Genomic DNA, 52427 nt, shown 5'->3' on the forward strand with positions numbered 1-52427 from the left:
AGAGACGATGCATTCGATCCTGTTATATTTTAGTTAGGAGATGAACAGCCATGAGTCACTTGAAACAAGCAGGGGACAATGGCACTAGTTTTGCAGTTGTGAAACAGTAAAAAGTATCAGGTGCAGCACTAGGGGATGTGCAGGTGGAACATGAAATTATTCATCTTGGTTAAGGACACTGTAAGGAGTCTGATTTGGGACATTGACAGTGTGCCATTTTGCAGATGTTTTGGAATAAACAGTTATTGTTTTCTGTGACCAAATCCATTCAGGACTTGACTTGATTCAGGAGGCAGGGGGCTTTCTGAGGTTCAAGCACATTTTTACATAGAAACTAACCTGTATATAAATATTTCAAGTTACCCTGGCAATGTTTCCCACTCAGATGGTAAACGTAAGTACGGTACAGGTTTCTATGGCAATGTGTGGCTGGGTAAATGAAGTTGTCAGTGTAACCTTAAGGGGGCACAAGAGTCTAGCAGTAGTGACGGCGGGCTGGCTCAGGACAGCGAGAGCTGTGTGGGCTGCACAGGACAGCGCTGTCTGAAGGCCTAAAGTTCATAGCGTAGGTGAGGCAGCAGGCAGTCTTGTGAGCAATGCTATTAATAAATCCTGTTTGTCATCAAAACTGTCCTACTTGTTTTGTTTGACATTTTTATGTTATGTTATTTTATTCTTTTTTTTGCACAAAACTATCTCAGGCGATCGGCCATTTTCACAATCCTCAATATTTTCTTCAAAAAATAAAATAAGACAAAAACACTTCTTGTTATGAGATTGAGAAATGAATTTGGGAAGCATGTTTTATGAGAAAAAGGGAACTGTAATTTGACAAGAATGCTTCCCAGTACATGCTGAAAATCAACCCCCTCTGTTCCCACAGTTAAAAGGATATGTTGACTACCTCCTGAAGGTATAACTCAGAATTTGTAGTTTGTGCCATTAAGCCCTCTACAAATGCAAATATAAATACATTAATATTAAAACAATACAGCAGTAAAATTAAAATGTCAGTATCTATAAGCTAATACAACTAAATAGTGTGTATGTGAAAGGAAAACATGCAGTGCTGACATCTCCCAATTCTCTTGGATTCTTGGTCACCAACGCATCAACATGCAAACTCATTGGCTGAGCAGCGTTTCATTGACTGTGGCAGTTGAGTAAGGAGAAAGGACAGATATTCAGACACTCATACAGACTTGACTGTTAATCCTAAAATTGAGGTGAGAAAACAAAATGATGGGAAACTTAACTGTATAGTCTAAAACAAGCCAACATTCAACAGGTCTGTCGGGGGTGGATTAAACATTCGAGACAGAAATTCCCCAGCGTGCGAGACATCTCAAAAAAATGGTATAACGCACACTGCGAAATTCTCCTCAACTGCACTAACAGAATGAGATGGAATGATCACTCATTTCAGAGAGACGTCAAGATCTTATCAGACGATCAAGACTGCCAATGGCAAAGACTGAGATGATTTGCTGCCTAAACTATCTAATCTTTTGAGGTCAGATACCCTGATCGTAGGTTGTATCAAAAAGTACTGTTATTCCAGACAATAGCTCTTACGTTCGCAACTATGGAAGTCGTTTTGGGACCTAGTGGTTGTAGGCAATGTGGATTCTAGGAACTTTACGCCCAAGAAGAAACACGTGATGGGTGTAAAGTTTCCTGGCTCTCCAAGTCAGCAAACATTATTGTCTTGGAATATTTTGCCAGGGGGTCGGCTGTTTATTTTAGCAAGCCACTGTGGACATGAACCCAGGAAACACTCGGGGAGTAATGGCGAGAGACGCAGTGCCCCTGATGCTGGGACTTTTGTTAAGGTCAAGTGTAGGATTTCCAAACAACATTCCCGTACAGTAAGCAATCTAAAATGGGGAAATGCATCGATTCCAGCTGTTTATCTTTGCTCAGCTCAACAGACAAAACTTGTATGTTTTGAACAGTCTTGGTTTTATATTTTTTAATGTTTGTTTGGTTAAGCTAAAGAAAATATATTTTCCATGTGGCATTTGTAAATGATCTGGCGCAAGGTAGCTTTCACAGTGTATTCATATTTGCATATTTAGTTTTCCACCTACTGTAGTGCGGAATGATCCTGAGAGGTTTTCACTAACACTTACCAAACGTGATAATTTGATTACACTTCATTTGAATGCTTGTGTATGTGTAACAAATATAGATGCTCTAAATACATATACATGTGTTGTAAATGAGATAATGAAGCACTAAGTAATAGGGGTGGAGGTAGCATTGCAGGGGAGGCAATGGTATTTCCTGTGAGATTTTTTGTGTTTGGTACTTTCTCAGTTGTGGGTGTGTGTAAGGTACTGTACTGTTAATTTACAAAAATACAGATGGAAATTAAAAATTCTCTGAGAAAAGGAAACTATTTTTTTTTCCACTAATAAAATAGGTTCACAAATAGTGGTCTATTTTAATTGTTTTTTCACAGAGGGGGGATATCAATTTCCCAAGGCTGAACTTAGTACACCTTCTCACATTTAGAAAGGTTACAGAGAGAATGAAAATACACCTCTCTCTGTTATTAAAGATATGCAAGATTGTGTCACTACTTGACTGTAAAGGTATCGAGGTGTACAGACTCTAAATTATATTCTGGATAATGGATAGTGGTGGAATTTGAGAAAAATAACAACAAATACTGTTACACACTTACGGAGAGAAGGCCTCTGGGCCTTTGGGACCTGCGTTATAAAGTCTTGTGTAAGTCTTGTGTAAAAAATCGTGAAATAATTTATTTTTAATTGTTATTACTCCGTATCTTAAATGAGATGCTATGTGTCTTTGTAGCATCTCAGTATGGGCACTGGTCCTGTACTCCCCCGGATTAATTTCTGTGATTCAGAACACAACCAAGCTTGCTTGAGCAACAAGCAGTGAGAAAGAGTCTCGACACCCGAAAAAGGGGCCCTTCGAACTATGACTAAATCATCCCCGGAGTTTCAGATCCTTATTTTGGGATCCATAACATGCTATGTTGCCTAAGAAACTGTGCCCTTCTGGACTGGTAAGGTGATAATATCGGGCACATCAGGTGCTTTCCCTCACACCATGCCTCTGAGCCTTGCCTGGCTCTGGTAGACTTCTCATGGTCTACAATCAGTTAGCATTAGTTGTACTACACAGTGAGCGTGAGCCACTGATTTTAGAGACTTCAACATTTATTAAACCACTTATCCCACATGGCTATGCAAAATAACAAAACAACAATAAGAAAATGTTCTCAAACAGTTCACAGAGTACATTAGACCATTTTATTCCAAGTTGCCAATGAAACCTTTAACTGATGTCAAAGAAACCGGCTCTATATGAATGTATCTGTTTTAGTATGGTTTCCTCTTTCTGTGTCTTTACTTAATGCCATCCCTTTAATGCCGTATTTATAGTCTATTAAAGACTATAAATCAGTTAATGATTCAGGCTGATGTCTTAGGATAGAAATCAGGAGCACGAAACATTAACTGTAGGTCATAGGTTGACAGAAAATCTTTGCCTGGGCATGTACAGATGTGATGTGAAAAAATACCATGTTTGGCAATCAGCACAACTGGTGGCAGGCATTACTAAATGACCAGTGATGACAAAATCAGCTGAAGAGCTAGGGAACAAGAAGAGAGCAGGGGGATGGGTGTTGGAAAAGCAGAACCTCAGTTGTAGATTTCTACACAGGTCTGTAGACTAGAACTGCAACACTGAACCAAAAAAAGAACAGAAATAATCCACAATTCACTTTTAACCTGATACACAAAACTAAGCCAATTTTAATTAACAAAACTACTTTTATATGAGTTGCTTTAATGTGGTCAGAAATGAATCTAAATGTTGACCATCCTTAACTGTAAACACAAAACAATGTGAAGAAATTAGATTGAATTCTAGTTTGAAGCCATTTGTCCATATAAAACAATATCTATAATTAGATACCAGCAGTTCAGTTCTGAAGAATAATGTACAATCCCCAGAGATGACTGCTGGTAGCTGACAGTGATGAGAGATCATGCCACTTGTTTATTTGTTTTGCTTTGTTTTGGAGAAGCGGAGATTCTTCAGTCTTTTCCTTAAAAGGGGATAATGTCAAATGTATATTTAGCCACAATCAGGGATGAATCAAGTGCTTTGTAGGTCACGTTGTTTTGTCAAGATTGATCATTTTGCACATACATAATTAAGTTCCTCCTTATTTATCTTTTCATGCTTGCAATGTTTACGTAAGAACATCTTCATTGATTTCAATGGAAATCCCTATAATAATAACAGCAACAAAATCAACAACAACAAAAAGAGGAATTTATTTCTTGTATAGCTCATATCAAAACTGGCCGAATCATTTGCATTTCATCATTTCCTGTAACGGGGGAGAATATTCTATTTATGATTGTTGTGTCTCAGCACAATGTTAACTATAGGTAGAAGAGGACAGAACATAATCTAAGATTTGATTTGGTCAATCCGTAAATCCACAATGGCAAAACTCCCAGCTCTTGAGACATAGTCCCCTGCGGTCATGAGTTGTCTGTGCGGACAGCACGTGTGACCTGCACTCATCCAAGCTGCTGTTTACTAAGAATATGGACGCACAATCAGTATAGATTGCTGTGGTTCAACAACAGATCCCATGTATTAGATGTTGAAAGATCCAAACAGCCATTGTAGAAAACAGTTACACTGATTAAATGTTTGCAGCGTAACAATGCTGAAAGTTGGCCCCAAGCTACAACATGTTTTGACATGGATCTTTGTTAAATGTTCTTTGTTTATTATAGTTTACATACAGCATGTTAAACACAACGGCTGTATTCAACGGCTGCATTCAGGCATCACAACCCTGTCAGAGGAGACGCACCTGTGAAAGAAGTCAGTCCTGAAAGCCAGCGCTGAAAGAGTCAACTTTTGCACAGCAAAATAAATCCTTTAAGTAAAGCCCTACAAATCATAATTGTAATTGAAGTGTATATGTGCAGGGCTCTGTGTGCAGTATGTCCTATTTCAAGTAAAATGCAGACCTAAATAAAGGAGCTATTACCAATGATTGCATCTCCAGGGGTTATAATGACCGTGTATTTATTCCATTGGAAGGGCCTTAGAGTTGGTGATTAGAAAGATAAGTCTACTGCCTGTGTAACTGAGAAGATATTTTTTGGTAATGCACTCCAATTCTTAAGCAGGCAGGCAGACAGGGTAAGGATTCATCAACACAGTTTTCTGCTTTAGTCTGTAATGACTGGGTGCCCAGTATAAAAGATGGGAGATGTTTGTTTCCTGGAATGCCAGGATATTCAGGCTTGGCTCTTGCATCTATGACAGGGAGGTATGCTGCTCTATCACCTTTATTAATCTGGCAATATGTATATAAATCAGCTCATTATGATCTTTACTCCAGTTGATGAACAACGTAAGGATATGTGTCAGTCACGCACAGCTGGTTGAGCCAATGACCATTTTTTTAAGATCATTACCTGACTGTATGTCCTTGCAAAAATCCATTTCATTGTTTTGCCTCCGTGTCTGTAAATGGATGTAGCTGATGAGCCCTCAGGCCACCCCTGCACTACATCCCTGACGCCTTCCCTGCCAGTGAAAGGATTTTACACCAATAAATAATTAAAATTGAAGTATGCAAAGTATGCATCTCAATACGCCAAGGAATCTAGGCTGCCCAATGAAACGGTCCTCCAGCCACAATGGGTCCCTCAGCTGCCGCCAGTGTGAGCACCCTCGATGGAAGGCTACCACCGAGGGCAGCGTGCCCAGCAGACGTGAGCTGCCACCGAATGAAGTCCCTCATATGAAGGCTCATTTCAATCTTGATCAATAACAATAACAGGGAGACAGGACAACACCATCAGTCTCAATTATGAAGACAGTGTTTTCTCCCAGATTATCCACTCTGTCGTGTTCTCCTCGGGTTCCAAAGGAGACCCTGTCTCATACATCATTTTCTCACAAAGGTTGAAAGCCCCCTGCAGGGTGGGGGGGTATCCTTCCTGCCTACTCTCCCTCCTTTCATGTCTGTCCACCTTGACAGGGACAGCTTCCAGCTACAAGGAGGGAATTAGCATAGCAATGCCGGGCTCCTCGGGATGGCGGGGCTGGACTCTGTAAGTGACACTGACTCTGCTCTACCAGACCGTCTCTGTTCAGCCCCCTCTCTCTGTCCCCACCTCACTTCTCAGACACACAGCCGTGCTCAAACGTGAATTGTGTTTGATTTTAAAAAGAATAACTCTTAGAGAATGTCTTTTACTTTTTACAAATGGATAGCTTCCAAATAAAGGTTTACAAAGTTCCCCAAAAAATGATGCACTTCATCCCAAGGCAATTCTTGATTAATTTGCAATAAAGACAATTCCTAAAATAACCTTCCTGTGGTTTATTCATTCTTGTATGAGAATGGGAACGATGTGCGTCACTACCTTTTAGAACATTAATGTGTGACTGAAAAGCAGTAATTTACAATCAGGGGGAAGAGTTTGGAGGTGATATGGTAACGCAGACTTGTTCAAGGACGTTTTTAGGGAGTGACACAGCGTTGAATGTGTCTGGCCAGGACTCATACCTCGACTGTATTTATCTCTTTGTGAAAGATGACCTTCAAATGAAATTTCAAATGTTATCACATATATTCTTGTACAATTATAACTTAATTGTAACAAGTGCCACCTGTGGTTTTATTAACGTTTGGAGCTGATTGGAGTTAGACCCTGGGTCCACTGCTGAGAGGTGAGGTAATGAAAACGGATCATTCCCCCCGCGCTGTAGCTGTCAATGCTCATGTTAAATGAAAAGAAAAAGATCCAGGTTCTGAATTTTCCACAGGGCTTTGGAACAACTCCTCTCATCCTTTCTAATTCAGAACACTTTTAAAGTCTTGTTCCAGTCCAGAGGCCAAGCATGAAAGACAGGGGGACACATGCGCTGTGATAGATAGGATATTACCACAGCTGTCAAGACCTGTTGCTCAAAACCCACCACCCTTTGTGGACAACTTCGTTTAAAGATAATGGAAACCAACAGGTAGAGTAAGTGCCATTTTTCTTACCAGTCAGTCAGTAGTAAATTACTAGTTTCAAACTATTCCTCTCCTGTCTGGTAAAATTAATAAATATCAAAAAAATAAAAAAGTTTGTTAGTTCATTTTAGAAAGAAGGATTCCTGAAGAATCAAACAGGAAAGAAAAAGGACTTTCTGTTAGTTTTGAACTGAGAATTAGTTGAGTTTTCGAACATCTGTAGCCATTTCAGAACATCATCTGTAGGAGTGTTCAAGTGCCTAAACACCTAGCAAAGAGTAGTGCTGCTGTTTAAATTAACTTCTGTATCATCTAATCAATATTCAGAATGTTATTCATTATTGAGAGAAAAACATTTGGATTATGGAACTGGTAGTTTTAAATATTTTTTCCCATTAAGTGTTCATCAAGAGATGTGTTATTTTAAAGATAAGGAAAATGAAATGATAAAACCCAAATTGAAAGCCAGTTAAAAACAACAAAATATTATGTTGTCAGTTTGTTTCTTTGTCATTAACAGAATTACGATGCATTTTAAAAAGTAAATTTTACATGTTTTTTTAAATAAAGTTACAGTTGTGTTTGGATCTATGTGGACATGTTATGTAGAATTATTAAGTTGTCTGATAAATCTGCACACTACTGACACAAGCAGAAACGAAAGGAAAATCAACAAAAACATAGTTTTACAAAGATTATAAATATACTGTATTTATATAAAAACAAGTGTATTTACAGTATTGTTTAAAGTATAACAAACAATAGGGTTGAAAGACATTGGATGTTCACGGTTTAGTGAGAGAAGACACAAATTGTCACACAAAAAAAAGTTTATTCCGGGACATAGATATAGACTATAAAATATATTAAACAGAGAACAAATAATTGTAATCCCCCTGATTAGGTGTCCAGGAACGCTATAGAGATCACGGGAACAAAGTAATGATGGAAAAAGTGCGACTATCTGATATGTAAAACAACTGTTGATTCATAAAACAAAAAGAATGCAGCCAACCACTCAATGTAAAGAACAAATATTTGCATTTGATCTAAGCCCTGAAATATGCAGATATTTCTGTAGCAAGCAGCCAGCTAATGAATTTTTATAATGTTTAAAAATTGTTAACATACTTCAACACAGCGTCTTAACATTTCAATAATGGTCCCTCTGGCTGGAGGAAGGAGAGTACTCTGGAAAGTGAATGCATGCAAATAATAATAATGACAAAAGAGAACAGGCTGTAGATTCACTACAACAAAGGGGGCTGTTCATGGGGATCCATAAGCAATTAGAAAGTCATAATGCACTGCATGCTGATTTCACAAGTGAAAAGAATTGCTCTGCTTATTGAAGACTTCTTGGCCAGATCTCTGAACAAATATGAAGCCTCTATATTTGACTTCTGTGCAATGTAAGTCATGCACATTTTAAACAGAGCCGAATAATGTTTCCTTTCTTCTGGGAAACATTAACAGCTGAGGAAACATGCATCTTGTTTAGAAAACTTGCTGCTTCTTAGCAGCAAGACCCTTACAAATCACAAATTTATGTCCAGGAATTGTCAGATGAATAAAAGGGATGAATGTTTTCTCTTTCATTCTTCGTATTTTGTATTTATGGAACAAAACTTACACAAGACAGGACAGTGTTAGTCATGTGGAAATTAGCAATGTTCTCGAACCTGCAAACAATTACAAACAATAGTGGTTGTCTTCAGACAAGTCTTCAGTGAGGCGCATAAGTACAAACTGTCTTAATTCTTTTAAATTCAGTGAAAGTTATGATGTGGGGGAAAGCATTCATTTTAGTATTTCTGATATATTTGATATCAATAAAAAGTAACAGTTTAATGCAGTGGAAGATGGATGTAACACAAAGAAAGTATAAACTTTCCTTCACTTCCTTTGAGAGACCATTTGGTGCAAGTGATCAGAGGCCAAAGGCCCATTTTAACCTTTAAAATAGGGCAATCCTAGACAGTACAGTGGAAAGGCCAGATATGTGTTCGGGCCCTTGATTTTGATATCCTCGGTAATGAAAGATGCCTAATTAAATTATGTAAACGGAAGTGGTATTTAGATCCAGTGCTGTTTAGAGCAAAATGAACAGGCCTCATTATTTTTCAAGAGGATGGTCTTTGTGGTGCTCATACATGGGGTACTTGGTTTAAGTGTACTCAGTTCACTGACTCAGCCCAGGCGCACTTCCGACTCCAATGCATGTGCACAGCAGGATAATCAGCCTTATTCCCTATTTACAGCTTATTCATTGAGATATATATATATATATATATATATATATATATATATATATATATATATAATAAAGTGGCAAAATCCATTTTGGTTGTTTTAAATTCTGTCTAAATGATTGAAGATACAAAAATGATATATTATATGTTACTCTTCCAGGCTGTTAGGAAACAATAGACATTAGATTAATTGTTCATCCTTGTTCATAATCTGAGTGACCAGCCCGTACTTTCCTACAACTACTTCCCTTCACCATTTGGCCGTAGACTTGGACGTGTGCTTCAGATCCTCACTGTGCTGGCAAGTCTATGTGCGACCAAGCCAGAGCATACACCTGGTCTGGGATAACATATCCTGGAAACGATTCTGTCCCTCCTTCCTAACATGGACACCAAAAAACAGCCTCAAAGTAAAACCAATCTATCAAGTCAACATACATCATGTTTCGCTGTAGGGTTGGGGTGAATTCCAGATTCTTCCTTCCAATTCCATTTTGAATTCCTTTTTCAATTCAATTCCAATTCCAGTCGAGCCTGTTCTGTCAATGGAACTGGAATGGAAAAAGGAGAATTGACACCATACCCATTTTGTATTCAGATTTAATTAAAATGTAACATTTTGGACATGCTGAGCAGTAAGCATATTTGGTGAAGTTATTCTTTACTGTGCTGTGTTCACTGTTTTGGACACAGAGTATGGTGGTCTCCCAGTCACTTCAGACTTCATTTTGGTTTCTCTCAGTGGTATCCGATTCTTTTAACAAAACAAGTATATGTATAGGACTACCATTGTACTGAAGGCATGTTTCTACACAGTATCAAAAAACATATGTATAATATTATAATATCGGTGTGTCTGTATCCCCATATCATTTGGCAATATAACATATCACACATATACCCTGGCATAGCCTGACCCGGCACTCTGTCTTGATACACTATAACTCCACTAGTACACTTGATATAAAACTAACATTGTGCTAATTCCCCTCATATCAGCTTTAAGTACTGTTTGGCATCAATCTATGAACAATGATAGCTGTGTTGTGTGACATGTCAGTCACTGTCCTCTACGCTTAGCTCTATTGACCACCCTTCAGAATACTAAACTCTGTTCATCACAGCCCAGGGAAAATAGCGCTGAATTAATCTGTATTCGGCACTCCTTTTATTGTTGTCTTGAACTCCGAACACTGGACTCTGGTCTGTTGCTGTGGGGGGGCGGGACACTTACTAAAGCTTTCACTCCAAAACTGGAAGTAATATAGGATTTCCCCATAACTCTCATAGGTGAGTTGGTTAATAGAAAGCTAATATGTTCTCCATTAGCAATAGTGTATATTTATTTTTGTGACAGCCAACATTTGCTAATAATCTCTCTGTCTTCTTTAAAAATATGATTCAATTGTTACTAACTCAATCGTGTTACACAATGCCAGCTTATGTCATTTTCAGGTCACCTTCGGAAGGCTAGTAATAATTCTGCTCCCCAAATAAAAAGTAGGTATGTAGTGAAAATTACATCACTGGAAATAACATCAGTGGACACCAGCCACAGAGTGCTGCAACTTTAACACCCCCTCAATAAGGCCCTCACCTCTGTATCATCAATTTTACGTTTGTTCTAGCTTTGCATTTCTTTGAATTGTAAACAAATATGTGTTCAAGGCTAGTCTCCGTACATAAACCAGTCCATGATATCTGCTTTTTATTTGTATAATAACCTTGCCTAAACACTATGCTATTGTCTATTCGTTACATTAAATCCAAACATTAAAATTGCTACGAGTACTAAGCTGTTATTTTCTTTCATTTTATTTTAGTTTCTTATATGTTTTGATAACTATTTTGTTGTTAGCCATCTTACTATTGAGTAGCCATTTTTATAACTGGACTCATAACAAGTTTGGAATAAACACTATGACTAATATAAATTATGAAATAAACTAAAACCTAATTCATTATTAAATGATATTTGAACCAACATTAATGGTTCAATAAGTGCAGGTAGTGATTATAGCTCCCACTGAGAAAGTACATTTACTTCTTATCTTTAATTCATCACCCAAGTGGGCAGGGAGGTAAACTACAGAGCATATGCATACAATAATGCATCAATTGATGTATAATAATTCCTATAGGATTTTCACAGTTAGATTTTACAGTTACTCGGATTATGTTAAAAACACATAGCAATAGGGTTGTTTTATAGTGGTTGGCAACATTGATAGTAAGTCTGTCGTACACACTCCTTACTACACGGAGCGCCGTGAACTTGTAAAGCGTGATGTCAGGAGAAAAAAGGGTCAATGACCCACATTGCTTTGCCCTCCCGCACACTAGACGCTGCTGTAAGGCTTGTGGGTATTGTAGTACAATAATCATAACATCTCTGCTTTCGCATCGTATTTCGTTTTTCTCTGTATACTGTTTCACTTCACCCAGAACCGTGAACACGTTTTATGATCGAAAGTGTGTTTCTTTTGTGAAACACGATCAGTGAGTCTGAACAAATATGTCATGTGCACAGAAGAAAACTACAGATCCCACAATGCACCCGTGCACGTACGCAAGCGCCGTGTTTGCTTCGCTGTGGACGTGTGGATCAGTTTTCCATGAATGGGTGGTGGACAAACGGGCGCTCGGACGAGGACTTGTTTCTAGAGGGTGAAAGCTGCGTCTTTCTTGCAAGATGGGACATTCTGGGCTTTAACCTTCAAACGGAGACGCTGCTGTGACGGCGGCGGGTGTGTGAGAGCGGCTGAACCGTGTGCCGAAGATCCGCGGCTGTGCGTGTGTGCCGCGGCGCCCCAGCCCCTCCGCCGCCTGGAAACAATGCCCCGGGACGACATGACCTCCCTCATCCAGAAGATCGCACGGCAGGCCCGCATCACGTTCAAGAGCTGCGCCGCGTCCCCCCTGGGCGAGGCCAGCACGGAGTTCCTGGAGAACCAGGGCAAGCTCGGCAGCCTGCTGTCCGAGATCACCGCGGCGGACCTCAAGATCGCGCCCAGGAAAGTCGACGGCTCCTCGGTGTCGGTGGCGCACAGCCCCCCGGTCACCTACATGCACATCTGCGAGAACGACGCCTTCAGCATGGGGGTGTTCCTGCTGAAGAGCGGCAGCTCCATCCCCCTGCACGACCACCCGGGCATGAACGGCATGCTCAAAGTGCTGTACGGCAAGGTCCGGATCAGCTGCTTTGACAAGTTGGAGCAGCCACCTGATGCCGCCACCGAGGCGCAGCTCAACCCGCCCCCGCTGCCCTACCAGAACCAGGCGCTGCGGAGGTCCATCCTGAGGTCAATCGGGGAGTACTCGGAGGGCAGCGGCCCCTGCGTCCTAACCCCCCACAAAGACAACCTTCATCAGATCGATGCCGTGGACGGACCTACGGCTTTCCTAGACATTTTGGCCCCCCCCTACGACCCCGACGACGGCAGAGACTGTCACTACTACAAAGTGCTGCAGCCGGTGTCGCTTCCCCCGGAGCCGCAGGAGATCTGGCTGCTGGAGATCCCGCAGCCCGCGGAGTTCTGGTGCGGTGGGGAAGCCTACCCCGGCCCAAAGGTCACCCTGTGAGGGATTGCGGCGTGACGTCACCCACGCAGTACTACGCCATGAAATTGACGTTGTGTGACGTCAGCCACACACTAATACGTCATATAAGTTTAAATCCAATTTACAAAACGAATTTACTGGAGTATAGCGAAACAAACGATTCTCAGGACCAACGCTCAAAATGTTGGACGGATTTCAGTATGCTTTTTTGATTTATTATTATTATTATTTGTGTATGTGTGTGTGTGTTTGATTGTTTTATACGCGGCTTCATCGTTGAGTATCATTAAACTGCTTGTCAATTATCTTTTTTTCTTAGGAGAGTTGCTTCTTGTGGACACAAGGCACTTTCCTGAAAGCCATAGTATATTCTAATGCGTAGTCTCTTCTTCTTTATGTTTAAACCTGTTACGAGTGCATTGATTTCAGAAGCATTTGTTACAATTTGACACGTGTGATTACCAATATAATAGCCTTAATCTGCATTTAATTTATTTGAAATGAATACATGTTTATACGTTACCATACTGTTTCCTTTCCTTTTTTATGCTTAAGTATGTTATTAAAATGCAAACACAAAATTGTACTATACACATATCTCTCAATTCCAGATTGCACCCCTAATTTGTAAATTCAAGAATATAATTACATTGGAAGTGGCATCATTTGGAATTTATGGAAGCAATAACATTAATACCAGTCTTGTTAAAGTTTTAAAATAATGCGAACTAGACATGTCAGTGAACAAACACATTTATTTCAGATTTTTAGTGTTCTTGCATTCTGATTATGTTAATTCTCATAGTGTTAAATCTAAAAATCATTATTATGCTGAAATTGATGAATTCCTTTCAATAATGCAAACTGGCAAAAGTGCATGATTGCCGCAAACAAATTCATTGCCATGTAGAGGTCTTTTGTTTTGTGCAAACTGTTTTTACGTATGTATTTATACATTTAAATGTTTTTGCTCTGCATAAGGGTGACCAGATTGTGTGGGGGGGGGCTTGCTCAGTGTAACTTTAACAGTTCAGTGCGCAGACTTATTTCCTTCATTAACCTCTCCAAAAAAGTTAATTGGAAGGAAGGGATCAGACTGCAGTGCATGTTCAACGGTCTGTTAAACAAACAAAAATAAAACACTTTGCATGAAACAAACATTTGCATAATTGGATTTAAATGCTAACATGGATTTTGAGATGGACATTTCATAAGTAGTGTAATAAAATCAGTTCACTTCCTATCTTTCATTTTCAATTTTGTGCATGCTGACATACATGAAGTACAAAATACAAACTAAAACAACTTTTCCTGTTAATATCAGTAATTTATAATAATAAGGTCAGTGCTTTATAAGGAGAAGCTTTTATCCTGTATGTAAAGTGTCCCTGATCTTCATTTACTGCAGTTTTTGTTCAGCAGTGCTTGCAGGCTGTCCTTATTTGAGTTTCTTCCAGATGTGCATTGTCACTTTGAGGGTTTGCTTAGTGAAATGCATCCACTGGCCCTCAGGGTGGAAGGAATGTTATTATATTTCTTAGCAGACTTACAATTGTTACACTCTATAGTTACATATATTTTTTTAAAATACAATAACTCATTTATACAGCTGTTGTTTTAGTGGAGTAATCAAGGTAACAGGAGTTAACACACCCCAACACCCATCAAACCACTGAGCTGTGTAGATGCCGAACCCACAACTCACCTGCTGAACGGAGGGCGCGATGTCTGATTGATTGCTGTGACTCCCAGAACCTGATGGGTTTTATCTGGGAGAACTGGCAGATACATTTTCCCTTGATGAATGTAGCTCCTTAATAGATGTTGTGATGCACAAACGCTTGACACATTAAGATTAAACGCACGCCTTTGAGCTGTGATGAAGACCGTGCACACCGGCTTCCGCTGAGATGTTTCTCTGGAGAGTGATGAAGGGCTTTTTAAAATGGAAAAAGTCCAGTGTGCTTTGGGTTTTCAAGTAGACACACACACACATTATTCCTCTGCACTGACTGGATTGGAAATGGTTAATCATTCTTGTGCACACCAAAATGAAGGGAGAACACAGACATTGTGTATAGGTGAGGAAAGGTATAAAATGACTTGTAGCAGTTTTAACAGACACTTGCGATAATATATTGTATGAATATATAATGTACACTTTGATTTGTTTCATAAACTAAAAAGAAAATAGCAGGTGGTTCATATGCTCTCACAGCAGGTGCTGTCAACATACCTCTTCCTATGGGAGGAAATATTTTCAGCGTGAAGCGCAATCATTGTTTATTTTTTTTCCTTTTTCAGTTACCACCTGTTTCAAAACAATTTCACAGATATATCCAATTTTTCATCTTGGTTCCTATACTTGCATTTTGAACTTTAAAATGTATAATCTGTAACTATAAAACTAAAACTACAATTATTCTTATATATGATATATTTAGACATGCCTATAATAACTGAAAGGGCCTTTAGCTGTATCTCTTGGGACTCTGGTACATTGCATCCCATTTAGCCATTGATACAAAATTACACTTTCAACTGAATTTCAATAACTCTCCAGCACAATTAATGCAACTGTAAGTGGAAGTTAATGCAAGCTGCTTTCTTAGCATTTCAAATGGTTTTGATTTGTATCAGTATTTAAACTGGCAATAATACTTTACTTTTTAAATGCAAAATATTGAAATTCATGATGCATGCACTTTTGGAATAGGCGCGTATATCTTAAAAAGAGAGAACGATATTAAAGTATAAGCAGACATAATAAACAATTCATCGGCCAGCGTAATTGCGTCTAATTGCCAGTCTAGGATTTGAAAGCTGCTTTGTTGCTCTGTTAATTTAGTCTGTCTTCCACTGAAGTACATTCAGCTCTCACTTTAGCACACTGTACTCAGCTGGAACAAACAGGTTCTGTCAATTCACAGAGCAGATTTTCAAATTGATATGTTTCTTTTATTCTTATGAATGCACCATTTGAGTCCAAAACTGGGGTTGTTTTAACAACAGAATGTCTCTAAAAGTGTGTATTACTCATGTCTGTGTGGATAATGCGTACCGTGGCTTGATTTTATACTCTTTATTTCTCACAGTGGTTTTCAGCTAATATACATTTTTACATGAAAAGCAGTCTAAGAATTCCCTGTCATACAGGTGCATTTACTCTGTTGTGTCTTCATGAACTCTCTCCTCTTAACCAGTAACAGAACTTTTTGTCTCTTGCATAATTTGCATCTTCAGACTTTTTTGTGACTATTGACCAGCATGTATTGTGGGAGAAATTTACATCAATTTGCATACTATCCACATATATTTTGCATTTACAGTGAAAGTTTATTTATAAATGAGGGCTATATCAATATAGGATGTTACATTACTGTCTGTATTTAAGAAGGGAAATAAAATACACATATTTGTTGTTACTTTATTTTTCTTCCCTGCTGTGCATTTAAAATGACAGTGAAGCTGCTATGAGGATTTGTGGTCTGAGGAATTGTACCCATGCTTGACCTTGCAGTTCATTGCCCCTTAATGTTACTTCAGGAATCCTTTGATTTAGGCCTTTTCCCATTTAACAAAAAGCATTGGCCACATTCAGTGGTATTCAAAACGATGTGCTAGTGAGGAATAGTTGATATGGTTCAGCTGTTCTTCTGGCTAGCGCAGTCTGTTGTAGTTCCTCTTGTTCTGTTTTGTTTTTTAGCAAGGACTCAAGTTTTATGTTTGTAATGCCTTCAGAAATAAATTACAACTGCTTGTGCTACAGGGGAAACTTGTCTGTTTAAACAGAGCCATCAGTCAACTGGTAAAAGCTATAAAGGACTTGAATGTGAGGTTATCATCTCTGGACTTTAAGAAGACTGGACTTTAATTAATTTATCAGAGGTTGGTCTCATGTGTGAGAGTAATATGTATGTGTGTGTGTGTATATATATATATATATATATATATATATATATATACACACACACACAATAGCACTCTTCTGAAGCTGACCAGGTTTACCATCCCTAGTGGTCATCTTTTTCATTACCACACTTGTTCAGTAATATATAACTAATTTAAAGTTGAATAAAGTTTTTTCTATCAATGTAAGTTCTGATTTTTTGTTTTGTTTGTTTGCTTGATTACTTAGAGCCCTGAGACTAGAGATGTATCTGATGAAGAATTGGAAAAATTATCTTGAAAAAATGGCTTGACCGACACCCACTCCTGGCTTCTGCTGTCGAATATGTCAACATGACTAAATATAAAAAGTATTTTGTTTAAAAGCAGTTATAAAAGCAGGAGCCACTTTCGTAGTAATAGTGGATCTTGTCCCAATTCCCTGACATTAAATACAGACCCGCATTGTTATCTGTGCGTCTAAGGCGTTTTGATTGAAACATTACTTAATTATTTGTATGGACTATTTCCACTGTATGATTTGTTGTGTGATAGAAGGAATACTCTTTATACTTTTATCTGTTCAGTCTTTTTTGGATGCAGTGATCAATTAAGATGAGTCCTTTGACTTTCCCCTACAGAATGCCCCAATTTTGCAGAATTTTAAAGCACAAGACAATCAATTCCTACCACTTGCCTAATGTGTAAACTTGTGTGATAGAAAATCTTTGAAATCAAAGCTGCAGGGAACAATCCTGTGAATCTGATAGTTGCAAAGAGAAGGAGAACACTCCTGGATGTCCCGTACAACAAGGAATTTTCTTATAACTCTTATCAAGTCTGAACAGTAGAGTTGACTAAGGCAGGGGACAGACTTACATATTTACATCTTTTTTCATTTCACAGATCTATCACTTGATTGATATAGTGTTGGTTAGACATAATGCTATCCTTTGATATATGGTGTAAAAGTCTTATTTCACTTTGGTTTCCAGCTGGTATGAACAAGGGGTTAGTTAAGGAGTCGCCCCCCCCATTAGACTTTAAATAAAATAAAGGTATTTTCATGAGGGTCAGAATCGGATAGGATTCTTCGTTAGTTTTATCATCATACATCATGAACCTAAACCATAGGTTGTATTCGTACGTACGCAGACGAGCCTTTCAGAACAAAGACGACATGATCACAATATCCAATAAATCACTAGAAGTGGCACTGATATATGCATTTAAATCAACGATTTCTATTTAGGCCTGCATTGAAGTTCACCATTGTCCGTAACCTCACACTTAATTTCCACAGTATCCAGACCCACAAAATATGATACATTCACAGGTTATGAGACAAAAACACACAGCTTTGAGTTGTCCAATTGTTTGCTCAAATCTGGTCCACAATTTTTGAAGTTGTTCGTATTTTGTTAGAGAATTACTTTAGTTTATGTGTAACAAAATAACTACTGTTTGCATTTAAACAGAATACTCAAAGCAACGTTTGTGTCATGTTTGCATACTCTTCATATAAACTGATCTCCCACAGTTATGTTTACACATATATATATATATGTATATTCCTCCATATAACTGTAAACATGTATGCATTTTGTGTGTCAGTGAGGAGGGAAGGTATAAACAAATAATCTGCAACATACTGACACTATAAATCATTCCCCCTCACTGGGTCTTTCATTTGTATTACCTTCCTCAATCATCACAACAAGCTGAATGTAAACTGAAAACAGTAAAGAATTGTGATTTTCTTCTGATTTGCAACTTTTAGAAAGAATGTCGTTTTGACCTCACTGTGTGTAATATTAATACTACCCTTAGTGGTTGAACAGGAAAAAACATGTTTATTTATAAGTTGATTTGAGATCATAGCAATGAAAATAAAAAGTCCAGACTTCGAAATGTAATATTATTTGCCGCTCCAAATACCAAAGTGTGCCTGAGTGGGTGAAGGTACTGTGAAATAATGAGTCACAAGATTAATTGATACATAACGTTCACTGGGAAATCCCCAAGTCAAGAGCTTTATTTTTAACCTTTTCGTCTTTATTCTTCTTTCCATTACTTCATTTGAAAGCTGTAGCGAAGGATACTTCAATACATTGACTACGGATCAAAAATCATGTATTTCTTTATTTCTTTATTCATTTTAAAATTGACAAATAAAACAATACATCTCTTTTAGGCGGCCATGTGACCGACTTCCGTTAGTGGATCTGTACCAAATACATTTATTTCAGTCTTATTATAAACATTCAGAGCAAACAAACGTCAAGTGGGCGTAAGTAATAAAGTATTTACATTCTTTCTTTACTACAAATGCAACACAGTTTTTGAAAATCTCACAAAACGATGCGTACAAAAATATAGAATTCTAAAAAAAATGATATTAAAGGGCTTGGATATTATACAGCTTGATTGAAAACGTCATCGAGGATATGTACAGACAGATGTCGACGAGCTGGCAGGACAAGGCACACACTCAACAAGCAATGTTAACACCAACACATTGGACCTTTTAAATAACATCTTATTCAATAATTATTGCAAATATATCCTTATTAATATTTTCCTAGTATTGGAACCCACAGTTTGCAATCAGTGCTGATAAAGGCAGTTTATCCCAGTATGGAGCAAACTGGATTCTGGTTATAGCTGGATATCCAGCTGAAAACACTGTTAGGTACAAGTAGCTGAAGTCATCCTTACTTTTCACCTTAAAAAAAAAATACCTTCCAGACGTTCCTACCTTTCAAGTTCATCGGTTGCTTTCTTTTTTCTTTCAAAGACTTAAATAAGAAAGTGCGTTTCAGTCCATGGAGGCGCAGTCTGTGACGCTGACAGTACCTGCAGTCCAGGGTGCGAGTTACTGCTCCCCTCGCACAGGCCGGGGGCTCGGCAGCTTGTTCTAGCACTTGAGGTTTTGGTGAACTTTCCAATATTGTGAAAAGCTCCGTTTTAAAAAGAAAAAGAAACAATAAAACATTCAAGTACTTTTCATTTGAGTTCATAAGTTCAAAAGCCACCCCTCTGATGTACTTAGTGTTTGTTACCTATTTACACCGCCCTGGACGGACACGCAGAGAGCTGCCCGCCGCCCGCAGGACACGCCGCCCCGGATGATGCGCCAGCGCACCGCTCCGAGCTGCCGGGAGCCGCGGCGGACGACGATTTCCTCTCCTTCTGCCGGAGGTGGATCTTCGTGTGTCTCTTTCGCTCGTCGCTGCGGGCAAATTTCCTGCCGCAGAAGTCGCAGGCGAAGGGCTTCTCGCCGGTGTGGGTGCGGATGTGAGTGGTGAGGTGGTCGCTGCGGCTGAAATTCCTCATGCAGATGCGGCACTGGAAGGGCTTGTGCCCGGTGTGGATGCGGATGTGTCTGGTCAGCTCGTCGGACCGGGAGAACCTCCTGTCGCAGCCCTCTGCCGGGCAGGGGTACGGCCGCTCATGAACGGGGGTCTTGCTGGGGCGGTTGGGGTATTTCCGTGGCCGCAAGATAGGTCTCAGGGGTAAATTCTGGGGGCTGTAAGCGGTGGGTAGTCTGGGTCCATCTGTAGTCGGCCCCCCTAAAGTGAAGTTCCGTATAGTGTTGAGAGGGGTGAGAGGTGGGGGGACTCTGATGGAGTCTAGTGGGCATGGGAAGGGCTTGCGGTCAGGGACCGACTGGATGTCTCTTTGGCACGGAGGCTGAAACAGGCTGGCATAGTCTTGGATGATGGGAAAGAGACCGCTGTCTGTGTTCGGCTTGGGCGAGGAGTAGATAGGTGGAGGGTAGGAAATGGGGCAGGTAGACGTGGAAAGAAAGGCAGACGGGTCTTGGTAGACCTCCCCGCAGCCCGAATAAGGAGGAGGTGGAGAGTAGATGTGATCCATGTCGGGCTGGTTCTGCGCCATGGTGCAGCTCAGAGAGCTGGCGAAGTGGTTCGGGGAGACTGAAGAAGAAGCCGGCGACGAGGACGAGGAGGGCGGCTGGGTCATGCCCAGGATCCCGGCGCTGACGATGTTGATCACACTCTCCGGGTTCCAGTTGCCACCTGGGTACTGAGAGTCGATGGAGAACTTGCCCATGTAGGTGAAAGTCTGGTTGCGGGGCGCGCAGGGTTGTGAGAAGCTGCTGGAGTAGGACAAGTCGAGGGAGCGCTTGTCCGTGCTCATGTCCCCATTGATCATGCCATCTGTGGAAGAAGGAAGAAGAGAAAAGGGAGGATGAGAGAGAGCCGTGCAGGTGGAGCTGCTCTTTCTTGTGTGAGCAATGCTGGGCTGCTGCCGCTTTTAATCCGCCCGCGTCGCCGGTCGGGGGATTTCATTTGCTGTGCTGCACACCTAACTGTCTAGGGATGCTCCTGACCTCGACCAGCCACTTCTTTAAAGCGCCTGAGCTACTTCACGATACTTGAAACACAAGCGAGCAATGACATGTGCCTGGCGTGTTAAAACAGAGACACCAGCTCATCAGCTGTCATTGGTTTAGCCTGCTAGATACCATCTCGACTCACGCTGTACAGCTGCGGCAGTGCCTGTGCTCACATTGCACATCTGCACACACGCACGCTGTCTGCCTCTCATATCAATACAGCTTTACAGTAACTCACATACTATGGACAACACTGCGATAGCGCTCATCATTAGGAAACAAATCAGCGCCCGTCTTCCAGTGCAAGAGGAAGGTGTCCCCTTTAGACATACGACCGAAAAGACACACACAAAAGTTTTGCAGCCGAATCTTACCTCCTGAAACTCCACTAATGTGGTCGAAATGTCCTCCTAAATCGGCATTAGGGAAGATTGCCACCGAGGTCGACAGGCTTGTGCCAATCTCGTCCACGGAGTAGATGTTTTCTGAAAGAGGGTGCACAAAACCACTGAGCGTCGCGGGGGGTTTCTCCAAAGTTTTGGCTGTCATCATGTAGCCAGCGATGCACTGGTGCACAAGCTCGCAGGTGTGCAAAACGCTGTATGTATGGATTGGCACAGCTGTGTGATCTATTAACCCTCCCGATCCGTCTTCCCTCGGCGACAAAACCGTTAACTCGAATGAGCTGTCATATAGACGCCGACTCCAGCTCTGTGTCTCTCCTATGTAGTGTCAACACACCTAGATATCTCCAATCGCAGACCTGCTCAGTGAATGACAGATCTCCGTGGCTGGGTGAGAGGTAGTTTGTATTTATGGGAGACTCTTTGAATGCCCCGTGACGTCACTGCCCATACAAGGACTGGATGACAAAAAAGGCTGGGCTGGGATGGTCTTTGTGACGTCATCAAAGCGGAGCATCAATGGAGAAGCCGCGGGTGAGAGCTGCCTCTGTGAGCGGACGCTTGGCTGGGAAACTTCAGTACTCACACACACACATGCATGCAGGCTATTGAAGCAGACGCTGCTGTGCGCTCATGTAGGGTATCTATGTATTATTTGAAACACGCGTTTTAGCAATGCACAGAGAAGTGTGAAACTGATTTCTCTTCTGCTATGAGGAATTCCGGTTCACCTCCCACCCCATACATGGCATTATCCGGCACAAAAAGGGCCACCCCCCCTGGCCATATATGCGATACTTTCCGGAAAATGAGCGTCGGAAAATAACGAGTCGTGCCGAGCGTCGCCACCGGCAGCCACTCAATTCTTGCTACCATGTGAAACCACAGTCAAATGAAAGGCACAATCACGGAATTTTCACCTTTTCTGAATTAGTGGCGGAAAGTGTGCTATTTACAAGTGTTTTTGGAAAGTAGAGATGCTATTTATACAGTAGGAAATGGAAAGTATATTCACTCTTTATAAGCAGTCGTTTTAAACAGTCAAAAAGACCAGGTTTGACCATTTCAGTTTTTGTCGGTTCTGTGTTCAACGAAGAGAATATAGCCTTTGACGGGTTATACACTTAAAACACAGTTGCAATCGTTTTTATTATTATTATTATTATTATTATTATTATTATTATTATTATTATTATTATTATTATTATAGCTTGAGGCACTCAGGACATATGTAGAATAGGTAGCCACATATTTACAGCATACACGTCATAAGAAAGAATAACGTGATAGATCTAGTTGTTGTTAAAATATCTTTCAACCTGAATGTTCAGTTATTTAAAACACATGGCTTGTATTTCGCCCAGCAAGTATTTTTGTACTTTCTTTTTAAGTTGGTTTCGTTTTTCCACTACCCCCCTATATTAATAAATGCATCATAGGCCTATTTGTTTTTACATCGTCTTTTTTGTACCTGATAAGTTGTTGCTCCTCCTCCCCCTCTTCTTGTTCTTCTCCTTCTGTTATTAGTATTAATATTATTATTTATCATAATAATCAGTGGTAGTTATGTTGAAGGAGTTTGTGAGGCGCAGTTTTCCTTTACGATCGCCATCCAGTGGCGTCTAATGGAATAAACCTCAAACACGCAAAAAAGGATCCATGTGCTGTATTATTATTATTATTATTATTATTATTATTATTACGCTTGAACATTCTGTCTCATTCTCTCTGTCTCTCACACACTTTTCATTAAATATAGGCTATATATGTATACCAAACTAAGAATGTCCCAAAGAAACACGTTCAAATATGTATTTAGGCTAACAGGTATGCTATCTTATGAGGATTTATAGCATATATAGTTAAATGGTTCAAATACACAATAGTACAGGAATATTGACAATATATATATATATATATATATATATATATATATATATATATATATATTTAAAAAAAATCTTACCATCAGGTTGCTAAATATAGACTTGGAAACAGTTCCACTGAGAGGTGATAGAAGCGCCGCCTCAATAGGGCAAGACACAGAGACATGGTTTGGACAGTTATAGTAAAATTCCCCCGTGGGCCGGGAAACCTCACTGTTAATAAAAGAGTTGGGGCGGGAGGGGGGGTTCAAGAGGGGGCGGCATATTATTTCCATGCAAGACAGGCTATAGCCATTCAGACCTGTGTGTATGACTAAACACCATCTCAACCAGCGCGAACTTTTCTGTCTGAGAAGGGTACAGCACTGCAAATGACATTTGTCCTGTGTGTTTTATGTGCGTTATCCTAAATATAGGATTTGGAAATGATCCTGCACAGAAATCAGACCTTTCATATATTAGACATGTATACAAGACGTTGCCAATTTGAAAGGCTCAGGTCTGTTGAACAAGTAATATAACATGTTTGTTAAGGAAATCAAGAACCAATGTCATAACCATCCTTTAGATTTAGTCACAACAGTTTATTATGTATTATTATTAACAGTTATGATTTGTTCGAAAGAAGATATGTCACAAATGGTATCTTAAAAAGTTGGCTAAAATTCGATAAAGTGCCTTTATTAAAGGATGCTGGACAAAGAAACAGACCAGAAAATACATTAAAATGTCCTATAAGCATCAGATTGACTATAAAACAGAAACAACAAAGAACATTTGAATTAAACATTGTTTCATTCAAATTACATTTTTCATATAGTCTAGAATATATAGACATTCAAAATATTCGACAATATCGATCAATTTATAATGTCGGTCATCTTACTATACAAAATAACATTTAGTTTGAGCATTAGCCATTTCAATCAATACAAGTATTTATGATCAAGGCATTACTAAAATATATTTTATATTTCGTATTCTGTGTAAGTAATAGTTGCTGCAGACTGCATACGTCAGCTTTGAGTTTAAATGTGGTGTTAGCACAAATATAAATGCAATCAACATTTTTATAGGCTGTAAAACGGGAAAATGTATAACAGGCAAAGCCTGATAAACATTTTAATGTTTATGGACATATTTTTGAATATATATGTATATCTTTAAAATAATCAAAATATCAGCTTAAAAGGCAACATTTACGGTTTAATAGTGGCATTTTAAAAAATTACCTGTGCAATCAATTAGTAGGCTATTCTTTAATTAAAATTGTGCGTTATTTTGTGCAACTTGTACGTCAACAAAACGAAATAAACTTGTCTGTAGTAGTGGTAGTAGTAATAGATTAATTAATCAATGACTTTATTAATTACACGTATATAGCTACTCAATAGAGGTTTGCACCGATTCTCTCACTTTCCCGTTAAAACCCGCCGCTCAGCCACCTACACATTTCCTCTCTGCCAAGTCAAAGCACTTAGTTGAGACATTTTCACAAGCATTCACAATACTTCCTAATTTCCTAGAGAAAAAAAACAATTATATCTTCTCTAGGAAATGAATATATATTTACAGTCCACTCTCTGCTGCAGAAGCCCGTATAATAACTCATCCAATATGGTAGGAGCAGACCTTAACCAAAGCCCTGGACATGTTGGGGATGCTGGCTGTGCGGGAGAAGCGCACGCAAAGCGCAGACTTGCATACAGAGCACACGCCGCTGGCATTAATCAAGCGCAGTCGATGGAGGCTGTCATGGTCCTCAATTAGCAGCCGGTGGGTTTGGACTTCTCCATTTGTCTAAAGTCAAGATTATATTCGTTACGCGTGGGGGGATGTCTGTGAATAAATATCACTCCATTATGGCTCAGTCCTAATGGTTTGTAACCACTGTGGTCTGCTTAGCACAGTTTCCAATTGAAACGTTACATGTGTGGTAGACCAAGTTAAAGCTCTGTGCTGTAGTTTTACCTAAGGCACGTCAAATAGGCAGCAACTATCAGAGCCACCAACAGCACTAACATGGGCTCATCATTTTGTTTATGGGCGCAATCGTTTTATTCCCATATAAACAGTGTTTAAGCAGTTTATGGCTGTCGAGTGTGCAGAGTCAGAGGATCATACTCTATCTCTTTCCTATTAGTAGCTCAAATTTTGATTTGAGAGGAGTGGTTCTCAGCCCTGGGCCCGGAGGACCCCCTACCCTGCTGCTTTTTGTTCCAACCGAGCTCCCAATTACTTAATTGAACCACTTAATTTAACTAATAATTTGCTTATATTTCACTTTTTAAATTGTGTACATTATAAAAAGTTGGTTCCCTAATAAGATAAGTACCTTAGACAATGTCATACTTAATTTAAAACCCCTTCTGTTTAAAATAATTAAAAGACTCTGATTTAGGAAATTATTAGTTTAATTATGGGTGCAACTGAGTAATTGAGAGCTTTGTTGGAACAAAAGCCAGCAGGATAGGGGCTCCTCCAGGGCCAGGGTTGGGAACCACTGTTTTAAAGCATCACTAACTAGGCAACTTTAGTGCTTTACTTTAATTCTATCCTAGCGCTTCGTTTAGATTGTGAAAGTGTGTGTGTGTGTGTGTGTGTGTGTGTGTGTGTTTCTTCTTCTTCTTTAAAACGATGAGTAGTGTATTCAGGAGCGCAAGTCCACCTGGTCCGCATGAGCAAATTGCTGGAAAAAAGACCTTTCCGCAAAATGACTTGCATGCACACCATAAAGACATAAGCATGTGTGGACAAGTCTGCTTCCCGAGTGCTCTCAAAAACCCGATTGTGCAAGATATGGATCAAACAACAGTTGCTATTCTCTTTATTTATTTTAAATTTTATTTTTAATAAATAATATATCTTTATAGCTGATCCCTGGATTCTGTATCACAGCACATTAAAGTGTAAGCAAACGGGAAAATACACCCAAGGTAGGCTACACACTTGATATAGTGCAACGAGGGGCAATAGAGAAGCTCTTGTGGTTTTCTCAGGGCTCAGTTCCACGCAATGATGTCATTTTGTCTGGAAATGCAGTTTTGTGAAAGTAAGTGAAGTCATTAAGACGCACTTCTTAGTGACTTGGTGGAAGCTATTTAAATTGGCCCTAGTTGAATAAAACAACTACACACACATGTTTATGTTGGAAACTCTTAACATGAAGAAAATCCTTTCTTTTAAATTCTCTCTCAATTTTAGAATAATTGGGTGAAATAAAATATCCTATACACACTGTGCAGAAAACTACACAAAATGTGTCCGTACTATTATCCATTATCATCATTATCTATCAGTACTATTATCACTCTTTTCATGTCAGATCTGAACACATTAGTTCAGGAGTGTTCAGCTGGAGGTCGGCTTCTTAATGTATTTTGGCATTAAACTGAAATGTCAGTTCAGGATTACTTCCTATCCATGTCCAGGCTGTTCTGATAATTTTTTGATGATTTAAACACATGATGATGTGTTTTTTGATGCTGCTGAATTCCAATTTTGTTATTTTCTTGTAGGAAAGAAAGATCAGTGACACTTTTAATTAATGTAAAGGGGTTAACTTTAAACTTCAGGTCAAATGAGAACAAACCACCTCCACAGAGATCAGCTGATCTAGAAATAAAGCAAATTTACACACTGAATTTGAAACAGACAAGAGTATTCTGACTGGTCTTGAAGAAACTTCACAAAGTGTTGCACAATCAGAGCTAGCAATCACACCTTTGTGGAAAGATTGTGTCAAACAAAGGAATCTAAAAATCAGTGTAAACAATCCAGCATCATCACTTCAGACATCTAGTTTCATTTTTATAAGTGCAGTTTCCCAGTCAAGACAGCCCCATGTAATATAACACTTTTCAAACTCTCCAGACAAAGAGTAGAAACCCTTTGAAAGTTGTCTGCTCTCTTTCTAACAGACAGAGGGCAGCATACTATGTAGTCACAGGAGGACAGTGCACAGGCAGCAGCTATCAATACATTATGGCTGATAACCAAGAGATTGGTAAACTCAACCTTTTTCTTCAAACTCAGAACAGAGGAAATTCGCTGCAAACAAAAAATAATAATTTAGGATTGAGAATAGGAGCTATTGCCATACGCAAAGGTTTGTGGGTGTATGGAACAACCTGCCCACTACAGTTGTGATAGGCGAGTCAATGAGAGCTTTTTAAAGAGTTTTAATGGGATTTCTATTATTAAGCTACTAGAACTCATCTGTAACCTTTCTTATGTTCAAAGCCTGCGATTTCCATTGTTTGCATCTTACACATAACTTTGTCACTTGTGGGGTTTAATCCTACAAATACCACAATAAAGGACCTTCCTCCACATTTGCCCAAATTAATCTTCTGCAAAATTAAGCAGAGACAGTTTTTCATAAAGCAAAACAATGCAAGAAACAGGATTTAAAGAACAATAGTAGCTACAATATTTGGAAGAGGAAAAGCCGATTTATTTTTTGGTAGGTTTTTAAAATAAGGGCAAAGTCAAGCTGCCTTCAAAATGATGCAAAAGCTAAAATAACTTACATTGTCTCAGAACATGTAATCTGATGAAGAATGTGAAGAAATAAACCACTGTTGAATAAGTGTAGATTTATTCATGTAAAGGTATAATTCATGCAACATCTGTTTGCCATCATATTCATAATTCTTTATCATTTATTCTATTCTTAAATTCTTAAAAATAAATATACTGTATTCAGTTTCCCCTCTTTTAAACAATCAATACAATATTGTACATGCTGACAATAGTAATTAATTGTGTCCAAAGTTCCTTAAAAAAGAAAACACATTTTCACCTAAAGAGGGCATTTTGTATGTATGTGACTTACGAGAAGTTCAAAAAATAGTTTAAACTCTGTTTATTTACATAATTTTCTAGAAACCATTTTAATACTGTTTTTTTCTTATTAAAGCCTTATTTCCAGGCTTACTGCAGCTGAGTGTGTGATATGATCAACCTATACACACTATTGAGAAATCAAGCATTTTATAGCAAGCGTCCACATGCCTTTTTTACAACAGTAAGATGTGGCTTATTAAAGGAGTGCCAAGTGACTTGGGTGTACAATGACGACTGAGGATTATTATTTGGTGTGTGTGTGTATGTTGGGGGGAGGGGTTAATTAGTAAAGTATGGGTTATGTGTTGTGAAGACTTACAGTAATGTCTACTATATCACAAAAAGAAGCAGTGGGGTATAAACTGCATTCAAAACACAATAATTAAAATATGACTGCATAAATATGAAGTTTTATTGACATCAGCTAATTTTTACAATCCTCTGTGCTGTGGATGGACCATATTCCTGTAGTTCCGAAGTGTTATAAAGTCAATAAAAGTGTCAGGAAATTATGGGTGAAGTTTGCTAATTCTCTCCATAAACCCTTGGAAAACTGCTTTGTTCTGATGACCTGGATTGTATGTTATTGTACTATTTTGTGTTTGTGTTTTTGTTTTGTGTTCAGTCCTTTGCCAGGTTATTAAGCTCTGTAAGCTGATTTCCCATTATCATTCACAGGGGATGTTTAATGCCATTCATCTGTGTATATGATGTTTGAGTGCTCGCCTACATCTACAATGCGGCAGCTTTCGAGCTACAGCTATTAATGTACAACCGCTGCCCTCGGTCCTGGCTGACAACGAGCGCCTGTTCATGTCATCAGAGTCACAGTCACTTCAGTTCTTTCGCGGTATGAATGCTAGCACTGTCCTCTGCAAACTGGAAAATTCTGTTTGATGAACACATTTAAGTAACATTAAAGATGTTGCAAAAGAGAAACAACCTAAAACAGTAGGATTTGGATGTCTAGGGGTGCTTGTAGTCTTCCCGCCAAACTTCAACATACCAAACAAACATAAACAACCAAGCAAAGCGCATTAAATAAATCAGGGGGGAAATATTATTTGAAATCCAACTGAAGCCCGAGCTTTACTTTTGTGAAAGGCAGTGTCAGGGTGACTGCTTTCAAGATCTGTACAAGAGGTATTCTGTAGGGTACAACTGATACATAACGCCAAAGCAAATGATAAGCTAATTTAAGTGACATTATTAGCACCTTTTGTTTAGTGACACAAACAGCATTTAAAAAGTAGGGAACGATCGTAAGGTTTAATATTACTCAAAGTAAACCTTATTGTCATTTTCTACTGCTGCTGCTTGTGTGTCAGATAAAAGGTACACATTACTGAAGATAGCTGAAATAAAAATCAGTTGTCTAAAACATTTGTATTTACAGCACAATGTTTCAAGCAGGTGTGCATTAGGTAACATTCCTCTCCCAATTTTTGTCTGTTTTTGGAAACCTTTGGAAACCAAGCAAACCAGACAGTCAGTTTATAATACCTTGATTATTGTCTTAATCAGGTGGTTTATAAAGTTAGGTTTAAAAATCCACTCTTCTCTACATAGCCTGTAGGTATTTGACATTTCCTATGGGAGAAACATGAATGCCCTGTCAAGCCTGATTGATTCACAGGATTTGAGTTACAAAGCTCGTTATGATTTCAGGTATTTACAGTTACAGTAGATTAGTGTTACAGATCACTTTTTAATTTTCAAATAATGTGACAAAATGAAAGTATCCTTACATCTGAGAGCAAACCCTCACCCTCTAATTGCTGATCACGTCTTGTAGCATTCAAATGGGAAAACAAAACAAAACAAATCTCAGACATATAATTTTGCTGGAGGTGAACTTTCTTTACATAATCAGCTAAAACTACCCTTACAGTTCTTTCCAAATTGCAGTTCGAATTCAGCCATTGCGAGGCAGCACCAGAAGCAGAAAAAGAGTAGAAACTTTTAGAAAATGAAAGTAGGTGTCTGCTTTGATATCAGGCACACAAAAGCCCATGCTAACACGGACAGGTGAGGCGGGGCCAGTGTGTGTTACTGTGAGCGCTCTGCGTCACTGGCAGAGCGAGACAGGCGGTGTGGTAACATGGCGTAACCCTGGCTAATACCCTGCTCTCTGGCTGTGAAGACAGGGTGTAAGGCGTCTGATGTCAGAAACCCCGCCAGCCTCGCCCGCCCCACAGCCTGACTCTGTCCCATTCATTTCAACACACAGGATTGCTTTCACTTCATCTTTGTGTTGTTGAATGACAGCATTTGCTTAGTAGTATACTATATAAATGAATATTCTTATAATTACATTGAATCTGTGGCACAACAAGTTCAGGCAAGTTAAACTAGACATCAGGGTTGTCTTGGAAGATGCACGTGTTGACAAGCCACTCTCAGGTCCTGTCTTATGTGCAGACCTGCTGAGCCCTCCAAATAACACTCACACTGTTAAAGCCTCGCTTTCTCCCGTCTTGTGTCACCTAGTCCTATAGTTTGCCAGCTTTTTCCAAAAGGGCTGGTTACATCGCACTGTGCCACAAACCGCCACACAATTTTATGGAGAAGCGATTATTTCTCATGTCCAGTTGTACACGGTGAAATCAACCTTGAAAGATTCGATCTGATAACACACAGGCCTCCGATTGCTCTCCTTTGTCTTGTAAAATAAAAGAAGCGTCTGCAGTAACCTATGCGAAATTTATCACCCAGGTTATACGGAGAAAACAGTGGGTGTGTGACTCACACCCTCAGCTCTGGGCCGACGCACCGGTTGACTCACACCGTTGTTTGTTGGGTTGTGAAAGACAATTTGTGAACAACCATGTTCGGCCAGGAGCAGTAATGACACTTCCCAGGATATTGACTTCAGCTCAGCTCGGCAAATCACCTAGTGCTTAGTAGTAACTTAAGAAGGACAGGAGGCCACATTTACATCTCTGAGTCATTTGTGAAAAAGGCCTATGTATCTGTCAGACACAGTAACATTTTTTACTCTTAATAGCACAAGTGAGTATAAATATCCCCAGTGTTTATGTGACAGCGCTTTGACAGAGCAGCGTTGGCCCTGTTGATTAGGAGTACGTGTCAGGGACAGATAATGGGGAAATCCCTTTAAACATTGTCACAGGACCTGAACACTCATAATGAGACGGGTTTAATGAGCCTACTGCCTTTACAAGCAATATTAATTGCAATCCTGTCACATAAGACACTGACTTTAGATAATGTGACTGATCTGTAAAGCCACCGAATTATCATTAAATTTCTTTTTAAGATGCAAATTGGCCTGCTTCATGAGGGATAACACTGTTTCTCACCTCCAGAGCTAAAGTAAAGCTGTGAAGTGCTAATATTTCCCTTTTTATAGCACTGGTATTCATGTGGAAATGCCTGCTTAGTAAATGTCAAATAAACAAGCATAAACATCTGAATTGCAGCTTTGATTTAGAGTTATATTGTTTTATTGGTTAGTTTTATTTATAGCAGATCAATGTACAGGATTGAATAAGATCTCCATGTGAAGATACATGTAATGTGTTTGAGTCTTTTTAGCACTATATGCTGAGCTGCAGGAAATATACATGTTAGAGCAGATTCCTTATTGTATCGACTTGAGCTGCTCGACAGGAATCACAAATCACACATTTGAATATTTAAGATTTTCAGGAATTTGTGCGTCCTCCCCTGCAAATGAAATAAGGAAACCGTTTGAAATGCTCTTGTCTTTTGTTGTACGCCCACAGACACAAAAATGTTTGCACGCTGTGCGAAAGTGGCCTCTCTTGGCAGATGGGTTTGTTCCATCGAATATCCATTGGATACAGCGCAGTTGCAGTCCCTGCTGGGAATGCCTTTTCCCCCCTCGAATGTGCATTCTGTACACTGCGCCCACACTTGGTAAGGCACTGAATTGAGGATCTTTTTGTCTGCGTGCGCCCAGTGTCACATTAGGCCAAGCCGCTCCTGCACATGGCGATTAATCAAGTGGCCTTTTATTTTTTCCTGTTGCTGTGTCTGGTTTGGTTTGGATTTGTGTGCCATCCGAGCAGAGCCGTTTGAATTCCTGTGATGCTAAATTAAATTATAGTTGAAATGAGTAACTTTAGAGGAGAGGTGAGCCTGTATACATTAGCTGTTACACGACAACAGGATTAATGTGTGAGCCACGTCCTTCATTTTGATGAATTAGGTCGCTGTTGTTAAGTAAATATATAAACACAGCTTCCATAAACTTTATTGTTGTCATTATTAATGCATTTAGATAAAAGGCAACAAGGTCTCCTGAGGTGAATCTCACTTATTACGTTAGTTTTTATGTTGTCGTGCTCTGGGAATCGGTTGTGTTTTGAAGAACAAGCCCCCAGCTGCACTCCCACATCTTATTAATTGATACCTAAATCCTATCAGGAAAATTCAAGAAACAATGAGGTTAAACGTTATCAATTGAATCAGTGACACACAAAAAGAAAAAGGCAATGGAAGTAACAGCCCAGGCCTTTTTTTTCAGCTTCCAAGTCAGACACAGAGAGAAACAACATAAAACAACCTGTCAAGTGCTGCCCACAAAAGTCCGATATTGATCTCAGAGCAGTGAATGGCCTTTAGCATCTCGTAAGCAACTCTAAGGAAATTCTGAGTCTTTCTATAATCATCAACTGTGTCCTATAAATCTGGGTAATGATACTGATTAGATTTATGTCATTTGCTTTGGTGCAAAACAGCAACAACACAACTCTAGATTTTACATTTAAAAATACACAGGCTTAAAGAAATATAATATAATATAAATATAGAAATATAATAATCAGGTTTGCCTGTTTTGTAATTGTACCCAAAAAACATATTTAGATATTGCCATTTTACAATTAAGAAGGATCACAAGTTTAAACAATAGCTACTGACGTGTTAGTTTGAAAATCACAATTTATGAATCCACAGATAAATGTTTTAATTTGTTTATTAATATTGCACATTGTGGTAAATAGCACACCTTTCTAATTTGAGTAGAAATATAAGTGTAAGTACACTACAGTCTCCTGAAACTTTTAAATATTTAGTTTGCAAGCCATATTGATTGATTAACCATTTTTCTTTCTATAATAGCTCTTTATTTTAATTTTATATTATTTATTAATTTGGTTACCCGGACACATTTGTTGCCCTTTTAAGTCACAGAAGATACAGCTGAATTTTGGTATTTGGTAAGGGAAAGATTATATTTTGTCAAAAAGAATACAATAAAAATGAAACACCTTTAGCCAAATAATATATAGTCGGAAGTTACCCTTTCTTCAAATAAACAGGTAAATTAAAACAAACTTCACAGTCTCTGAAACGTACACTTATTTTCAAACATCACCAAATCCGCCATAACACTATATTGAAGATTGCAAAAATGTTACCATGATGTTTTTCTGTAATTAGAAGCCATCTGATTCAATATATTTAAACAAATTATAAATTCATTGTAATGGAAACTATTTCACACAACTGAAAGGACACAAATTAAACCGCCAAACAAAAGATACCAACACTTAGTAATCAGATCCAATATCATGATTCAGGGAGAGTTATCCAAATCTCTGCTATTATATTTCAATTACAACCGATTAGCTTCCAAGTGAAGAGCTTTTCGAGACACGAGAGCTCAGTGACAGGATAGCAACTTCATCCAACCTCATTAAACAGTGTTTAGCACAGAGAACAGTAAGTCATGCACACTTGTGTAGGAAAGTGAGTATAAAATACCAGGAGAGTCTCAAATGCAATACAGCACTCTTGATGGGATACTTACATTGTCACCGGAGACTGGGATATAGAGGGAACGGAGCAAACCTCTCTGGATCATTACCACCTAATTAGGTTTTCGAGGAGCATAACAGTGAGTCCAATATCTGGCAATAGCAGGAGAGGTACTCCCAGGATGGTGTTCGCAGCACATCTGATATTCTCTCTGCAATGTGATAATCTATATTCGTGTGTGTCTCAAAAGGAGCGGTGTACGAAGATTTTGTGTTGAGTGAAAAAGAAACAAACAAACAAAGCAAAACAAAAGGGCTGTTCCCACTTCACTCAGGGTCTTGACATTGAAATTGTCATGGTAATTAACTGGAGTGAAAGGCAAAAGACCCTCTGATAGGAAGAATACTTCGATAGGAGCGACTGTAGGTGTTGGTGTCACTCACAAACCATACTCGGTCCAGAGGAGACTGACTGATGCTCCCACACTAAAGCACCCTAGAGATCAACTCCCCAGAAATGCCCCAGAACCACATTACAGATGCTGTGTGTATTCAGACTGACTTTAAATGATATTTTCAGATAAATCTAACAGGAATCAAGTGTGTTTGTATACAGGGTGTCAACCAAATGGCAGGTCATTTATACATGTGCAAAATCCCACTAAAGTATTTACAAAACCTATTAGTATGACGTAAAGAAACATCTGAAATTCTGACAGTTACAACAAAAAAACAACCATTACATCAGGCGTTTTTCTAGAGGATGTTCAGCTTTATAAACTTCAGATTTGGAGTTTGTGGATTCATTTCTATATTATTTTTCAGAAACTGATTTCCACTGTATTATTGTTTTTATTAGTATAAGTCTGCTAGAATAGTGTTAGACTAGGAAGAAGACTAATACCAGCGAGTGAGAGACAGACAGAAGAAGGAAATGCATGGTGCACTTGATATAATGTAGGCTATCCAGTCACTAAGACCCCTGTTGTAATTGTATTTAAAAAGCAAAAAAAAAAAAAGATACCTGTGAAGTAAAAAGCTCTGGATTTGCATGGCAAATGAAATATCATTAATTAAGCCTTACTAGGTCATATTATAGTACTTCAAAACATTCTGTTATTTTGCAGAATGTCTACTATTAACCTCTCTTCAGTGAGAAGTCCTGTTCAGGGATTTTTACAGGATTTAATTGGATTGCTATTATTATTATTATTATTATTATTATTATTATTATTATTATTATTATTATTATTATTATTATTATTATATTATAATTTCATAGCAATATTAGTAGTAGTTAAATTCCTTATTTTGCTTTCTAAATTATAAAACATCTATTAGATTATTTAACCTCTACTTCCACTGTGAATGTAAATCACATTTGTCATTTGTTTCATATGGGGATAGGGTGTAATTATGTACTTCTCCTTAAAAAAGACACAAGATCTCTTCCCATAATAATATCATGGTAAGACCTCAAGGTTCAGGTCTAAGGCAGTTTGTTTCTCCTTTTTTTGTGAATTTTATTTTGCTTGGAACCATTGAGAGTGTGCAGTTCAAGAGGAGTTTGAGTCGCTCAAGGTTTAAAGCTCTCAACGTTGTAGCTAATGATGTGCATGCAAGGCAAATTCCTGGCATGATAGAGTGTGATATTCAGCAAGGTCGAAGTGTTCCTGTTGAAACCCAACAATAGCCAACCATTCCCAGTCTTGTGCGTTTTAGTCCCACTCAAACACCACTAGTCCCTTTACTCTCTTTTCAAAGCCTCTGCAAAAAAAAAAAATGAAATGCTACTTGAGCCATGAACATTATGTAAAATTAGATCCTGCCGTTTCTCTCATTAAAATCAGACTCGCTCCGCCATTGACATTTGGCTTTTTTATGATCATGAACGGCCATTAACACTAATGTCCTGTAAAACGAAGAAGATGCACAATGGTTTCTTTCGTTTACTTGTGCGATTGCAAACAACTCATCAATAACCATTTAGAATAATGCTTCTCGGGCTGCAGACTGTCTGTCAGTGGGGATGGCGAATGGGCCCAGGCTTAGTTAACTTCTCTTTAGTGCACAAGGCTTGGGATTTTCGCCCTGAGAGACACCCTGAGACCATAATTCACTCCACACTCTGAAGAGAGCAGTAAAGCGGTGGCTCTGTTTGATACTGAGAGTTCCCGTGAAGTAGTTCCAGCAGATGTTTGAATAGGTGATCTTTTTATTTGTTTTTTTTTTGTCAGCTTGAATTAGATCTTGTTTTTTCCATGGAAGGACCACAATGCTCATACCTGATGTCGAACAGGTGATTCCAACACAGGGCATCGTGCAGTTAGTGTATAACAGTGTTGTGGGTTTGTTCTTCAAATACCAAGATGAAAGAACTGGCTTGTTCAACTTGAAAGATGACCGCAAAGTTGAAGGGAAAAGATATGATCACTCTGTGTGTCTGTTCAGGCTGCAGGTTTGTTCAGAGGAACATTAAGCAAATTGAATCATTAAAGCATTTTATCTTCACCTATAAACGGTTTAGGATTATTATATATCACTGTCTGCGAGTCCTCCTAGGATGTAGCTCGTGTCAGGGTAAAGCAACAAATGACTGATCTAAATCTTTATTTAATTTATTGTCAGCTTTTTGGAAACATGGGACCTTGTTAAAGTCTTTGCCTTTTCTCCGGCACTGTCAGAGTTTACTCATTATACGCCAAATCAATCATCTTCCGTATGGTCAGTAATGGAGTTTACACTTCAAAGCCATTAAGTCTTTATGAACTGTAAGCTTTTCAAATGTTCAACACGGTCATTAGGATGCCCCTCTCACCTGATGAAAAATCTAATGTTCACATTCTGTTTGATTAAAAAAATAATCAGTTAGTGCAATTAAATAAACAATTGCTTACCGCTTCTGTTAAATACGTTCATTACAACCAACAGGACAGACATAATGGGACAGAGTGCTTGTCATCGCTCTTAACCTGGTCAATAAAAACACTGTCTTCATGAAAGTGTCTTATTCTTAAACAGATGACTGAATAATACATGGACTACATTTACCTATCTCCACATCTTTATTTAAGCTCTTCTAATTAAAGAACTGTGTCTTAAACAATCACAAGAGATTCCCCAGGAGACCCATTTATCAGACACTGGGATACATCTGCTTTTACATCTCTTACACAGCAGCTGCTGTTATACCAACCATGCTGCCTCTAGGTTGGGCTCTCAGTGGTAGCTGACAATTTTCCTCATCGTTTTTCAGCACAGAGGGCAGTTTTATTCTCATTTCATATCACACCTTGCCTTTTCGTTGTCATCACAATTAATTGTGATCATTAATTTCCTTTGTTCTGTCATGTTCTAAAGTAATACCGCTGGGGTGATTCAGGCAAAGCGAAAATATGGACATATAGGTCTGTGAAAAGGGGGCACCAAATCACTTTTGATGAATTGGATGTCACAATAAGCACATATTTCACTCTTGAAAATATGGCCCATTTCAGCATCAATGCAGTTTGCTTTATCACCCAAAAACAAAAATGCGATCGTCTTTCTGTTTCCGGTGTCGAAGCGTTGACCTGAATCATCCCAGCAGCCTGGCTTTTAAAGATGACAGAAAACAAGATGAGATTTTGAAAGAGCTTCTCATACAGCACAATTGTATATGGTTTCCTAGACCAGTGTGCTTTCCTCCCCCTAGTAAAATAACACTCCAGAAGCAGTCAATTTGCAGGTCAAATACTATAATCACCCTATAAAATTACTGACTGAAAAGCTTTCATGAACATTTGAAGCTAGATCTGGGTTGCTTAATAATAATATTGATTGTGATAATAATAATTATATTGTTGTTGTTATTATTATTATATTATTTCATTTCCTCTTATTGTCAGCTGATGATACTTGATTTATTTATATGTGTATTAATATTTACCGAAAGCAGATCACTTTCAACATTCAATGTATTGGTTTTTATTAAATAAAATAAAGCACACGTGACAAGAGGTAGCAAACATTGCTTTGGTTCCTTTTGACATGTTTGCACGTTAACCCACACGCTGACGGGCACCATGGCTGTCACGGCTGCCCCTCCCCTGTCAGGATCCATCTGGTATCCGTCTACCTGCACGACGTCGGCCTGTCAGCCCCCGACTGCCCGGGCAGTGAGTTGCAAATAACCTGAGCGGTGCTTTAACGTATCGGCAGCCCCCCCCGCACCCCCCCAGGAGGGACAGTGTTTCAGGGCAGGTCAGCACTCATGACAAACAGCAGGAGACAACCAGGCTCGACTCACTCCCCACTCCCACATATCACCAGCCCTGCTCCACGCACGGCTCCATTCAACTGACACAGCGGCCATCTATCTCTGCAAACCACCACCAAGACATGCAACGCATTAGCTGGACACAAGCACAAATCGATTGTATTTGAATGTGGAGGCACAGCTGCTTAGACACAGAAACAAAATGGATTCTGTCATGATTACTAAAAATAAGCCTTAGCAGATTGAATTTCCGAGTTGATGTCGGGGTGTGTTTCATAAACGCGGTGTGTCTGAGGAAGAGGGGGATGTTTTCTTGCGTCAGGGCACTTGCACTTTTCTTTGGAAGTTGCTGTTCCTTATTTTAGTCATAGCTCTCAGCTTGGCATGATGGTGCTCTTTCCAAGAGGTTTTGAAGCAAAGAGTTAGTGGTTTCATCTGAGAACCAAAGAAACGAAAGAAAAAAGATACTTGAAGCTTAAGAAAACAAGACTAATAAGTAAAAAAAGACTTAATTTACTCCCATATCATGTGATGTAAGCATTACCCAAGCCATGGGATGGTTGTATCTACCAAAAGCAGAGCACAAAGACTCAGCAGCAAGCCTTTCTCACTGTGACTCGGAGGAGGCAAAACCACCTGCAGGGGCCACACCTCCTCCGACTGCCCCAGCAGCCTTTCCAAATGATGATTAATCACTGAATAAGATGAGCCCCTGACACCAGGATAATGGCACAGAGAAAGCAGGATTGGAGAGAGAAATCAGTGGGTGAATTTGGTCCAGTATGGGTGGGTGGATGTCCGAGGAAGATGGATGACCTCAGTAAAAGCTTGACGTTTAAGAGTCCTGTCATTAACAAGAGAAAAAGGGGGGAAAATGAAGGTGGGGGGGAGGCTGACACTACACCCAAAACACCAAGTCCGCGTCAGATCGACACGGCCTGTAGTGGCCTGAGAAAGAGACACTGCTAGGACTAGAAAGTTAGCAAATGAACCCCAAGGAGATCGCTTTCCATTTTGTGGGCGGTTTTTAAGTTTCACTTTCTTTCTTCCACGGGAAGGAGGGGAAGTGGAGAAGCGCCTGACAGTTATAAATGAAGCTGCAATTTATTATTTTCCAGGGAATTCAATGGAGTTTACAGATTATGATAGAAATGTGAACCAGGAGTGTCTCTACTAATTTGAAAGGAGATGAATCACGGGCCTCGACCAAGAGTCAGAGGAGACAATTATATCAGTGTTGATATCAAACTCTCATATTTTCCACACTGAGGAATCCAGTGTGTTCTGGGTAATAACGTTCAAACAAAGTCCCATTAAGGTAATTCTCAGATGAGCGGCTCATTAAAGAGGTAGAATATTCCTCTAGTTTTATGTAATTTTATAAGATGTTATTGCTTTGACAATCCCATCATTTTAGGCAGCTAATAACACGGACACTTTATTGGTAAATGAGTAACAGTTTCCTACTTTTCAGCTCATATTCATTTTTAATTCGGTGTACAGTTACGTGATACAAAAATCTCTAATGACACAGCTTCATTAATTACACACAGATAGAAAAGTAGAAGGCATATTTCTTTTATCAAAATGCTTATCTTTTTATTGACAGTTAATTTTTTGTTTTTATATTCACTATTACAAATTTGAACATTAAAAATAATAATAATAATAATTAATAGATGATAGAGCATTTATTTAATATATTATTATTATTTTCCCAAATGCAAAATGAATTTATTAGGGATATTTGGCAAATATATTGTATTTGTAAATATCTGATTGCTCTTTCTGTATATTGAATGCATGGCAGCTTTGTTTTTATTTCATGCTATCACATATTTCCATACATTTTTATTTGTATAATATTTCATTTATATATTTGTTGAAGCAACTTGCATTCAAATGCAAAATTGCACAATAAATGAACAAAAAACTGTAAAGAGTGACTGACAAATGTGCACTAGGTAATAAAATATAAAATGTTTTTATATTTGTTTTACAGCATTTATATTTCCAATGCAAAAAATATTCCTCATTCTCTTAATAATTAATAAGCACATGTACAGACAATGTGCAATTTTAATTATTTTCACAATGAGCCTTTTCATTAATTATTGTATACGTGGTTTATAATACATCTGCTGAAAAGTGCAGAATTGATTCACATAAAATGTTAAAATAACTGATTTAATTTTTAAAAATATGTACTTAGAAAATAGTTTAAATTCACAGGAAATATATTCAAATGGCAGTAATTATCTTTAAAATAATGATTTTATAAACTTACTATGTTATCTCAGTGAGTGCTTCAAAATTGTGTACATTTACTGGTATTTAAATGTATTTAGTTTTTTTTTGTACTTGATTTTCCAAAGATATTTTTTTCTGGAAGGTCAAGCAGTTTGTTATTATATAACCTGTGTAACATCAATCACACATATTTTGCTCCTTTTGTAATTAGCCATTCTCGAACACTTGCCTATGCTTAAAAGTCACTGCTAGTGATTGTTTAAAAAGTGATCTATCATATATCATTTGTATTTCCAAATTGTAATGTTACTGAAAGCAATGAATTCAATATCTAGTAGCTCATACTGGGATAGAACTTCACACCATTGTGAACTTGTTTTGTCCATCCAATCCATCAGATTTGACTGAAAAAGATAGTGCTCAAAATACAATGGATATGAACATATTTCTATATTCGTTGGCTCTTTGAAATGTGTGCCTCATTTGAATGAATTCATTAAAGCTGACATTGTGTAATAGTGAAAAACCTCCTTGTAGTTTCTATTCATATCAACAAACAGAAGAATACAGGCTCTTAGCTCAGCATTAATTCAGCTATGAGTGTGTCATTTTGTATGGGCATGATTCATTCTGCATATTACAACAACTTATTAAGCCTATGTGCCAAACTTATCACTTACATTACCTAATCCTGTCAAAGAAAGTGAAGTGCACAGGAGACACAAGTACAATCCTCCACACATGAAGCATCCAGCAACAGAAGGACAATCGCACAAATGGGGCCAAAACCTTCCCAGAGTCCTCTGTCACAATCACCCCCACCTCCATGCAGGAACTGAATTCATCTTAGAGAATTTGTGTTGTTGTTCTTATTTTCTACATCCAGGCCTTTAACTTCACGAAGCTGCGGGACACAACAATTTAAGTATTACACAATCAATAATCAACAGTCAGTCGGTCAGTATTATTCTGTATCTATAAACTATAAACTGAGCAAAGAAATCATTAATACAAAATTATCAATCATGTGACCATAAACTCTGACATCAAAGTAAAAATCTAAGCACTATTTTTAAATTTTTGGCCTAAAACACACTTATATAATTGATATTTTCCTTAATTCTGGTGTTCAGTGTCTTGTGCGTGGCGGATTTGTTTTGTCGGGACTTTGATTTCCAAAATTAATGCAGTATTGATGCTGCCCACATTGACAATATGTGTTGATGAACTGCTCTGTGTGAAAACTGTGACTCTTTTAAATATGTTTTGTTTTGTTTCTACTTTCTGCCATTTCCCACCCACTTTCTCTGTCGGCTTCCTCGCCATTTCCAAAACAAAGTGTGGATGGGCTTTGTACAGTAAAAAAAAAAGTACATACGGTGCGATTTTCTCTTCAATGCATCGCCATCTTGTTGTGTTCCGAAAAACAAAGAATGCAAGATTGATGCCTGCGAGGAAAGACACCCTTAACAGCTCTGTAAGTAAACTGCCAACTCTCTTTCATGGCCGTCTCTGCATGTGCCAGGATGTAACTTTAAAAACTAGCAATGCCTCCGCGTTAATGTTCAAACCAGGACAGGAATTGCCATGCTAAGAGCGAAGCATACATCAATTTGAGATCTTCAGCACTCTAGTCTACTTAACCATGCATGTACTTTCCTTGTAATGTGCCTTGTCCAATTAGCTAGCTGGGTGCTCCATCTTCATCCCTACAGCAGCAGTACTGTAGGAAGCTGAACTCAGTCCGTGTCGCTGACCATGATGGAGGAGCCCTTGATAGGACTACAAGATGTCCTGTGGCCTGAGTCCAGACTAGGCCGGCTAATGATCAACCTCCCCGCTCTCTGACTGTGTGCATCTGACAGATCTGCACTTCCCCGGCAGGAAACCTCAAACTGAGATTCCCTGACTTCATCACCGCTCTGCTGACAGTTCTGCTGTCACAGGTATTCAACTGAGCCGCGGCATTTGTCCCTTTCCGTCCACTTTGGCGTTATTTGTCTCAGATCCAGTCGACTTTGTCTGGTCAAGGTATCGGGAATCACTCTCTGTTTTGTTTCAGTAATACCAAATCATATAATGTGTGCATTTTCCTAGCCTCTAAAAGCGTGGGATGGTCAAATACAATGAAAGAAAAGAGATTTGTTGTCGTCTGCAGGACAGTTAGAATTGCCATGGGGTTCACAGTGTAAGTCATTCACAAAACACCAAAACACTTTCACATTTCAAAATGGCTGTGCATTGCAGTGTCCACATTCATTATGGGAATCATATCAGTGTACTGTTTTTCAATTTTTCCTTCTCCTTTCATTTCTTGTTCTGGAAACTGTGTCCTGGGAAACTTCACCATTTAAAGCTGAGAAAAAGACTGTCAGGTTGACGCATGAAGGAGCTGATCTGTTACCTAGATTTAAATATAATATATGAGGCCAGACAGGTAGGACTCGGCGAACAGCTTGTATTTTAACAGTGGAGTCATGGCAGACCTAGCCCATCCCTCTGAGATAACAGCCTCCAAACTGCTGTTTACACACAGACAGAAATGTGGTGTATCACGGAAGACTCATTGAGCTGTCATCTTAAAACAAAAAAGAGAAAAAAGTATTGAAAACTATTCTATTATAGGGGTGTGGGGGAGGCAACCTTAAGAAAACCAAAAAATCAAGGCAAAGCATGTGCAAGTGTTGAAAATGTAAGACTTGAAGAAGTCAGAACCAGAGACAGAAGTGAATAAGAAACACAGACGGGGGTGCATTCATTAGTGGTGGGCATTTAATATGTTATAGAAGAGGATTCCTGGTATTTCGCTATGACACATTAAAAGAAAGAGATATTGACTCTGCCTGCCTCAGAGATACAGATTTGACAAGATAGAGGGATTTTCCAGGTAATGGCCATTGCAACCACATGTAGATTCTGTGGTCAATTAAAACCATATTTGTGGATTTTGATGTGTGCTCAGGGTTATTGTCTTGCTAGATGATCCACTTGCGGACACGTTTCAGTCTCCTGGCTGAGGCAACCAGGTTTTTGACTAAAATGTCCTGGTACTTGGTAGAGTTAAAGTTAAAGATTCACTGCCATATTTTAGCATAGGTATGAGGTTCTTCTCAGCATATGCATCCTTCTTTCAACACTTTGTTTTAATTTTATTATGACATAAGCAGCAAATATCATCAGTTTGAGTAGCTAGGAATCTTTCTGATCTGTAATAAATATGTAAATCCAATGAACAGCAAGACAAACACATAAATATTGACCCCCAACTAAACTCTTGCTGTGCCTGTGTGTTTGTGTGCAACCCCAGCCTGGCCTTGCGCACTGGGCTTTGACTGCTTACTGCGTACTGTGAGAACAGGGATACCTGTAAAGAAAAAGCCCATATGTAATAAAATCCATGTTTTAATAGATAGCCGCCAGTCCCTCTGACTGCATATATGCGATATAGACAGTGTGACCTGGTTGTTATTTTATAAAGCACCCAGTTTATATATCCTAACAGAAGTTGCTAACTGATGAATAGAGAAGAAGTGGAGAATGTATTTGACAGTTGCATTAGAAAAATCTAATACATTTAGAATAACTAAACCATTAGAAGGGAAAATATTGTCAGTCAGGATTAATGTGTAAGAGTTATCATCAAATTTAACTCAAATAAAATTACTGCCGTCGCAGCTATTGCAACATTAATAAAGGTGTCACAGTTGTGACTCCTTGAGCTGCCAACGAGGAAAATGAAAAAATGTAGAGATCCATATTTTACAGAGAATCATCACATCTAATAAATGAGTTTGGCCTGTGTTGTTTTCAATATGCAAAACTAAGTAAATATATATTTTTTAATGTGGTAAATATTTGAATAATCCTTTCAGAAAGCATTTTGTTCACATTTCAAGGACCATATTTGTTTTTTACAAATGAAGCCGATCTAAATAAATTGATTTTGAAAGAATGATTTATTATTATTTAAAAAAATATATGAAACCATTCAAAGGCCTTCACATTTTGTCCTCTCAATAAATATAAAAAAATACACAAAACAACCCACACAATTATTTAAATAATTGAGAAATGAAATTATGAATAAGACTTAATATTTGGATATGTTGGGAGTGCTTGGCCAAATAAAAGTTAGACTTTAGAGGACAAATTTAAAGTAGATAAGCACTGATTGGACTTTCAAATCAAAGCTTTTTCCTCATTGCTGCTGTGCGGTGCAGACAGACAATATTCACTGTGTGCCCTTTGATATGCATAGGGGGTGAAGGAGCTGCTATATATATTGCTAATGAATGCACAAGAATGAAAAATAACTTTATTTGAGGGGAAATTAAACGCATATGAAAACTTGGAAAGAATTATGTGAAATTATATGGCATTTCACATTGTTGTGTTTGTTTGTTCGTTTACTGTTGATTACTTAACGAAGGTAAGATATTACGTAAACTCTTTAAGACTGCAAGTGTGTAGATGGGCCTAAATCCAAAACCAATTTCCTCATTTCAAATTGTAATGAGCAAAATAAAACAATAAAGACGTGTAATTAAATAACGAGGCCCCTGCAGTGTCAGATTGTAGCCTTTAACTATATTTCCTTTTTTTTTCAGCACTCCATCTCGTCAATTAAAAAAAGCTAAAAACAATATCGCCTGCTGTATTGTGTTTCTCCAATATCTTAATTTATATTGTTTGAGTCCTGCCTCCTCTCCAGTGACTGACAATCAAATAAATACCCACCGCCCAATTTCCCCAGTTAGGCAGCAGGTGCAGGATAAATTGCACTTTTCTTCATGGAACTGTAATTTCCAAAGGAGCTCTATTGTTATAAAAGGCCAATTTAACTAATGTTGATGAACATTTTATGCATGCAGAATACATCTATTAATGGATGAGATACTTAAACTTCTGTTTTGACCTTAAATAGTATAGATACTGGAATATTTAATTTACTCTCAGTGAAGGCAACCCATAAAAAGTATATGTGAAAAAAGAGTTATATGTGATGGTTCAGGTCGTTCTTTTAAGTGTGGATGTTTCACGGAGGTGCTGTAGGAAAGAAGTTAATTTTAACAACAAAGTGAAACATTTTGACCTACTTATATGCCATTGATTTCCTGTATTATCAGGAGAGCTTTTCTAAACATTCAACAGCAGAGGTTCATAGCACTGACCATACAGGAAAGGGACGTTAGGGTATCGTACTGAATGAGGAGAACTGAAATATTTATATCCTGTGCTTCTCTGCTCTTTGCTTTAATGCCTTTCTCGAGTATCTGTGTTGTGTGACCACTTCCTGTGTCTTACTCTCATCCCTTTTCATCACAGGAAGAGTCGCATCAGAAGCTTCATCGATGATCACATTGACAGACCCTTTCCAAAGAAACCAGGTAAAAGCAAACAAAAAAACTACACACCTCAACCCTAGGTACACAGAGAAAGAGAGAGAGATGGATGCATGGGTGAAGGTTTGTGAATTATGATCCTATGCTCAGGACTGCAGTTCAGTCAGACGCCCTGTTTTGAGTTCTCCATACGCTGTCCTCATTTTCCAAGTTTTTTTCCCCTCAGTCGAACACAATCACTCATTAGCCTGGGCCTGTGCAACTGAATGGCATTCAATTAAAATGATATTAGCAGCCCAAGGTTGACTTTGTTTAATTTACTCCTACTCTGATGTAAAAACATTAGTGACTTTCTTTTTTTAATTGGACCTCATAATGTCTCGCACTCCCACTCATGTGCAACCAAATTAAAGACTTTGGTGGCTAAAAACCACCTAATTTACTCCTACCCGACAGTAACACCATTAGAGGTACTTTAGGGCAGATATTGTTTCCAATCAATTTTATTCAGAAGAAATGTGAGCTCACAAGCATCATTATGAAGAAGATAATGAAATCATACAAGGAATTTGTGTGTGTTGGGGATACAATAATCTCAGTCATTATTAAAAGTGTGTTCACTGTTGTTTGTGCTGTTGATGTTGGTTTTCTGTTTGGGTTCAAGCCCCCTCCCTCTCTTCCCTCCCCGTAACATGAACGCTTTCCAGTTCCTGATATTTCAGTATTTCCATTTTTAGTTCAATCCCAGGAGACCATCCACAGTGAAAATATGATATATAGAGGGTCAAAACTTAATAAAATAACTTGAGTATGGCTTTCAATATCTGAAATTGACAGTGCAGCCTTCTTAAAATAATAGGTTTCAGTGTTTAATACAGTTCCCATCTGGTTGATTTGCAAATCAGAAATACAGAATCTGTCGCCCAGGAGTCCTGCGGTCCAAGTCAGGGGTCCGTTGCATTGTGGGCATTTCAACCAGGGAGAACCACTCAGTGCTGCCAGGTGGAAAGAGACTCCTATTTTCTATGACATTTGTTTCATGGGATCTGCCAGCTGCGTATGAAAAACGACAAAAGCGCTTGTGGGTGATAGAGGAAAATCCCTTCCCTCCACCTAATTTTCACTATGAGTAGCTGTATTGTGTTTGGCATTCATTCTAAGCCTTTTTTTTGTATGCTTACAGTATATGATGGTTTCAGTGTTTCTTGTTTTGTTTTTTGCCTCTGGTTTAAAGGCTGATTATCTCTGCTACGGAGAGATACCCTTTAATTGTCTTTAGTCTCCATCCACGCAAATAAATAAACCTTTGATTATGAAAATATATCTTTTATATAAATGTAAATTTGTTTTGTTTGTTTTCTGCTACCATTTCTACTGTTGCCAGCAGCCAGAGGATTTTTTTCTCCCTAAAGTAACAAGAAACTGAGAAAGTACCTAGTCTTTCTCAGAGCTAGAGCTGACACAGTAATTTGAACAATATTTCCAGGAGGCTTTAATATTAAGTAGTCTTTCAGTTTTCAGAACATGTGTTTGCTGAACTTTTCAGAGATAGTAACAGGTACAATATGACACATACATAATTGTTTTTAGCTGGCTTTATACAGTGGGGGAAAAAAGTATTTGATCCCCTGCTGATTTTGTACGTTTGCCCACTGACAAAGAAATGATCAGTCTATAATTTTAATGGTAGGTGTATTTTAACAGTGAGAGACAGAATAACAACAAAAAAATCCAGAAAAATGCATTTCCAAAAAGTTATAAATTGATATGCATGTTAATGAGGGAAATAAGTATTTGACCCCTTCGACTTAGTACTTGGTGGCAAAACCCTTGTTGGCAATCACAGAGGTCAGACGTTTCTTGTAGTTGGCCACCAGGTTTGCACACATCTCAGGAGGGATTTTGTCCCACTCCTCTTTGCAGATCCTCTCCAAGTCATTAAGGTTTCGAGGCTGACGTTTGGCAACTCGAACCTTCAGCTCCCTCCACAGATTTTCTATGGGATGAAGGTCTGGAGACTGGCTAGGCCACTCCAGGACCTTCATGTGCTTCTTCTTGAGCCACTCCTTTGTTGCCTTGGCTGTGTGTTTTGGGTCATTGTCATGCTGGAATACCCATCCACGACCCATTTTCAATGCCCTGGCTGAGGGAAGGAGGTTCTCACCCAAGATTTGACGGTACATGGCCCCGTCCATCGTCCCTTTGATGCGGTGCAATTGTCCTGTCCCCTTAGCAGAAAAACACCCCCAAAGCATAATGTTTCCACCTCCATGTTTGACGTTGGAGATGGTGTTCTTGGGGTCATTCCTCCTCCTCCAAACACGGCCAGTTGAGTTGATGCTAGAGAGCTTGATTTTGGTCTCATCTGAGACCACTTTCACCCAGTTCTCCTCTGAATCATTCAGATGTTCATTGGCAAACTTCAGACGGGCCTACATGTGCTTTCTTGAGCAGGGGGACCTTGCGGGCGCTGCAGGATTTCAGTCCTTCACGGCATAGTGTGTTACCAATTGTTTTCTTGCTGACTATGGTCCCAGCTGCCTTGAGATCATTAACAAGATCCTCCCGTGTAGTTCTGGGCTGATTCCTCACCGTTCTCATGATCATTGAAACTCCACGAGGTGAGATCTTGCATGGAGCCCCAGACCGAGGGAGACTGACAGTTATTTTGTGTTTCTTCCATTTGCGAATAATCGCAACAACTGTTGTCACCTTCTCACCAAGCTGCTTGGCGATGGTCTTGTAGCCCATTCCAGCCTTGTGTAGGTCTACAATCTTGTCCCTGACATCCTTGGACAGCTCTTTGGTCTTGGCCATGGTGGAGAGTTTGGAATCTGATTGATTGATTGCTTCTGTGGACAGGTGTCTTTTATACAGGTAACGAGCTGAGATTAGGAGAGTCCCTTTAAGAGAGTGCTCCTAATCTCAGCTCGTTACCTGTATAAAAGACACCTGGGAGCCAGAAATCTTGCTGATTGACAGAGGATCAAATACTTATTTCCCTCATTAACATGCAAATCAATTTATAACTTTTTTGAAATGCATTTTTCTGGATTTGTTTGCTGTTATTCTGTCTCTCACTGTTAAAATACACCTACCATTAAAATTATAGACTGATCATTTCTTTGTCAGTGGGCAAACATACAAAATCAGCAGGGGATCAAATACTTTTTTCCCTCACTGTAAATAGTCTTAATTTCTCAATACTGACATCTCCCATTAACCGTAAAATGAGTATAAATGTCCCTGTGAAACCATATTTTATACTTTAGAACAATTTTGTAATGAACAAGCTTTCATTATATATAATATATAAGATGTGAAATATCATCAGAAACCGATAAATCACTCTCAAATAATATATTTCTTATTTTAGTCCCTTCTAGTTTCAGTCACTTCTTAAGTGTCAAATATGTTTATATTTGAGTTGTTACATTTCAAATTAAGACCGCAGTAATAAAATAAAGCACAGATTTAAATTTAGAAATTAATTCAATTAAAAAAGGAAAGCAATCATTTGTATAGTTGCACAGACATTAAACATACGACTACAGTCGGACATCTGAAACAGTTGCTGGAGTTGAGTGGAAAGGGATCTAGCTTTCTACTTTTGAGTAAATGTTATATATTTATTTTGCTTCACACCTAAGGACGTCTTCAATCTCTGGTAAAGAACATCACACAGTCTGTTTTGGGGAAGAACACTAGTTTTTAGTGCCAATACTCTGGGTGTCTCAGATGCTTTAAGTGCATGACTGCTGCAATGATTACCTACATTTTGGTCTCTTCGTTCAAGAGGTTGATGATAATGCACACTCATCTGTGTCCGAAACATTTAACATATCACACACATGCCTCCTTGGCGGGATTACGTCCTGCAATGCAAGGGTGGATGTCATTCCTCGCCTCATCGTGAAACTGTTCAAACGGTCCCTGTTAAATGTGGAATTAAAAAAACTTAGCAAGCATATTTTTAAATGACGCACTTTCAAGAATGGAACACCGAATCGCAGTCGTAAATGCCGGCAGGAAGCGCACATCTGTGCAAAACAAGCCTCTTCAGCTCAAAGAATGAATAATGAGGCTGTGTGGGTTGTGCTTTATATGCAGCAAACACTAGGAAGACCTTTCTGTAAGCAGCTATCTGATAACAATTGAAGAGGCTTTGGTGTTCCTGCATGCCTCCCACAGCCTTTTGTACCCAGTGCTGAGCTGGGGAGTCCGAGCAGCGCTGTCCTGCCGTCTGTCCTGCAGCCCCAGCGCCCCACTCTAAAGCTCCAGTGCCCCTCTCTTGAGCAGGTCACTCTGCAGACCCCCTCTCTGGGATGAGCAGCGAGTCCAGGGCCTACACCCTGGCACTGTCCACTGATCCCTGCTTCTCCCCAAGCTGGGACCATGCAGAGACCCAGGACAGTGACGGACACGTGCTGTGGGCAGGGTGGGCAGCCATTCATTAGGATACTTTGTTAGTTTGTTTAACTGGATAGTTTCAGCAAAGCGAATTATTTATTAAATTAAACTGGATAGTTACGCCCCAAGCAAACTGAATTATTTATTAAATTAAAGCTCATATATTATGCCCATCTTTCTGCACACATTGCGTGGTTCCAGGAATCTTCTGGAAGCTTTTCGCATGATCTAAATGGTACACTTTTGCACAACTATTAGCATTTAATGTAGAAGAAGGTTTATTGCCATTCCCGAAACAAAGAAAATGACAAAGAAGTCATATTTTCCTTCTACATCAAAAGTAAAGCAGAGCTGTTTGGGGTGAGGCATACAAAAGAGCTACTGTGTTTTCTAATGTAGTTCCAAACATCAAAGTATGCTTTTCTGCTCCCTTACAATATAGCTTTTCAAAACAGCTACAGACAAAGGTACAAGAAATCTCCAAGAGGAAGTGGTCTTCCTGTTGCTGGGTTAAAGACCCTGTACCAGACACGCCAAACTGCCTTCCAGTTCTTTGGTTCAGCATTTTCGGGACTACACTGTTCCTTTGTCAGGTTAGGTAAGAAATGCCAAGCAGTTTGAAGTGTGAAACATCAGTCCTTTGATCTCAACTTTATGTTGCGAGATCACCACCTCCTGCCATTGAGAGCTGTAAATGTCCTCATATTGCTTTCGCTTCTGTGTGCGTTGCCAAAGAGGTTTGGATCGGACACCCTAAACACCTGCGATACCGTAATTAATCTGATAAACTATTATTGCGATCCTGGTCTACGAAAAATTGGCTTCAGCTGGTGAATACTCAGGGTGCTTAAACATATTCTTATCAGAAAATGGTTTGTTTTGAGGTGACCAGTTAATTGTCCATATTGTCAAATTATGATCTATAATATTCCAAGGTGGCTTACATGGAGAATTGAAAGAGAAGTGGAATAAAGAAGTGAAACCCAAGTCTCATTGTTGTGTTACAAAATGAAAAGAAAACGCACATGATGTAACACTTTCTCAATGTCATTTTCTTCCATGATGGACATGTTTCAAAATAGTATTGATGCAGAACGCTGGCTGAGAAAGAGACTGGAAAGTTGGGATCCCATCCTGCAAGAGGAATGTAAAGAAAATGAATTAATAAAAAAATAAATACATAATACATTTTCTTTGGAAGCTAACACATACAAATGAGACTATTTTACATACAACATATCTATCCATCTCGTCAATGAGATTTATTAAAATCCTAAGGAGTGCTTTATTATTCACTATTCTAACATTTTATTATTACGGTCTGCAGATTAATGAATGCAATAATATATCTGGCCTTATATATGTTGCTATTACAACTGCAATAAAAAAATGCCATTTACAAAACCATTAGGCAAATTCTGACAGAGGAAGCTATACAAATGGTGTATTCTGTGAAGTAATTTTAAAACTAGAATCTGAAAGCGAATATTACCCCCAGCCTAATGAAATAGTTTCTTGGGTTTGAGCCTGGGATATGAATGTGGCTTTACTTTTTCCACCAATGAATGTCGCAGCACAAACCTGGGCTTTTCCAATGATCCCAACTTTTATCTTCTACCAGCAAGAAAGTAACAAAACCCTACAATCAATGTGTTCCAAGAAAGTGTGGAAATCTCACTATGGCCTTCAAAACAAGAAACACAAGAAAGAAATCGAAATACTGACAACCCAGGCCTGAGAAACTCATCCAAAGATTTCAATGCCATATATTATTATTCTGTGGGGGAAGAAAAAAAGCAACAAACATCCAATCTGCACCGCTACACAACTAAGTGGAATAAAACACACTTGTTGCCAACAAATAGATGTAATTACATAATAATGAAGTAAATGGTGTAGCTCAGACATATCTCTGATCTAAAACCTCTTTGCGTAGTGTTTTTTTTTTTTAGCTAATTTGCATCTTAATCATTTCTGTCATGCTTCTAGAGAATGCCTGTTCATCAAAATTCAGACTCACATCTTCGGCCCAAGGCAGCGTACACATCACTCAGGAAATTAAACACTCCAGTAATTATTTCATCACCCAGGACAAACATCTACTTATCGCCAGTGTAACTATTATAACAAAATCCATATGATGTCTGCAGAAGTATTACTGTGCAACAAAGGCAACATG

At 38.8% G+C, this 52427-nt stretch overlaps 2 protein-coding genes across 2 annotated transcripts; one reads left to right on the plus strand and one right to left on the minus strand.

Moving 5' to 3' along the window:
• Positions 1 to 11845: 11845 nt before the first annotated feature.
• On the plus strand, positions 11846 to 14096 carry adoa (2-aminoethanethiol (cysteamine) dioxygenase a). The gene has a single exon (XM_066693098.1). It carries the CDS (start codon positions 12130 to 12132, stop codon positions 12874 to 12876), a length of 747 nt encoding a protein of 248 aa, XP_066549195.1. The 5' UTR covers positions 11846 to 12129; the 3' UTR covers positions 12877 to 14096.
• A 4769-nt stretch (positions 14097 to 18865) lies between these two features.
• egr2b (early growth response 2b) lies at positions 18866 to 21874 on the minus strand. Its single transcript, XM_066693570.1, has 2 exons — positions 21478 to 21874; positions 18866 to 20924 (listed from the first exon to the last, which is right to left on the minus strand). Exons 1-2 carry the CDS (start codon positions 21653 to 21655, stop codon positions 19810 to 19812), a joined length of 1293 nt encoding a protein of 430 aa, XP_066549667.1. The 5' UTR covers positions 21656 to 21874; the 3' UTR covers positions 18866 to 19809.
• Between the last annotated feature and the right edge of the window lie 30553 nt (positions 21875 to 52427).

Source organism: Amia ocellicauda, chromosome 20, assembly GCF_036373705.1.
Source record: "Amia ocellicauda isolate fAmiCal2 chromosome 20, fAmiCal2.hap1, whole genome shotgun sequence".
Lineage (NCBI taxonomy): Eukaryota > Metazoa > Chordata > Actinopteri > Amiiformes > Amiidae > Amia > Amia ocellicauda.

Coding starts and splice junctions, on each gene's coding strand:
- adoa (XM_066693098.1), top strand. CDS start 12,130: ATGCCCCGGGACGACATGACCTCCCTCATCCAGAAGATCGCACGGCAG.
- egr2b (XM_066693570.1), bottom strand. CDS start 21,655: ATGATGACAGCCAAAACTTTGGAGAAACCCCCCGCGACGCTCAGTGGT. Junction 20,925..21,477: donor CATTAGTGGAGTTTCAGGAG/GTAAGATTCGGC, acceptor CTTCTTCCACAG/ATGGCATGATCAATGGGGAC.